General features: G+C 38.6%; 1 non-coding gene and 2 pseudogenes across 1 annotated transcript; 1 reads left to right on the top strand and 2 right to left on the bottom strand.

Moving 5' to 3' along the window:
- Window positions 1-8684: 8684 nt before the first annotated feature.
- LOC126032192 (cAMP-regulated phosphoprotein 19-like) lies at window positions 8685-34914 on the bottom strand (annotated as a pseudogene).
- A 4650-nt stretch (window positions 34915-39564) lies between these two features.
- Window positions 39565-40271, bottom strand: LOC126032193 (60S acidic ribosomal protein P0-like; annotated as a pseudogene).
- A 14688-nt stretch (window positions 40272-54959) lies between these two features.
- LOC126032667 (5S ribosomal RNA) lies at window positions 54960-55078 on the top strand. Its single transcript, XR_007503890.1, has one exon. It is a non-coding gene; the product is annotated as a 5S ribosomal RNA (ribosomal RNA).
- The last annotated feature ends 17011 nt before the right edge of the window (window positions 55079-72089 follow it).

Below are 72089 nucleotides of genomic sequence, written 5' to 3' on the forward strand. Positions count from 1 at the left end.
AGTTTGGTCATATTAGTGTCTCTGAAGAGAATCGTAGAAGAATGGTGAAGCAGGGCCATAAGCAAAGCAGTGATTATGAATGACTGATGTGCAGCTGGCATGGCTTTGTCAAGACGGGGGCTTTGCTAGCCCTCTCCTCCCAAGATTGCCAGCTCATCTGTGTAGCTGGTGTACCTAGGATTTTCATGGCCTGGTTTGCATCTCTTAGAAGAAAAGGGATTCTATGGAAATAGTTGGTGTGAATATCCAGTGAGACTTTATGTATGCAAAACTCCAGAAAAACTCAGTCGGAAAAATTGTATAGAGGTTAATCTGGTGTGTCACAAGAGAGTCCTGCGCTTTCATTTTTTGGACCATTGATGAACTCTTCATAATTTCATATTCTCTTATAGCTTCTCTTTCTGAAAGGTCAACCCCCCTCTACTTGGGGCTTTGAATAAGAAGAGATTGCACATTCCTTCAATATACATTCTGTTGTAGGCAGAGAAGGGGACTCATAATCTGATTGAGAATTTGTAAACATTGCAAGGTAAATGCCTGATGTCATTCAGATTATTTGACTACTGAACCGGTATCAGTTTTGTGACTGTCAGCAAGTATTCTTGAAAAATATTGTAACTCTGGATTCAACTGAACAAAAGGGCTTTTGTTCTTTATCACTAAAACCTCTATGTTTTGGTTTTGGGTTACACCTTGTAGTGCTCAAGGATTATTCCAGGCTATCTGTTCTCACATACTGGTTCCACAGTTTTACCAGGAATTTCTCTTGAGCAAGGAATCAAATCTGGGTCAACTGTATGGAAAGTAAGTGCCTTACTTCTTATGTATTACATATATTGTTTATATATTATTATTTTTTTTGTGTTTTTTGGGTCACACCCGGCAGTGCTCAGGGGTTTTTCCTGGCTCTGTGCTCAGAAATTGCTCCTGGCAGGCACGGGGGACCATATGGGACGCCGGGATTCGAACCAATGACCTTCTGCATGAAAGGTAAACGCCTTACCTCCATGCTATCTCTCCGGCCCCCATATATTATTCTTTAAAGTATACTTTGATGAAAGCCAGAGAGATAGCACAGCAGGTAGGCACTTGCCTTGCATGTGACTGACCCAGATTCGATCCCTGTTATTTCAATTTGGTCCCCAGAGCACCACCAAGAGTGATTCCTGGGTGCAGAGTAACCCCTGAACATTGGTGGTATGCCTCCCCCGCCCAGAATAGCTTGCTGTTGCTGTGAAGATGTTTTTTAGATGAAGGATTTAATTACAGTCACAAAAGAACTCATTTACCCTGACTGACATTCAAAATCTGAAGAAAAAAAATAAGCTTTATCTGAGCCCAAAATTGGATAATCTAAATCCTTCTAATTAATGACAACTGATATAGTTTTCTAATTCTTATAGTTCTTGAATATATCCTTTACTGATATATCCTTAAGTATTTAATCTTCACAATTTTTCACCCAAGATACAATGACATTGGCAGAAGTAAGAATAGGTAGTAACAGGGCCGGAGAGGTGGCGCTAGAGGTAAGGTGTCTGTCTTGCAAGCGCTAGCCAAAGAAGGACCACGATTCAATCCCCCAGCGTCCCATATGGTCCCCCCCAAGCCAGGGCAATTTCTGAGCGTTTAGCCAGGAGTAACCCCTGAGCATCAAACAAAAAAACCAAAACAAACAAACAAACAAGAATAGGTACACATTTCTACATCAATGACTTAATTTTCCTGCCACCCTATCATGATAACTGGAAGCTTAGAGCAACCATAATTTTGTATAGATCGTAAGCAATTCTGCTCAAAGCACATATACCATGTGACAAGAAAATAGGGAATTATGTAGCATAGAAGACATCTAAACTTAATAAAAAAACAAAACACCACATAATGCTCAACTAGCACAAACAGCTTAATAAATCCTCCGAAAATGACTTAATAGTTCTATTCTAAGATGTAACAATTATCACAAGTTTTCTTTTACTGAAGTATTCTATAATTCCATTAGCAGGCACAAAATAATTTTATACTGCTTGTTGCAACTAAATGGCTAAGGGGCAGGCATGGGTGTTAATTGGAAACTGGGGACAATAGTAGAAGGAATATATTGGTGATGATATTGATGTTAGAACATTGAATAATGTGAACATTTGTAACTTCCCATATTTAGGATATTCTGCATTTTAAAAAAATATAAGTGCAAGGTACTAGCAACATCTTTGAGGGGGGCATACTGGTGACACTCAAGAGTCACTCCTGGCTCTCTGCTCAGAAATCACTCCTGGCAGGCTTGAGAGACCAAATGGAATGCTGGGGATAGAACCCAGGTTGGCTACATGCAAGCCAAATGCCCTACCCACTGTGCTATCGCTCCAGCCTTAGATATTTGTCATTTTATTGGTATAAAATGAAATCATCTTGTTGCTTTGATTTGCATTTCCATAATAAGTGATTGTACATGGATAATAAACAGTATTTATAATGTACTTACAATGTATCATATAAAGGGCTAATTCTCCAAAGAACTTCCTATGCTACTTGCATATGCATAAGAGCTCATAAAGCTCAACAACAAAAATATCCAAATATCTTATCCAAAAATGGGGAGAGAATATAAATAGAAATTTTCTCTCATTAAATGGGATATTATTTAATTTATCTTGAAGTGTCTTTTCCCTGAGGGAAAAAACCCACCAAAAATAAATGGGACTGAATGAAATTTAAAATTTTTATTTTTGCCTCTGAGGACCATTTTATTATTTGAATTCAGAGGTCTATTTCCTGGGGTGTTTCTCATATGTTTTTCTCAAATACTCTAATAGATTCTGGTCAAATATTGAGGTCTTTAATTCATTTTGGATAGCCAAATGAAAAAGAATAAAAATGAACCATACCTCACAATATTCAGGAGTTAACTTGGTTTTCACAACACTATTAGTTGAAGACTATTAGTTTCTTGTTTAATTATATGTACTTATCTATGACAAAAGAGTTGTCATCTCAGGACTCTCAATTCTATTCCATTGTCTACAAGTATATCTTTACACTCTGTGACAGTAGAATAAAGATTTTTTTCATGTTAGGTTAAGTTATCATTAAATTAGGGGCCGGAGAGATAGCATGGAGGTAGGGCGTTTGCCTTCATGCAGATGGATGGTGGTTCGAATCCCATATGGTCCCCCGAGCCTGCCAGGAGCGATTTCTGAGCATAAAGCCAGGAGTAACCCCTGAGTGCTGCCGTGTGTGACCCAAAACCAAAAAACAAAAACAAAAAAATCATTAAATTTGTATTATAAGATTAAATTTGTTTTGTAAGACCAGCTGAAAGGAGTTCAAGATAAAATGAAAAGATGCCAGTTAACAAAAATTGACATGTAGGAAGAATATATATATATGTATATATTGGTTTTTCGGGCCACACCCGTTTGATGCTCAGGGGTTACTCCTGGCTAAGCACTCAGAAATTGCCCCTGGCTTGGGGGGCCCATATGGGATGCCAGGGGATCGAATCCTTGGCTAGTGCTTGCAAAGCAGACACCTTACCTCTAGCGCCACCTCACTGGCCCCGGGAAGAATTATTTTGTAGCTCAACTTCCTTCTGAGTCTGGAGGTTTTTTTTTTTTTTTTAATTGCTTTCTGACACTGTAGTTACAAGAATTTTCATAATACAGTTGTTTTTTTTTTTTTTTTTTCACAGATACAAAGTTATTCATGATTGAGTTTCAGTCAAACACCTTTCATCAGGGCACATTTCCCACCACCAATGTGTTGTTTTTATATATTTGGACAGTCTTCATGTGTTGGGAGGGCAATGGTAAGAGGCCTTCTTTGCTAGGCCCAGCTCTTGCAGCCCTTATGGCCTGGTGGGTCTGAAGATTGTAGGGTGATGGTGGAGAAATTCACAAAGCAGTCAGATGAAGTTCAGGATCAGCCAGCTTTATTTCATAATCCCAAACCACCATGTGCATTTCCTCACATGGCTTCTATACTAAGCCTTTTCCAAGCAGCCACTTCTCTATTCCTTCTCTGGCTTTCTCTGCCTCTGTCTCCTTTCAGCTGCTCTTCAGGCCTCGCTGCTGACTGATCCCATTTTGCTAATTCTCCTTGTTAATTCTCTCTTCTGATTCTCCTTTCTCTAACTCTCCTTATCCTCCTCTCTCTCCCAAAACAGACTCCTCTTCCTGCCCATTCTAGGGTGATAAACAAGAAATTGGGGGAGGGCAACCCCACATTCTCCACCTTTTTTGTGTTATTACACAAGCACTATTAATAAGTCTAGAACATCTATCCAAGTTTCTTTTCGTTAGCTTCTCTAAACAAAATCACAAGAACTTTTCTGCAGATAATACAGTTTGAAAATAAACTGTTATGTAAGATACACAATTTAACATCATCGCAATCTGGAAACATTCACTAGGATAGCTGAGAACTTTCAAACTTCTAACATGCATTTCCCCAGAATTGTGCAAACAAATATTAAAGCACTGAAGTTAGATACAAAATGTTCTGTTTGCAGTGGAGCTTAGACAAAACAATAAGCTCCATGCAGATAAAACACAATTTAACCAGCAATATAGTGACTGATGGAAATAGAGTCATGGGAGTAGCCTAGGAGAAAGTTCATTTTTTGGAGGTAACCCAGGTGCAGAAGTTATAAAAGCAGTTTATTTGTTGTAGATCTTCAGCTGGTCTTGGATCCAACACCTTCTCAATCTTCACCTTCTGTGTTTGGCTGTTGGGGTCTTCTTGATAAGCTGCAGAGGTTAGGAATTCGAGGTCCTCCCAAAAGGCGCTAGATTGAGAGTGGAGAGCCCAGAACACACGTGGCGCCTGTTCTGAACATGGCGGAGGCTCCTCCAGTCAGGACATACATAACAAATAAAGGAGGGGAGAGCTGAAAACTTGGAGCTCCTACCCAGAGGCCTAGGCTCCCAGCCTTTCTCCTACTAAAGGTGCCTTTTCTGAGGACGACAGCCTCTCAAACTACAAACAGAGGCCACTGATTGGAAAAACCCGGAAAGAAATCTCCTTCGAAAGGGACTGGTAGCAGGCAGTGGAGTGGAATTTCCCCAACCCAGATTTTGGCCCAGATGACCTTGGCAGCCTAATGCAGAAAGTGAAGATGGAGAAGATGGAGGATTCAAGACCAGTTGAATACCAGCTGAGGAGAAGCTACTTTCAAAACTTCCTGCACCTGATTACCTCCAAAAATTACCTTTCTTCTAGGCTAATCTCTTGACCCGATTTGCTTTGGTCACTATATTGCTGGTTAAATGTGTGTTCTACTTGTATTAGATTTTAGAACTACTGTTTTGTTCTATGCCCCACTGCATCCAGAAAATTTTGTACCCAACTTCAATGGTTTGATATTAGTTTTGTACAATTCCGGGGAAATGCATAATGTGGAAAGAGTTTTAAAAGTTCTCATATATCCTAGTGAATGTTTCCCAATTGCTATGATGTTTGATTGTGCATATTATGCAGCAATTTATTCTCAAATTATATCTGCAAAAATGTTCTGATCTCTTTGTCCACAGAAATCAATGGAAAAGGAACTTGGATCTATAGATTCTTATTACAGTGCTCATTATAAGAATGTTTGGGGCCGGAGCAATAGCACAGCGATAAGGCATTTGCCTTGCATGAGGCCAACAGAGGACGGACACCCATTCAAATTCCAGCATCCTTTTTTGTTTGTTTGTTTGTTTTTTGTTTTTTGGGTCACACCCGGCCGTGCTCAGGGGTTACTTCTGGCTGTCTGCTCAGAAATAGCTCCTGGCAGGCACGGGGGACCATATGGGACACCAGGATTCGAACCAACCACCTTAGGTCCTGGATTGGCTGCTTGCAAGGCAAACACCGCTGTGCTATCTCTCCGGGCCCAAATTCCAGCATCCTAATGGTCCCCTGAGCCTGCTAGGAGCGACTTGTGAAGGCAGAGTCAGGAGTAACCCCTGAGCACCACTGGTGTGACCCCAAAACAAAACAAGAATGTTTTAGCAAACTTCTTTTCAAACTACAATCATGTTTGTAATCATGGTGTTTACATAAAGATATTATTATTATTATTATTATTATTATTATTATTGGTTTTTGGGTCATACCCGGCAGTGTTCAGGAGTTACTCCTGGCTCTACTCTCAAAAATCGCCCCTGGCAGGCACAGGGGATCATATGGGATGCCAGGATTCGAACCACTGTCCTTCTACATGAAAGGCAAACGCCTTACCTCCATGCTATCTCTTCGGCTTTACATAAAGATATTATTAAAAAAATAAAAATTATGAAACCCTTTGCCAGAGTGTCTTTGATTGCTTTAGGATTTTTTTTTCTAAATTTGGGGATGAGAATGACAAGGTTACTCAAGATCTCAGAGTCATACAGCCTAGTCCCTTTATTTCAAGAGTGAGCCCTAAAGTAATGTAGTAGAATGCTTCATTCATTAAGATGGATATGGACAGCTCTGGAACTAAGATCCAAGATTTCTTGTTTCTAGTTCAGACTCTTTCCAACAGCTGTCCCACATTAAATGTGTTTAGTCTCTCTGACTTCCGCATAAATATATGCCTATAGATTTGGTTTGGGGCCACCCAGCAAGTATCTTATCCATTGTACTATCTCTTTGACATCTCATTTTCCCCCATATTTTAATGGCCACTAACCCTCTCTTTCTTTGATCTGTTGTCATCTACAAATTTCTTTCCTTCTTTCTTCCCCTTCCATAGGATTTATTTTTACATTTTTCTCAGTCATGGCTTACTCTTTCATCTTAGGTAATTTTTTCTGTTTACCATCAATAAAGAAAAATAATGTATTTTTGTATTTTATATACTTAGCACTTAAAAAGTTTGATGTATATGGGCCAGAGAAATGGTACAGGAGTTAAAGCATGTAGCAGATTCTGGTAATTTCTGAGCAGAAATCCAGGAGTAGACACTGAGCACTGGCATTGTAATCTCCCACCTTGGATTTTCATAACTTACTACTAGGCTTTTTATGGGCTGGTAGAATTGGTTTTGAAATAAGTGCATGAGAGTCTGCAAGATTTCAAGAAAAGACCTAGAGGGAAATTTTAGCTTTATGTTCCAGTCAAGCAAAAATGTCTTGGATGATGTTAACGTTCTTCAGAATGGAAATGAAGAATACAGAAAAATCAAAAGCAACAATAACAACAACAACACCCAGGTTATTACATATTTGTTGGAGAAGGCTGCTCGAGGGCAAGCTGAGATATCATATCTCTCATCAAGTCTAATGGTCATCAGTCTATGCTCTCTAACCGTGCACTTTGTAAATACAATTACTTTTTCTTTTTTTAAAGTTACTTTTGTTTAAACAACTGGCAAATATTAGTAATGACACAGAATTATGAATAGGTAAGTGAGAAATTATAACATCATTAGTGTGCTACAAAATAGAGCATTCAGCAGAGCCAATTAAAAGGAAGGATATAGACATTTATGTTTCCCAATAGAGGAATAGTGCAGCCCAATATGATTCAAGACAAAGAAACAAGGAGAATGGAGGGGTCACAAGAGAATACTAAAGTTTTTATTCTAGTGCCCCCCAAACTGACTGGAAGTAAAAGATTTCCACATTTTGAATTTATACATAAATTACATGATTTGAAGTTTTTATTAAAAGTCAAAATGAGATGTTCTGCATAGACAAAAGATATGCCTAAGCAACATATCCTATCTGCACAAGGCCACTGAATATCATGGATATCAGTTAACAAATGAAAAAGCTTGTCAACAGCAGACTGAGCAGATTTCAGTTTGGTATTCTACAAGCTCAAGACTGTAAATAAATTGTTCTTAACGTACAAGAGCTCTAATGACATACAGTTTTGTGTGGGAATTCTTGTGCTTTTGGTTGGCACATCATCTATGTTTTAATGTGAAATTATAGATATTTGTGAGAGGTTGCGCAAAACCACTGTATTTACAAGAATGGCACAGAACTGAATTCAACAGTCAATGCACATAAACTCTTCATTCACATCTTTAACAACAAAAGATGCCCTAGCTCTACACAACTGAAAAATATCAGCATCTATGTCAGCTGTTAAGCACTGAAGTCACCTAAGTTGCACCAGAGTGGGTAAATATTGTCCAAGTAAAATTCTATTATTAAAACTAAAATAGGTTAATGTCATTCAAGTTCACACATAGATATGTGTTTTAGAACCCGATCTATTTATATTTGAAATATGTGACCTTTCTTCCAACATGTGGTCTTAAACTTGCTTTTTGTTCTTTCTTCTCTTTACAAAAATCCAAAAGGAAGTTACAGATCAATGCCATATGGGTTATATTAAATAAGAGCAACATATAAAGTTATCACTAAGATAAAGGAGAAAGCCAAAATATTACAACTGTAAAACTTATTTATGTTTTGTTGGAACCATTCCTACTCTAGGAATTAGGGAATATATATATATATATGTATGTACATATAATTATTTCCAAGTAGATAACTTCATTTGCTAATATACTTTTCCATCAGTGTACTGTTAAGCTAATTAAAAATTGACACTTATATTCCCTTACAACAGCAACACGAATACTACCACTCACTACTCATGAAGCCACTCTCAAATGACTTAGTGAATCAAAGGAAATAAAAAGAGAACTAACATAAAAAAAAACAACAATAGGAAAAGAGGTTTATGCAGATCAGCTCTTTTAATCAGCCAAGCGGCTTGCTAGCAACAAGAGATGGTTTCCATTGAGGAAGGTCCTGTTGGAGTGGGGATTTGGTCACCAGTGACCTCTGCTTTATCTGGAGCTGCAGCAGGAAGTTACTTGTTCTTCTTTTTTTTTTTGCTTTAGCCATGTTATAATCCCCAGAATCAAATATTTTTGCCTTTTCTGTAATCATTTCCTTAAGAAATCTGAGCCTCCAGGCTTTTGTTCCAGATGAGGATATCTTGCTTTTAATTTTGCTTCTTCAACTTTCTCTGGTTTGTCATTGAATATTCTATTCTGACCTATTGACCTGAAAGTCTATCTTTGTTCCAGTACCATGCTGTTTTGGTCACTATGGCTTTGTAGTACTGCAGCAATTTAGGTAATAAGATTAGTCTTATGGACAGAATAAATGGTTGTTGTTTTAAGCCATCATGAGTGATCTTTCTCAGTGTGGCAGAGCACACACCTACATACATACATATGTATGTATGTATATATATATGTTGCTCTATTTAAAGACCATGTATCGCATAGTTGGCATAGTTTATCATAATACATTTGTTTCTAGGTAAGTTGAAGCAAAGTTATTAAAAGAAAAAAGAAGAGTACAGCAACAGGAAAAAAAATTATTGTATCTTGCAATGAGGTCATGAGGTCATTAAGTCATTGTCAGAAGGTTTAGTAACTCTTGTTGCTCATTGATCATTCTGTTACTTTTGTTTTTGAACATTAAGTGGCTTCATATATATACTGGCATCTAAATTGATGAGTTCCTAAGGAGATGACATATTTAAAAAATTAGAGTTTTCACACTGTCCAGAAATCCCAAGCACTATTGCCGACACTGCAGCTTTTGTGGACCTGGTTTCTGCTGCTAGGCTTCCAGAAGGTGGGAAGGGTGCCTACACTCAATCCAAAAATGTCCTGAAGATGTCAGCCCAAATGCCAGAATACCTGGAGTTTTGGTCAGATTGTTGTCTCAGCAGAGAGCTATATGAGTGGTAAAGAAGGGCCATTGGTAAAATGGCGATTGTGAGTGGTAAGTGTAGCTGGGTTGGCTACTGTAGGGTGGGGACTTGACCTTCATCCCAAAATTGCCAGATTTCAGCTGTTATAACTTGTTACATATCTTTTAAGAACAAAGTGAGTCTATAGAGCTAGCTGAATGCAGACATGACATTTGTGTTTTAGCTTAGCACTTTTAAGATCTGACTGGATGCACACTGGTGTCTGATATAGCTATTGATTATTATGTGGTGGTTGCAGCTGTGATTGCTGGATCTATTCTATATTTTTAATCTTCCAACAAGATCACTTAAGCATAAGCTCTTGCAATTGCATTGATGTTAATACCTGTGTTTAGATATGGCACTTTGGGGGCCGGAGATATAGCATGAAGGTAGTGCGTTTGCTTTGCATGCAGAAGGATGGTGGTTCAAATCCCAGCATCCCATATGGTCTCCCGAGCCCGCCAGGAGCGATTTATGAGCCAGGAGTGGCCCCTGAATGCTGCCGGGTGTGACTCAAAAACAAAACAAAACAAAACAACAACAACAACAACAAAAATGGTACTTTAACTTGCCTAAAACTAATTGTCAGTTCTACAAATGGCACACTAAATGCAGACCCTAAAGATAGTCCTAGGGGAATGGTCATTTCTCCCATGATAGGTAGAATCTGTTTCCAAAGGTAGCTTACACTCTTTTTCTGTATCTCTCTTTAACAATCACTCTAAAATAATGCCTCATCCTTGCTCTTTCAGATCTTATAAGTAATTATAGGTAAATATTATGTACAACACAATTTTTAGTTTACACGAATGGTTGTAACATTCGCATTACTCAAAATTACAGATGCATATATCTAAAGAGCATAGGATAGTTTCATTTTCCAAAAGTAAAATTATTGGGCAAAAGGTGGTAAATATCGATCAAATTTTAAAATGCAAACTGTCTTTCATAAGAAACATATGATGGTACTTAATTGCTTTTATCTAAGAATTTAGATATTGTATTAGGTTACGGTATACAGCATGATTCAAACATGGTGAGTAGTAAACCATTAACACTATATCCATCTGACATAATGCTTATATTTTTCCTTGGGTTGAGAGTTCAGATCTACGATGAGCAACTTTCAAATATAAAGTATAGTGACTGTAGTTAGCAATATTTTATTGTATAGTTCACCTCCAATCTTATTTATATCTAAGATCTGGGTATTTAGTATACTTACTGTTCCTGGGATATCTTATTCTTTTGTTATAAGCATCTCGAAGTACATACATCCATGTATGAATACATAATTTGTTTCCATAAAACCATAAGTTTACACTGTTACACTAACATAAATACCTCAGGATTTTTTTTTTTTTGCCCTTTTCCAGCCTCCATCATTCTTCCTACATATACTTCTTCCTTATTTGACTCTCATTATTTCTCAGTGTTTACACATATTATCAATATCCAGACCAGGATGGGCACTTTCTCAGTTCCATGAAAGCATTTAGCCCCACTTTGTTTGCCACTACAGAGAAAGGACGAGCAAGATGCAAATACAGACTGAGAAGAACTCTGAGTCAACCCCACGTGTAGATGCAAACTAAATGATATTTTCTTGTCCTTTTCTTATTTTATAAATCTTTTTCCTCTTCCTTCCCTTTTCTTTTCATTTTGAGTTATTAATATAACTGCTACATTTAATCATTACCTATACTGAAGAACTCAATTTAGTAATTACACATTTTCATTGAACTTTGGAATTTAGTACTTTGCTCACTACTACATTTAAAAGGTTTTCAGAAGAGACGTTATTACAATTTTGGTGTCAATAAAGTAAATATTGTAATAGCTCTTTATAGAGAATATATATTCAAATAAATTTTTTGGGGGGGTCACACCCAGAAGCATTCAGGGATTACTCCTGGCTTTATGCTCAGAAATTGCTCCTGGGAGGCTCGGGGGAACCATATGGGATGCCAGGATTCACACCACCGACCTTGCATGCAAGGCAAACACCTTACCTCCATGCTATCTCTCCGGCCCCTAATTTAATTTTTGAATAAAATTTTTTGCTGAATTTGTTTTTACTGGTTAGCTGAGTATAAATGGCACCCTAACACAACAACTAAGTACCCTCAAAAATTTTTTTTCTAGTATTGGCTCTGACAGAAACAACTTGATCCTATAGCCAGAAGTAGTCGTGCTGCCTAGATATTTGTGAAGAGATCATTGTCGAGTTTACAGCTTTCTATATTCAAGCAAAATTTCCTTATGTTCCATATGAAACTGTGATATTGTTTAAGGAGCTCAGTCCATTTTTCACTTCCTAAACTTCAAGTAGTAACTTTCCAAAAATAATAGTTCATGAAAGTGATAGAAGAAACAGAATGACAAAGACATCACTTGATGTGTGTCCACTCAAAGTTTAATTGAGCTTTTTCCTGTTCCATAAAGCAGAAAGGATATTCAAAGTATTGCTGTAGTGAAAATGCTAATCTTGGGCCCAGAGAGATAGCACAGCGGCATTTGCCTTGCAAGCAGCAGATCCAGGACCAAAGGTGGTTTGTTCAAATCCCGGTGTCCCATATGGTCCCCCGTGCCTGCCAGGAGCTATTTCTGAGCAGATAGCCAGGAGTAACCCCTGAGCAATGCTGGGTATGGCCCAAAAACCAAAAAAAAAAAAAAAAAAAAAGAAAATGCTAATCTTTAACATGGTCATTATCTGTTTGAGCACCATTCATATGCATAGCTATAAAGAAAAAGGTCATATGAACAGGCCATATGGATTCCTCTTCCCCAGAATTAAGAAAAGACTGATACATAAAGATATAAGATAAAATTACATTTTCTCCAATATTTCAATTGTAGAAGTATGGCCGGAAAGCAGAATATGTCAAAAGTAGTTGCATTCTCATGCAGTTTAAATAAAGACCTGGCGGAGCTGGTGAGGTGGCACAAGTGGTAAGGCATCTTCCATTCACGTGCTAGCCTAGGACGGACTGTGGTTTGATCCCCCGGGGTCCCATTTGGTCCCCCAAGCCAGAAACGATTTCTGAGCACATAGCCAGGAGTAACCGCCGAGCATCACCAGATGTGGCCCAAAACCCAAAATAAATAAACAAACAAACACCTGGCTAGACCCCACAGGAATCTGAGGATCTGAGGCTGATATGGCACATCCTATAGCTCTGATTTGGGTCAGGGAACAGAGGCTTTCGTAAGAGAGGCTCATCAATCACTTTCTGGGAAGAATCTGAGTCGCAGGCAAGGCACAATTTTAACTGTACTCTGCCTGAGCTGAGCAGGTAAGTTAGATTTTCCCCCAGTGAAGTTCAACCTTTGAAAACCTTGGGAATCAATAGGAATATGTACTTTGAAAGGAGGGAGAGACAATGAGAAGAGAAGGTGAAACATCTTTATATTCTCTTTTTTCCCTAAATTTATGGTACTTGTACTTTGAAAGGTGGAGGGAATACAAGGTCCAAGTAGAAGATCCTCCACTTGAGGAGATGAAAAGTTGGAGAGTACACTCTAGTCTTGGATAATGGGTAATTTACCTTCCATCTCTCAGAAATAAAGAAACCTTTGAAAAAGACAGACCACAGATTTATTTTCATCCCACTAAAGAATTCTATAGGATTCCTAGGTTTTATTCTCTCCCCACATTCAATTTCTCTTTCATAAAAGCTAAAAAGTTCATTTTTAGTCTTGAATCATCTGGAGATCTTAGAACACCACCTATTATTTCTCTAATTACTCCTTAGGAGTGAACTACCCTCTTCTCACTAACTGGAGTACTGAGTCCTCATTTCTTGCCTGATGTCTCAGACCTTTCCCAAGTCCACATTCAAAGATTGAAGCTGAGATGACACATACTCCAGTTCTTATTTTAGTCAAAGGGCAGATTTAACATTTGAATCTGTCTTAGGAATTATACAAGAAAGTAAATGTGCTGGCTCCCCATGAAGCAATCACACAATCTTAGGATATATGATCTTATTTGGAAGACAAGGAGATGATTCATTCCATCATTCCAATCTCCAATAGAAGACAATGAGATTAGAAGAGCATCCCTTTTCAGAGATTGCAGACACATTGGATGTCAAATTTCTACTGAAAAATCGATTAGTAGAAATTCTCATGTTTTAAGCCATCCAATTTGTGATAATGGTTTCTTTGAGCGACTATACAAATACTGAACCCACAGTTAAAGGTAGGTAGGTTGATGATAATTTGATTTAACTTCTTTCAGGAATTATTTATTTATTAAAAGGATAAAATTGGGGCCTGGAGAGATAGCACAGCGGTGTTTGCCTTGCAAGCAGCCAATCCAGGACCAGAGGTGGTTGGTTCGAATCCCGGTGTCCCATATGGTCCCCCGTGCCTGCCAGGAGCTATTTCTGAGCAGACAGCCAGGAGTAACCCTTGAGCACTGCCGGGTGTGGCCCAAAAACCAAAAAAAAAAAAAAAAAAAGAAAAGGATAAAATTATTAATAATTGGTGATCTGTAAAGATAGAAATGAATATGGGTAAGATAGTTGGGTTGCATATGGCCAACCTGATTGGCCCACTACAAATAAATGTACTTAATATCATATACTGTTCAAGTAGTCCAACTCTAGTAAATTTCTTGCATGCTTAATTCTTTTTTTATAATTATCTTTATTTAAACACCATGATTACAAACATGATTATAGTTGTATGATTACAGTCATGTAAAGAACACCCCCCTTCACCAGTGCAACATTCCCACCACCAATTTCCCAGATCTCCCTCCTCCCCACCCCCCTACACCTGTACTCGAGACAGGCTTTCTAATTCTATCATAAAAATAGATGGAGCTGTGATAATTACCAGACTGCAGTGCATATCTATCCTTCCACCCACCCCTTCACCAGCCCCAGAAAGGCATAAGATTACATAGAAGTATCTAGAGTAATGCCTGACTTTTTCCCAGAACTATATAGTGAGGCTCAAGAATTCTGTGATGGCTTTACTGAGTGAGTGTGCTTTGTGAGGAAGACCAAGGGCTAATTGTTTTATAGAGTAAAACAAGATGATAGCTCTGCTATTGACTTGGATTGTGTGGGTACTCCAATTTCAGGCCTATATATTTTGAGTTGCAAAAGTCCAAGTTCAGTTATTTTATAGGCTTTCAGGGGAAATTTCACCAGAAACATCTGTTAGTGATGCCCAGAATTGAACCCAACAGCAAACAAAACACATTTTAAAAACATCTTTGCTGCTTTTGTAGTTCTGAAGCCCTAGATATGAAATCTTGTAGCCCAAGAGAAAGATATCTGTTAGATGAGGAGTGATGGCTTAGTTTCCTGGGCCTGGGGCCCTCAAAGAAATAACCACCATCTAAGAAACAACACCATTAACACTAGAAGATAAAGCCTTTTTGAAAGTCAGGAATTTAGGCTCCAATAGAAGGATCTGTAAGAGCGCGATAAAGTACCAGAAGAAACAATTATTATATTCTTATCAACTGGAAAAATTATGCTTATTATTCAAGGGAATCAAAACTCTTCTTAGGAAGAAATTTTATCAGAAAGTATTCATGAGGGACTTTAATCAAGGAATGCTATTAAAAAAAAAACCAAGTTGATGAAATCCATTATTCTCTTTGCTCTAGGCATGTGAAATATATTGCCCACAATCTCCCTCAGCTTCTGCTCCAGAAAGTTAATACAAAATATCAAAATAAAACATGAACAACATTTTCTTGTACTTAAAAACATGGTTATATGTGAGGCTATGAGGCTCCTGTCCAACATGAGAAAAGAATATAATAAAAAGAATCAAATGTGTTGCATGAACTATAATCAATTCTTCATAAGCTTCATTTCTATAATCTTTGGAAAGATGAAGCAGATGAACTTAAATTAATCTGTAGAAGAGTATAAAAACATCTACACCAAACCCTAAGCCAATGACAACAGAATTGATACCCAAACTACAACAAGCTAGACACAGAGGGGATCACTTATATTAGCAGCCCAGGGGATAAGGAAGGGGGATATGCTGGGAATGGGGGTGGAGGGAGGACAACTTTGGTGGTGGGAATTCCCCTGATTCAATGTCAATATGTACCTAAAATATTACTGTGAAAGATTTGTGATCCACTTTGGTCAAAATAAAAATTAATATTGAAAAAAATCTACTTTGAATACTTAAAAATTCAAAGTGAACAAGGGTTTAAATTAATATTCACTTTAGTCACTGATTTGGTATTTAATGACTAAACACAAAAGAGAGGGGCAGATTATGAATCAGAAGTCTTATTGTTCTATCTCATTTCTTTATTTTTGTTTTTTCTCGTTTTTTAGACAATACTATCTTTAGTTTTAGCTAACTTAAAATGTACATTAGCATGGATTGTTAATGTGCTTGGTTTAAATTCTGTGACTTTGATATAAATGTTGAGTAAGTCGTTTTATCTAGTTTTTCTTTAGAAAGTGGGTCTGTATCCACTCAACAAGAATCTTACAATCTTTTTGGCAGATGAACTCCAACCACATAAAGTCCTGGAAAATTCAAGAAATTTTTTTTTTAATTTTTTTTTTTATTTAAACACCTTGATTACATACATGATTGTGTTTGGGTTTCAGTCATAAAAGGAACACCACCCATCACCAGTGCAACATTCCCATCACCCAAGTCCCAAATCTCCCTCCTCCCCACCCAACCCCCGCCTGTACCCTAAACAGGCTCTACATTTCCCTCATACATTCTCAATATTAGGACAGTTCAAAATGTAGTTACTTCTCTAACTAAACTCATCACTCTTTGTGGTGAGCTTCCTGAGGTGAGCTGGAACTTCCAGCTCTTTTCTCTTTTGTGTCTGAAAATTATTATTACAAGGGTGTCTTTCATTTTTCTTAAAACCCATAGATGAGTGAGACCATTCTGCGTTTTTCTCTCTCTCTCTGACTTATTTCACTCAGCATAATAGATTCCATGTACATCCATGTATAGGAAAATTTCATGACTTCATCTCTCCTGACAGCTGCATAATATTCCATTGTGTATATGTACCACAGTTTCTTTAGCCATTCGTCTGTTGAAGGGTATCTTGGTTGTTTCCAGAGTCTTGCTATGGTAAATAGAGCTGCAATGAATATAGGTGTAAGGAAGGGGCTTTTGTATTGTATTTTTGTGTTCCTAGGGTATATTCCTAGGAGTGGTATAGCTGGATCGTATGGGAGCTCGATTTCCAGTTTTTGGAGGAATCTCCATATCGCTTTCCATAAAGGTTGAACTAGACAGCATTCCCACCAGCAGTGGATAAGAGTTCCTTTCTCTCCACATCCCCGCCAACACTGTTTATTCTCATTCTTTGTGATGTGTGCCATTCTCTGGGGTGTGAGGTGGTATCTCATCGTTGTTTTGATTTGCATCTCCCTGATGATTAGTGATGTGGAACATTTTTTCATGTGTCTTTTGGCCATTTGTATTTCTTCTTTGTCAAAGTGTCTGTTCATTTCTTCTCCCCATTTTTTGATGGGGTTAGATGTTTTTTTCTTGTAAAGTTCTGTCAGTGCCTTGTATATTTTGGAGATTAGCCCCTTATCTGATGGGTATTGGGTGAATAGTTTCTCCCACTCAGTGGGTGGCTCTTGTATCCTGGGCACTATTTCCTTTGAGGTGCAGAAGCTTCTCAGCTTAATATATTCCCATCTGTTAATCTCTGCTTTCACTTGCTTGGAGAGTGCAGTTTCCTCCTTGAAGATGCCTGTAATGTCCTGTAGTGTTTTGCCTATGTGCTGTTCTATATATCTTATGGTTTTGGGGCTGATATCGAGGTCTTTAATCCATTTGGATTTTACCTTTGTACATGATGTTAGCTGGGGGTCTAAGTTTAATTTTTTGCAAGTGGCTATCCAATTGTGCCAACACCACTTGTTGAAGAGGCTTTCCCTGCTCCATTTAGGATTTCCTGCTTCTTTATCAAAAATTAGATGGTTGTATCTCTGGGGAACATTTTCTGAGTATTCAAGCCTATTCCACTGATCTGAGGACCTATCCTTATTCCAATACCATGCTGTTTTGATAACTGTTGCTTTGTAGTACAGTTTAAAGTTGGGAAAAGTAATTCCTCCCATATTCTTTTTCCCAATGATTGCTTTAGCTATTCGAGGGTGTTTATTGTTCCAAATGAATTTCAAAAGTGTCTGATCCACTTCTTTGAAGAATGTCATGGGTATCTTTAGAGGGATGGCATTAAATCTGTATAATGCCTTGGGGAGTATTGCCATTTTGATGATGTTAATCCTGCCAATCCATGAGCAGGGTATGTGTTTCCATTTCCGTGTGTCCTCTCTTATTTCTTGGAGCAGAGTTTTATAGTTTTCTTTGTATAGGTCCTTTACATATTTAGTCAAGTTGATTCCAAGATATTTGAGTTTGTGTGGTACTATTGTGAATGGGGTTGTTTTCTTAATGTCCATTTCATCCTTATTACTATTGGTATATAGAAAGGCCATTGATTTTTGTGTGTTAATTTTGTAGCCTGCCACCTTGCTATATGAGTCTATTGTTTCTAGAAGCTTTTTGATAGAGTCTTTAGGGTTTTCTAAGTAGAGTATCATGTCATCTGCAAACAGTGAGAGCTTGACTTCTTCCTTTCCTATCTGGATTCCCTTGATATCCTTTTCTTGCCTAATCGCTATAGCAAGTACTTCCAGTGCTATGTTGAATAGGAGTGGTGAGAGAGGACAGCCTTGTCTTGTGCCAGAATTTAGAGGGAAGGCTTTCAGTTTTTCTCCATTGAGGATAATATTTGCCACTGGCTTGTGGTAGATGGCCTTCACTATATTGAGAAAGGTTCCCTCCATTCCCATCTTGCTGAGAGTTTTGATCAAGAATGGGTGTTGGACCTTATCAAATGCTTTCTCTGCATCTATTGATATGATCATGTGGTTTTTATTTTTCTTGTTATTGATGTTGTGTATTATGTTGATAGATTTACGGATGTTAAACCAGCCTTGCATTCCTGGGATGAAACCTACTTGATCGTAGTGGATGATCTTCTTAACGAGGCATTGAATCCTATTTGCCAGGATTTTGTTGAGGATCTTTGCATCTGCATTCATCAGTGATATTGGTCTGTAATTTTCTTTTTTGGTAGCGTCTCTGTCTGGTTTAGGTATCAAGGTGATGTTGGCTTCATAAAAGCTATTTGGAAGTGTTTCTGTTTGTTCAATTTCATGAAAGAGTCTTGCCAAGATTGGCAGTAGTTCCTCTTGGAAAGTTTGATAGAATTCATTAGTGAATCCATCTGGACCTGGGCTTTTGTTTTTCGGCAGACATTTGATTACTGTTTTAATTTCATCAATGGTGATGGGGGTGTTTAGATATGCTACATCCTCTTCCTTCAACCGTGGAAGATTATAAGAGTCCAAGAATTTATCCATTTCTTCCAGGTTCTCATTTTTAGTGGCGTAGAGTTTTTCAAAGTAGTTTCTGATTACCCTTTGAATCTCTGTCATATCAGTAGTGATCTCTCCTTTTTCATTCCTGATACGAGTTATCAAGTTTCTCTCTCTCTCTTTCTTTGTTAGGTTTGCCAGTGGTCTATCAATCTTGTTTATTTTTTCAAAGAACCAACTTCTGCTTTCGTTGATCTTTCGGATTGTTTTTTGAGTTTCCACTTCGTTGATTTCTGCTCTCAGCTTTGTTATTTCCTTCTGTCTTCCTATTCTTGGGTCCTTTTGTTGAGCATTTTCTAGTTCTATTAGCTGTGTCATTAAGCTACTCAGGTAAGCTCCTTCTTCCTTCCTGATGTGTGCTTGCAAAGCTATAAATTTTCCTCTCAGTACTGCTTTTGCTGTGTCCCATAAGTTCTGAGAGTTTGTGTCTTTATTGTCATTTGTTTCCAGGAACCTTTTGATTTCCTCCTTGATTTCATCTCGGACCCACTGGTTATTGAGCATGAGGCTGTTTAACTTCCAGGTGTTAAAGTGTTTCTTCTGAGTCCCTTTGGAGTTCACAAATAATTTCAGAGCCTTGTAGTCAGCGAAGGTAGCCTGCAAAATTTCTATCCTCTTGATCTTATGGAGGTATGTTTTATGTGCCAGCATGTAGTCTATCCTGGAGAATGTCCCATGTACATTGGAGAAGAATGTGTATCCAGGTTTCTGGGGATGGAGTGTCCTATATATATCCACTAGGCCTCTTTCTTCCATTTCTCTCCTCAGGTCTAGTATATTCTTGTTGGGTTTCAGTCTGGTTGACCTGTCCAGTGTTGACAAAGCCGTGTTAAGGTCCCCCACAATTATTGTGTTGTTGTTGATATTATTTTTCAGATTTGTCAACAGTTGTATTAAATATTTTGCTGGCCCCTCATTCGGTGCATATATGTTTAGGAGAGTGAATTCTTCCTGCTCTACGTACCCCTTGATTAATATAAAATGTCCGTCTTTGTCCCTTACAACCTTCCTGAGTATAAAGTTTGCATTATCTGATATTAGTATGGCCACTCCAGCTTTTTTATGGGTGTTGTTTGCTTGGATAACTTTTCTCCAGCCTTTTATTTTGAGTCTATGTTTGTTCTGACTATTCAGGTGCGTTTCTTGTAGGCAGCAGAAGGTTGGATTGAGTTTTTTGATCCATTTAGCCACTCTGTGTCTCTTAACTGGTGCATTTAGTCCATTGACGTTGAGAGAAAGAATTGTCCTGGGATTTAACGCCATCTTTATTTCAAAATTTGGTGTGTCTTTTGGGTAGTCTTGTCTTAGATTAGGTCTTTCAGTTTTTCTCTTAAGACTGGTTTTGTGTCTGTGAAGTTTCTGAGCTGTTTTTTGTCTGTGAAACCATGTATTCTTCCATCAAACCGGAAAGTGAGTTTTGCTGGGTATAGTATTCTGGGTGAAGCATTCATTTCATTCAGTCTTGTCACAATATCCCACCACTGCTTTCTGGCATTGAGCGTTTCTGGTGACAGGTCTGCTGTAAATCTCAGGGAAGCTTGCTTGAACATGATTTCCCCTTTTGATCTTGCTGTTTTCAGAATTCTGTCTCTATCTGTGGGATTTGTCATTGTGACTAGGATGTGTCTTGGGGTGGTTTTTCTGGGGTCTCTTTTGGTTGGTACTCTTCGGGCATGCAGGATTTGATCACATATATTCTTTAGCTCTGGAAGTTTCTCTTTAATGATGTTCTTCACCGTTGATTCTTCCTGGAAATTTTCTTCCTGGGTCTCTGGGACTCCAATGATTCTTAAGTTGTTTCTGTTGATCTTATCATAGACTTCTATTTTCGTCTGTTCCCATTCTTTGACTAATTTTTCCATTGTCTGCTCATTTGCTTTAAGTTTTTTGTCCAATCTCTCCTGCTGTATGGAATTGTTATGTATCTCATCTTCCACAGCACCAAGTCTATTCTCAGCTTCTGATACCCTGTCCCAGAGCTTATCCATTTTGTCATTCACTTCGTTTACTGACTTTTTCAGTCCTGTTAGTTGACATGTTATTTCAGTTTGGAGTTTTGTCATTTCTGCCTTCATATTTTCTTGGTTCTTATTAGTGTTCTGTTCAACTCGATCCATGGTTTCTTGGAGTCTGTTGAGCACCTTCCATATTGCTAGTCTAAAGTCCTTATCTGAGAGGTTGATTAGTTGTTCAGTCATTATCTGGTCCTCAGAATTGTCATCTTCATTCTCTATGTCTGATGCTGGCTTGCGTTGTTTCCCCATTGTCACACTTGTATTGTGGGTTTTTCTACGTGTTGTGGTGGTATTCATTGTCTATATGATGTAGGCAGCACACTCCTCTGGCTCCTCCCTTTCTGGATGGGCTGACTTGCCTCTAAGGGAGGGGAGTCCTCCGTGGATGAAGCCTCACACCGGGTCAAATCTTAGGCCCGAGCATGCAACAGAGAAGACAGTCCAGAGAGAAATGTTTGCTTCTGTGATATAGCGCCGTTCTTAGTGTGATTTTTCCTTCTTGTTGCAATGGAGTTCTTTCCTTAGAAAGAGTGCATGGCCGCGTAGCGAAGCGGAGCGACCGTGCTCCTCTGAGCCTCTTTTTGCCCCACTCGCAAGAGTTTCACGCAAGAGGACAGTAGACAGACATAGACAGGTCACACTCACAGTCTTTCACAGCTGAGCCCCACTGGGCCGGTGTACTTTCGCGGATTTTCCCCGCCTGGTGTCACACACAGGGAGCCAGCTTTTGCAAAGGTTAGCCGGTTTTTATGCTCTGAAGTCCCTCCCTGAAAATGGCGTCTGGGCGAGCGAGGTTTCTGGAGGCTCTTTTTGCCCCACTCGCAAGAGTTTCACGCAAGAGGACAGTAGACAGACATGGACAGGTCACACTCACAGTCTTTCACAGCTGAGCCCCACTGGGCCGGTGTACTTTCGCGGATTTTCCCCGCCTGGTGTCACACACAGGGAGCCAGCTTTTGCAAAGGTTAGCCGGTTTTTATGCTCTGAAGTCCCTCCCTGAAAATGGCGTCTGGGCGAGCGAGGTTTCTGGAGGCTCTTTTTGCCCCACTCGCAAGAGTTTCACGCAAGAGGACAGTAGACAGACATGGACAGGTCACACTCACAGTCTTTCACAGCTGAGCCCCACTGGGCCGGTGTACTTTCGCGGATTTTCCCCGCCTGGTGTCACACACAGGGAGCCAGCTTTTGCAAAGGTTAGCCGGTTTTTATGCTCTGAAGTCCCTCCCTGAAAATCAAAATTCAAGAAATTTAGGGAGCCCAAGCAATAGTACGGCAGGTAGGGTGTTTGCCTTGAGTGCTGTCAATTAGTGTTCAATCTCCAGCACATCATGTGGTTCCCAGGTTCGAATGTAGAGCCAGGAATAACTCTTGAGTACCATTGGCTGTGGCCCACGCAAAAGGAATAGCAGGAGCAGCAGCAGCAGCAACAACAACAAAAACAAAAAGAAGATAAAATAGAAAGAAATCCAATTCTGAAACGACTGTAAAGAAATTCAATCTGATCCTAATTTTACTCATAATACTTCTCAAAATAAAAATTTTGAATGCGTACTTGTCACATGACACTACTTAAAAAATAAACACACACGCTCTGTGTGTATGTGTTGATTCAGTTTTTGATAAACATACTAGGCGGATAATACGCAGAGGTAATTGAGAGTATACCATCCCTGCCTCATTATTTCGTCTTCAACCTACATAGTCAAGTAAGTCATCTGAAAGGGATCGAAGAGTAAATTTCAGGAGCAGATCAACATGCGATTACTACTTTGACCAGAAGATGGCAGCATCAAATCAAAGAGCAGAGTTAATTGCTGGTCCTGCCTTTGCTGCAACAACCTTAGAAACCATGTTATCTGTGTACTAATTATCAAAGAGGAGATAACCAGATTAAGCTAACCATCTTACTAGAGGCAAATTAGGCAAAGACATTCTTAAAGGCTGAAATTGAGCAGAGGCATGCCAGATATAAAAGAAAATCAATCAGAGAGCAAGAAAAGAGGTTTTAAGTGGGGGCATTAGTGGGATTTGCAGTATAAAGATGCCTTGAGTCATCTCTAAAGATGTTGTACAAATCCTAGTATTATATATTCAATGTCTGACACTGGTGATGGGGGGCATTGGTGCAGAGAAATAACACCAATCTTGTTTCCCTCTCCCTCAGCACTACCCAGATTCTTTTTGACAGGTACATTTTTAAGTTGTTGCAATTTTACTTCATGCTTTCAGCTTTGTTTTTTCTGTGTTTCAGATATACAGACATCCCACACTTCTCTACTACTGAGTTGCCTGAGGTCCCTGCTCCCTGTTCATTTTTACTTCTTTCTTAATATTTTTCCTGGAACAGATGCGAAGTAACAAGTGGCACTCTGTGTTGTTAGAAAAGTGGTGAGAAAGGAACTCTTACCTAGTGCTGACTTATTTGGATCAACATCTATAGAAAAAAAATGAAGATTTCTCAGTAAAGTAAAAATAGAGCTGCCATATTAAATATCAATTCCCCTCTTGGTATCCTACATGGTACATATGTCCTTTTGAATGTATGTTTTTGTATCCTGGGGAGTAGCCACTGCACAATAGCCAGAATATGGAATCATCCTAGATGTCCCTCAACAGACGAGTGGATAATGTAAGTGTGGTATATGTACACAATTTTTTTCTTTGCAGATGCATAGTATATTCCATTAAGCCATGCATTTTAAGTTACCATTGATGTAACTGAAATGTGATGCTGATGTGAGGGTCCCTGGGTGACTTAGGGAGAAGTGTCGGGCCATGCATAGGCATCTCCATTACAGGGGGATTCAGTAGGCCCACAAGATGTATCCCTAAATTTTCCTGGTGCAGAGAATTGAGAGAACCCCACGGGATTCCTCACAAGGCCAGTTGCGAATATGTTGCCCCTTTCGTGGAGAGTTGAGGAATTCCTGAAGAGATATTCCTGAGATTCGTGTTATGGTACTGACATTATATTCCCTTCATATTATTTGACCTTAAAATTAATTTCCCCTTCTTTAGTATTTACAGGAAAAATATAGCCTTGATTAAAAAAACTTTTCTGAACAATATTTAGCACCAAATCAAAGACAATATTTTTCTCTTTTTCAAAATGTCCTTGCAAAGTCTCGGTTTCTGGTATGCAAGAGCATAGCCAGAATGCAACCCCTGGGCTACTAACTTTTTCCCAAAATGGAAACTATACCTTAGTAGTGGAAATAGCTCTGTCTTTCACTCGACCTCTAAAAGCCCATCCCAGTGAGGATAGTATTTCTAGATTTTTTTCTATTTCTCACTAATCCCTTATTTTGCATCTGAAGTTAGTTTGCAGAGTTGTGACCTTCTCCTTTGTAACTTAAAAATTCTTACTGCTTAGACCCATAGCTTAATGTATTGTATACTGTTAAACTCTGCTTTGCAATAGTAAACAATCTTCTCAATACCTATGACTGACTTTTACAAACCCTTATAAAACTCCTAGCTAGAACGTGGGTCCCCATATAATCCATTTATGTGGTCTCATTCTTCAATATTATCCCGTCGACTGGTTCGTGTTTTTACCCGCTCCCCTGAAGCTGGCTCATTGAACTCCAGCTGGCGTTGCCAGATAGAAGCCACCGACAACAGAGGAGATAGGCAACAGCCTGTAGAAAGAAATCTACTGCTTTCTTTCTACTTCCGATCCCTGTAGGAAAGGCAGGGACATCCAGAGTTGTGAACCTTGCCCTGAAAAGGAAAGCAAAGTCAACTCTAGACCTTACCCAGTCCTTTCTTTTGAGAGAAAGGCAATGAACCCACATTTCATCAGTGAAGTAAAATCAGATTTTATTGGGAAATTTTGAGAAAGGAGGGAGAGGGAGAGGAAGAGAAAGAGACAGAAAGTGAGTGAAGCAAAAGAGAACATGGGTTTATCTAAAGGTGGAGAGCTCCAGTATTGATCTCAATAGGGGAGGTGTGGGCAACATGTATGTCGGGCACAGTGTGCATGAACTGGCAACACATATGGGCATATCTCTTTTGTTCCAAGTTGGTTTATGTATGGTTTCTCCCAATCTGCTCTCATGGAGCTCTCTATTTAGGTAAAAGTCTATTTTGAAAGTTTCTGCATCCATAATTGAGACTGAGGTCCGATAAGCCAAGAAAGGAAGGTTAGTGAGGTGGGTCCTGATAGCACTAGGGCTAGTGACAAGAGTAATTTCTTCAAAAAAAAATTTTTTTTTGCCATGGGGCCCTTCCGTATCTAGCTCCCTTCGTCAATTAGCATTACAAAGGCAGGGCCAACCACACAATTATAAGAAGTGGACATGAGAGAGAGAGAGACAGACAGACAGACAGACAGACAGACAGACAGAGACAGACAGAGACAGAGACAGAGAGAGACAGAGACAGAGACAGAGAGAAAGATAAAGAGAGAGGAGAGAGAGGAAAGAGAGAAGGGGGAGGGAAGAGGCTTAGAAAGATGTTAGAGAGAAGGGAGAGAGGGAAGCACATAAAAGGGGCAACAGAGAACACTAGGGCTCGAATTTTATTGGGGACAAAAGTATAGGATTACTATAAAGAAACTGAAAAAATAAAAGCACATGATATGTAAATTAAACAGCATAAGCAAGACTACAGAGAAACATTGAATTTCAGCTGTTTATTGATAGATTGAGGCAGAGCCAAAAACATCCTAGCATTTATGGCTTTGTTGTCCTCTGCTTCCCTTTCGCACTAATCAAGTAAATTATATTCTAAACATATACTGAGCTAGCATAGCTGGAAGCAGGTTAGAAAAAAACAGATGGCTTCTTCTTTTTTCTCTCTTAAATCTAATATTACTGATTAGAAAAAGAAAATAGAGGTCTAATATTAATGAACAAAATATGGAAAATGAAATAATTTGAGTGTTATTTTGGCCATGAGGAAAGATCATATTAAGTGTGTTAATCTTAAATTTTTTATCAAGATCTTCATTAATCACTTTTTTTATTTGAGGGGGTCATATTTAGCAGTTCTTAGGGTTTACTCCTGGCTCTACTCTGGAATTAATCTTGCTCAGGGGACCACCTGGTGTGCCAGGGATGGAACCTGGGTTGACCATGTGGAAAGCAAATGACATTTCTGCAGTACATCAATCTGGCTGCTTGATAAAGAACACTAATAGTTTGAATCTCACACTTCCTTTCTTTTAAAAGGAAACTTTGAAATGATGTATGAACTCATCTCAATTCTACTCCTCTGATCCTTAGTCTGATTACCTATTAATTAGTCTAAAAAGATTTTTTAATATTTAAGCACTGTGGTTACAAAATTGTTCATAATTGAGTTTCAGTCATAGAATGTACACCATCCTTCACCAGGGCACTTTTCCAGCCACTAATTTCCCCAGTTTCCCTCCCATACATCCACCCCCACCTATTGCTGGGGCAGTCATTTTGCTTCTCTCTCTTTTTCATCTTTGACACTATGATTTGCATTATAGTTGACGAAGGGGTACCATGAAAGTCATTTTCTTCCCTTTCAGCACCCAGTTCTTGTTCAGAGTGATCAATTCCATCTATTGTTGTCACAGTAGACCCTTCTGTACTCTAACTACACTCTTTTTTTTTTTTTTTTGGTTTTTGGGCCACACCCGTCAGTGCTCAGGGGTTACTCCTGGCTGTTTGCTCAGAAATAGCTCCTGGCAGGCACGGGGGACCATATGGGACACCGGGATTCGAACCAACCACCTTTGGTCCTGGATCGGCTGCTTGCAAGGCAAACGCCGCTGTGCTATCTCTCCGGGCCCTCTAACTACACTCTTTGTGGCAACCTTTCTACCATGGATTGGAAACTATTGTCTCTGAATATTATTACCATACTTTTCTTTTTCATTTTTGTTTTTTGGTCATACCCAGCAGTGCTCAGGAGTTACTACTGGCTCTGCACTCAAAAATCAATCCTGGTGGGTTCAGGGGAGTATATGGAATGCTCAAGATCAAACCTAGGTCAGCCGCACACAAGACAAACACCCTACCCACTATGGTATGGCACTGGCCCCACTTTTATTTTTCTTATATCTCACAAATAAGTAAGATTATTTGATATCTATCCCTTTCCCTCTGGTTTATTTAACTCAGCGTAATTCATGATCGGTAAAACAGTTCTCAAGAAATATGGAAAAGGCTTTCTTTTCCTTCCACAGAGACAACCTGGAGGTAGTAATTCTCATCCTAAATGGTTTTAATATTATTGTCATTTTCCACATTTTGTTTCTAAATATAAAAAGGTATATAAACTTAGAACTCCAAAAGCAAATGGAAACTTTATCCCCCCCTTGTACTTTGATATCTGACTTGTGTAGTGATAACATAGATAGGAATAAAGAAACATGTATATTGTAAAAACACTTAGTGAAGTTATTTATACAAAACAATTTATTGCCAGTTAAAAATGAATTCTAAATGTCAGTGGAATCAGTAATCAAATGTCTGCCCAAAAAGAAAAGCCCAGGCCCAGATGGATTCACTAATGAATTCTTTCAAACCTTTCAAGAGGAACTACTACCAATCCTGGCCAGGCTCCTTCATAAAGTTGAAAAAATGGGTACACTTCCAAATAACTTTTATGAAGCCAACATCACCTTGATACCAAAATCTGACAGAGATGCTGCAAAGAAAGAAAATTACAGACCAATATCCCTGATGAACACAGGTGCAAAGTTCCTCAATAAAATCCTAGCTAATAGGATCCAATGCCTCATCAAGAAGATCATTCACTACAATCAAGTAGGTTTCATCCCAGGAATGCAAGGATGGTTTAACATCCGTAAACCTATCAACATAATACACAACATCAACAACAACAACAAAAAAATCACATAATTATATCAATAGACTCAGAGAAAGCATTTGATAAGGTCCAACATCCATTCTTGATCAAAACTCTCAGCAAGATGGGAATAAAAGGAACCTTTCTAAATATAGTAAAGGCCATCTACCACAAACCAATGACAAATATCATTCTCAATGGAGAAAAAATAAAAGCCTTTTCTCTAAATTCTGGTACAAGACAGGGCTGTCCTCTCTCATGACTGCTATTCAACATAGTACTGGAAGTACTTGCTATAGTTATTAGGCAAGAAAAAGATATCAAGGGAATTCAGATAGGAAAGGAAGAAGTCAAACTCTCACTGTTTGCAGATGATATGATACTCTACTTAGAAAACCTTAAAGACTCTACCAAAAAGCTTCTAGAAACAATAAATTCATATAGCAAGGTGGCAGGCTACAAAATTAACATGCAAAAATGAATGGCCTTTTTATACACCAATAATGATGGGTAAAAAATTGACATTAAGAAAACAATCCCATTCACATTAGTGTCACATGAACTCAATATCTTGGAGTCAACTTGACCAAAGATGTGAAGGACCTTTACAAAGAAAACTATAAAACACTGCTTCAAGAAATAAGAGAGGACACTAGGCAATGGAAACACATACCTTGCTCATGGATTGGCAGGATTAACATCACTAAAATGGCAATACCCCCCAAAGCATTGTACAGATTTAATGTGATTCCTCTAAAAATACCCATGACATTCTTCAAAGAAGTGGATCAAACACTTCTGAAATTCATCTGGAAACACAAATACCCTCGAATAGCTAAAGCACTCTTTGGGAAAAAAAATTTGGGAGGCATCACTTTGCCCAACTTTAAACTGTATTACAAAGCAATAGTTATCAAAACAGCATGGTATTAGAATAAAGACAGACCCTAAGATCAGTGGAATAGGCTTGAGTACTCAGAGAATGTTTCCCAGACATACAATCACCTAATTTTTGATAAAAGAGCAAGAAATCCTAAATTGAGCAAGGAAAGCCTCTTCAACAAGTGGTGTTGGCACAACTGGTTAGCCACTTGCAAAAAAGTGAACATAGACCCCCAGCTAACATCATGTACAAAGGTAAAATGCAAATGGACTAAAGACCTTGATATCAGACCTAAAACCATAAGGTATATAGAACAATATGTAGGTAAAATACTCCATGCCATTGAGACTAAAGGCATCGTCAAGGAGGAAAAAGCACTCTCCAAACAAGTGGAAGCAGAGATAAACAGATGGGACTATATTAAGCTGAGAAAATTCTGCACCTCAATAGAAACAGTGCCCAGGATACAAGAGCTATTCACTGAATGGGAAAAACTATTCATGCAATATCCATCAGATAAGGGACTAATATCCAAAATATACAAGGCACTAATGGAACTTTACAAGAAAAAAACATCTAACCCCATCAAAAAATGGGGAGAAGGGGGCCGGCGAGGTGGCGCTAGAGGTAAGGTGTCTGCCTTGCAAGCTCTAATCAAGGAAAGACCGTGGTTCAATCCCCTGATGTCCCACATGGTCCCCCCAAGCCAGGGGCAATTTCTGAGTGCTTAGCCAGGAGTAACCCCTGAGCATCAAACGGGTGTGGCCCCCCCAAAAAAGTTGCAATAAATAAAATGGGGAGAAGAAATGAACAAACACTTTGATAAAGAAGAAATACAAATGGCCAAAAGGCACATAAAAATACTTCCCATCACTAATCATCAGGGAGATGCAAATCAAAACAACTATGAGGTGCCACCTCACATCACAGAGATTGGTGCACATCACAAAGAATGAGAAGAAGCAGTGCTGGCAGGAATGTGGAGAGAAAGTAACTCTTATTCACTGCTTGTAGGAATGCCTTCTAGTCCAACCTTTATGGAAAGCGATATGGAGATTCCTCCAAAACTTGGAAATTGAGCTCTCATATGATCCAGCTATACCACTCCTAGGGATATACCCTAGGAACACAAAAATACAATACAAAAATTTCTTCCTTACACCTTTATTCATTGCCATGCTATTTACAATAGTCAGACCCTGGAAACAACCAAGATGCCCTTCAACAGAGGAATGGCTAAAGGAACTGTGGTACATATATACAATGGAATATTATGCAGCCGTCAGGAGAGATGAAGTCATGAAATTTTCCTATACATGGATGTACATGGAATCTATTATGCTGATTGAAATAAGTCAGAGGGAGAGAGACAGACACAGAATAGTCTCACTCATCTATGGGTCTTAAGAAAAATAAAAGACACTTTTGCAATAATCCTCAGAGACAAAGAAAGGAGAGCTGGAAGGTCCAGCTCATGACATGAAGTTCACCACAAGAGTGGTGAGTGCAGTTAGAGAAATAACTACATTGAGAACTATCATAACAATGCGAATGAATGAGGGAAGTGGAAAGCCTGTCTAGAGTGCATGTAGGGGTGGGGAGGAGGGTGATTTGGGACATTTGTGGTGGGAATCTTGCACCAGTGAAGGGGGTTGTTCTTTACATAACTGAAACCCAACTACAATCATATTTGTAATCAAGGTGTTTAAATAAAGATATTAATAAATAAATAAAATAAATGTCAGTGGACTGAACTCATCAATCAAAAGAACAAAACAGTTTTTTATCCTGATTCATTAAATCAGACTTTCTCCTATTTAGGAGAACACTTTGACCTTCAAAGGTAAATACAGGCTCAGAATTAAACATTGTAAAGCAATCATATAGGCAAATGGTTACCTAATAAAAGGCATAAATGAACATGGTCATACATAAATTCTGACAGTTTGCTGCTGGATGTGGTACCTACATTGTACTCCTAAATATGAATATTTATTTTTTAAAAAAACTAAAAACCTCAACAAAAGTAAAATTAAAAGTTCATATTGATAGCACAGTGGGAAGGCTTTTGCTTTGCATGCAGCCGACCTGGAAAGGACCCTGGTTTGATCCCTGGCATCTCACAAGGTCCCCCGAGCCTGTCAGAAGTGATTTCTGAGCACAGAGCCAGTGTAACCTCTGAAAGTTGCACGGTGTGGCCCAAAAAACCCACCCACCAAAAACTTCATATATCAGGCTGAAAAGATAATATAAAGGGTGAGACACATTGACTTTGGGTTTAATCTCCTATATAGTCCCTTATGCCCTTCCAGAAGTGTTTCCTGAATCCAGAACCAGCTTATTACTATTATTATTATTATTATTATTATTATTATTATTTATTACTATTATTAAGGTACTATTGGTTTACAATACCAATAAAAATCTGAGAACTCTGCATATTCTTTTTTTTGGGTGGATGCAACATGATATACATTTTAGAAAGTTTTTGGAGTACGACTTCACATCCTCAGATTTTGAACAAGAGAACTGTATGACTAGGACAAGACCTGAGAAACTTCAGAAACTGAACCCAAGGGCCCGGAGAGATAGCACAGCGGTGTTTGCCTTGCAAGCAGCCAATCCAGGACCAAAGGTGGTTGGTTCGAATCCTGGTGTCCCATATGGTCCCCCGTGCCTGCCAGGAGCTATTTCTGAGCAGACAGCAAGGAGTAACCCCTGAGCACCATCGGGTGTGACCCAAAAACCAAAAACCAAAAAAAAAAAAAAAAAAGAAAAGAAACTGAACCCATAAGTATCAAGGTATGGTCCTTTATATTCAATTCTTTTGTCACATGAAAGGAAGATTGGCTGGAACAGGCCCTGAAGTTAGCTTGGAAGGTCCAACTAGAACTATATTGGAATGTGTGAGTCAAAGAAGGAAATAATGGCTTCCATTAGCAGAAAATCGATGGACACTATAACAATTTTTCACATGCATCCTTTTGTGTGAATAATTCTACACTGTAATCCTGAGGGAAAAAGGGAAAGCAGGTATGAAGCAAGGTCACTGAATGAGTTAATATAACAAGATAGCCATGAGAGAGAAAGACATGGAGTCAGGTGACTTCTAGCTTTGTAGTCTCTGGGCCCACCAAAGTGAAACCTCTCTTTATTCTACAAGCCTAAAGCCAACTCGGAGGGAGAGGGTTAAGTGAGAGACAATAGTACTTATCAAGCTAGTCTAGTGTAGATGGACTTTTACATGTCAAGGGAATTGGTGAAAAAGAAAGAGGAAGCTGAGGGACAGACACCTTTTTTTTTTGTGTAAAAACAGTGTTCTAACACTATTGTGTTTTAGGTTTATGATTTAGTTGCCTTCTGTACACAAATTCTTTATAGTTATAAAAGCTGCATATTTTTCTGGCTACAATCTTTTATATTGACAGGTACTAATGGAGAAGTTTGTAAGAAAATATGGTCTGATTGTCTCCTCACCAATGAAGATATTTATCACACTCTACTATGTGGGGCAAATCTGGCCTATCTATAGATCAGACCTGTCCGTCTGACTGATTATTTTATAATCTCTGCTTGAAAATTTACAAAACATCTACACTAGTCTCTAACTGTTACTAGTGGGAAGGGAGGACATTATGTTATTGAAAGTATAAAGATGCATTTGGAAAAAATAAAAAAGAATGATCACTCTTAGCTGTCTTATACACAGCTGAGTGACAATTGAGGAGACCCTTGCTTTCCTCATCTGAAAATAAAAAGGCCTCCCAGGACTTTCTGTGAGCCAAGGATAATATGTTGAAATTTTGGCACTGCTCAGAAAGTGCTTTTTCTTTTTTTTTTTTTTTAAATGTGTGGTCATTACTGTTCCACTTAGAAACGGCTAAATGAGGTCATGTAGAAGAGCAAACCTCAGGGCATTCTTTTTCCAAAGATTCTCCTTAGATGAAAGTTGAGGCCTAGTTCTATAAGCCTATACAAAAGGCTTAAAAAAGTTTATGGCCATATTAAGACAAGATCTTCCAATAGATCTTTCAAGGTTCTCAGAAAGTAAGGAATCTAGGCCATACACATTTGGTGAAAACTAAAAATATAAAACATTTTCAATAACTCAATTGCAGAAATTATAAAGATACTCTTACCAATTTACAAATGGATTGTTGATGCAGGATTCCAATATAAAGGGTACTTCAAGGTTCTGTGTAGAAATCACTGGTGAGGGGGCCAGAGAGATAGCATGGAGCTAAGGCATTTGCCTTGCATGCAGAAGGACAGTGGTTCAAATCCTGGCATCCCATATGGTCCCCCGAGCCTGCCAGGGGCAATTTCTGAGCGTAGAGCCAGGAGTAACCCTTGAGTGCTGCCAGGTGTGACCCAAAACAAACAAACAAAAAGAAGTCATTGGTGAGGTTGGATACTGGGCAAGTAGAGCACTCACCAGGATTTATGGGATTAGGGAAAACAGATTGTATGTTCTGTGTGTTGAAAGGCAAAATGACTCGAGGAACCTTAACTGATAAGTCAATAAGCACCAGGATTAATTAGACATATAAGATAGATGATATTTATGAAGAGAAGAGGAAAACAGCAGGTGTGGAAAGGGAGTCTTTAAACTACATAGGTGTTAAGTTGTGAAAAGAAGGGTGGGAGAAATGGTTGGTTAGTAAGAGTCTTAGCCTACAATGCATTCTGAGAGAGATGGTAGACAAAACCTGTTGTCAAACTTGCCTGTGAAGCACTCTTGATTGGTTTCAGAGCTCCTGATATGCTTAGTGCCTGCCTTAGAGAGTCTCAGTGTTATCAGCTTAGATCCATCATAGCATTCCATCAAAGTATAGTAGTAGATATGGACAGTTATCCATTCTCCCTGGAGCTGCAACTTGAAACACTTCTATGCTTTTTCACAATTTTCCTTGACAGTACAACCCAGGTGAACTTACCTTAATTGAATACAACCCAGTGACCTCACTAAAGAGATGTCTTTTGCTTTATAGTTGAATTAAGAGGTTGAGAAGCAAATGACATGTTTTTTCTTTCCTACCTGAATTCTAAAATAGTAGAGAAATTATTTTGGGTTCCATCTGCTTACTTTTGTTCTGTCTTACCTACTGATAAGGCAGATCTGGAGAATGTGGCTCATGTATGATGACAAATGGGTCTTTCAGAATTAAACTTCCTGGTGTTAGATACTACTGGGGGTAGGGTGTTTGTCTTGCACACAACCAACTTTTGTTGGCAGAGTCCCACCGTACTTCTGGGAGTGATCTCTGAGCACAGAACTAGGAATAAGCCCTAAGCAGCATAGTGTGTGGCTCTAAAACAAAACAGAATCTCAAAAACCCCCAACCCTTAAAAAAAAAACTCCATAAAATTAAGTCCCAGAATTTATGTTTTGAAAGTTGGCAGAAAAAGTCATAATTTCAAGGTCAGAGACACTTAGACTCAAACTAAAATGGAAATGAAAGAGACTGTTCCTTATTATTTTTTAATGCTATAGAGAGGTAATAACTAAGATGTTTTATTTTTAATTGCCATCCCTTCTTTCCTCCCTCTTTGAGCGTTAATTGAGTATATGTAGCTCATATTATTTCTCTTTGGGGAGTGAATCTGCTCACAGGAGAATCTTCAGGGAAATTGACAGTTGACCATCTTCACTCAAGTTTATTTTTGACAGTCAAGTTAAGGTGAATATTTGAATGATTTGGGAAGGCATAGATAAATTGGAAGATTAAGATGGTAATATATTTTCCCCTATAAATAGAATTCAGGGTCTTCCCTGCCCGGAAACTGTGGATAAAGCTGACTCTGCTGGGCCTCTTAAGCACAGCAGATATTTTGAGGCTTCTCCCTGCATGCTCCAGCCTGGGAACTTTGATCGTCCCCTGAGGGCTCTCTTATTCTGAGGTGAGTCTTCCCTGCCAGGAAACTGTGGATAAAGCTGACTCTGTTGGAACTCTTAAGCATGGCAGATATTTTGAGGCTTCCCACTGCTTGCTCCAGCCTGAAAACCTTGATAGTCCCTGGCATTCATCCCCTGAGGGCTCGCTTCTGAGGTGAGTCTTCCCACCGGAAGGGGTGGAAGCAGAGGAGCATGGCCGCTTGGCTTCATGGCCACGCACTCCACCTAGACAATGAATACCACCACAACTCGTAGAAAAACCCACAATACAAGTGTGACAATGGGAAAACTACGCAGACCAACATCAGGCATAGAGAATGAAGATGGAAACTCTGATGACCTGACAACAGCCAACCACCTAGTTAGTTTTTCAGATATGGAGTTTAAAGAGGAAATATGGAGGATGCTCACAAAACTCAAAGAAAGTATAGAATAGAACATTAATAAGAATCAAGAGAATATGAAGATAGAAATCATAAAACTCCAAACTGAAATATCAGGTCAAATAACAGGTCTGAAAAACTCAGTAGATGAACTGAAAGACTCAGTGGATAAGCTCTCCAACAGGGTAACAGCACCTGAGGATAGAATTAGTGGGCTGGAAAATGAGATGCATAACAACTTCATACAGCAGAAGAGATTTTAAAAAAGCCTTAAAGCTAATGATCAGACAATGGAAAAATTACTCAAAGAAAATGAACAGATGAAAATAGAAGTCTTGATTTGCATCTCCCTGACGATTAGTGACATTGAGCATCTTTTCATGTGCCTTTTGGCCATTTGCCTTTCTTCTTTTTCAAAGTGTTCATTTCTTCTCCCCATTATTTGATGGGGTTAGTTGTTTTTTTCTTGTATAGTTCTGTCAGTACCTTGTAAATTTTGGATATTAGCCCTTTATCTGATGAGTATTGGGTGAATAATTTCTCCCACTCAGTAGGTGGCCTTTGTATTCTGGGCACTATTTCCTTTGAGATGCAGAAGCTTCTCAGCTTAATATAGTCCCATCTGTTTATCTCTGCTTCCACTTGTTTGGAAAGTGCTGTCTCCTCCTTAAAGATGCCTTTAGTCTCAATGTCCTGGAGTGTTTCACCTACATGTTGTTCTATATACCTTATAGTTTCAGTTCTGATATCAAGGTCTTTAATCCATTTGGATTTTACCTTTGTACATGGTGTTCGCTGGGGGTCTGAGTTCACTTTTTTGCAAGTGGCTAACCTGTTGTGCCAACACCACTTGTTGAATAGGCTTTCCTTGCTCCATTTAGTATTTCTTGCTCCTTTATCAAAAACTAGGTGGTTATATGTCTGAGGAACCTTCTCTGAATACTCAAGCCTATTCCACTGATCTGAGGGTCTGTCTTTATTCCAATACCATGCTGTTTTTATAACTATTGCTTTGTAATACAGCTTAAAATTGGGGAAAGTAATGCCTCCCATATTCCTTTTCCCAAGGAGTGCTTTAGCTATTCGAGGTTGTTTATTGTTCCAGATGAATTTCAGAAGTATTTGATCCACTTCTTTGAAGAATGTCATGGGTATCTTCAGAGGAATCACGTTAAATCTGAGATGGTACTATGAGGTACCACCTCACGCCACTGAGATTGGCACACATCACAAAAAAGGAAAACAAGCAGTGCTGGCGGGGATGTGGAGAGAAAGGAACTCTTTTTCACTGCTGGTGGGAATGCCGTCTAGTACAACCTTTATGGAAAGCGATATGGAGATTCCTTCACAAACTGGAAATTGAGCTTTCATACGATCCAGCTATACCACTCCTAGGAATATACCCGAGGCACACAAAAATACAATACAAAAATCCCTTCCTTACTCCTATATTCATTGCAGTGCTATTTACAATAGCCAGACTCTGGAAACAACCAAGATGCCCTTCAACAAATGAGTGGCTGAAGAAACTGTGGTACATATACACAATGGAATACTATGCAGCCATCAGGAGAGATGAAGTCATGAAATTTTCCAATACATGGATGTACATGGAATCTATTATGCTGAGTGAAGTAAGTCAGAGGGAGAGAGAAAGACGCAGAATGGTTTCACTCATCTATGGACTTTAAGAAAAATGAAAGACATTTTTAACAGTATCTCAGAGACAAGAGAGATGAGGGCTGATAGGTGCAGCTCAGGACATGAAGCTCATCACATAGAGTGATGAGTGCAGTTGGAGAGATGACTTCACTGAAAACTATCATAACAATGTGAATGAATGAGGGAAATAGAAAGCCTGTCTCGAGTACAGGTGTAGGGGGGTGGGGAGGAGGGAGATCTGGGAAATTGGTGGTGGGAATGTTGCACTGGTTGAAGGGGGGTGTTCTTTACATGACTGTAATCATACAACTATAATCATGTTTGTAATCACGGTGTTTAAATAAAGATAATTATAATAAAATAAAATAAAATAAAATAAAGAAAAAGAAAATAGAAGTCTTTGATAAGCTCAACAGAAACAACTTAAGAATCATTGGAGTCCCAGAGACCCAAGAAGAAAATCTCCAGGAAGAATCAACAGTCAAGAACATCATCAACAGTCAAGAACATTTACCAGAGCTAAAGAATACATGTGACCAAATCCTGCATATCCGAAGAGTACCAGCTAAAAGAGACCCCAGGAAAAACACCCCAAGACACATCCTAGTCACAATGAGGAACCCGACAGACAGAGACAGAATTCTGAAAGCAGCAAGATCAAAAAGGGAAATTAGAGTCAAGGCAGCATCCTTGAAATTTTCAGCAGATCTGTCACAAGAAACACTCAAGGCCAGAAGGCAGTGGTGAAATAAATGAAATAAATGAATGAATAAATGAATGAAATAAATGCTTTACCCAGAATACTGCACCCAGCAAAACTCACTTTCAGGTTTGAATGAAGTATACATAGCTTCACAGATAAATAACAGCTAAGAAAGTTTACAGACTCAAAACCAGCCTTAAAAGAAAAACTAAAAGGTTTAATTTAAGACAAGGCTGACAAAAAATACACCAAACTTCTACACAAAGATGGCACTAAATCCTATGACAACTATCTATCTCAATGTCAATGGACAATGCACCTATTAAGAGATCCAAAGTGGTTAAATGGATTAAAAAACTGAACCCAACCTTCTTCTGCCTACAAGAAACACACCTGAATAGTCAGAATAAAAATAGACTCAAAATCAAAGGCTGGAGGAAAATCATCCAAGCAACACCCTAAAAAAGCTGGAGTGGGGGGGTGAAAGAAAAAAATCTGGAGTGGCCATACTAATATCAGATGATACAAACTTTATACTCAGAAAAGTTGTAAGGGACAAAAATGGACATTTTTTTAACTAATCAAGGGATATGTACAGCAGGAAGAAATCACACTCCTAAACATATATGCACCCAATGAGGGACCATCAAAGTATTTAATACAACTGTTGACAAATCAGAAAAAGGATATGAATAATAACACAATAATTGTGGGAGATCTCTACGTGGCCCTGTCAACACTTGATAGGTCAACCAAATTGAAACCCACAAAAATATACTAGAACTGAAATGAAAAATGAAAGAAAGAGGCCTAGATATAAATAAAACACTCCATCCTCAGAAACCTGGATACACATTCTTTTCCAATGTATATGGGTCATTCTCCAGGATAGACCACATGCTGGCACATAAATCATACCTCCATAAATCAAGAGGATAGAAATTTTGCAGGCTACCTTTGCTGACCACAAGGCTCTGAAGTTAGATGTGAACTACAAAGGGACACACACAAAAAACTTTAACAGCTGGAAATTAAACAGTCTACTACTGAACAACCAGTGGGTCAAGGATGAAATCAAAGAGGAAATCATTTGTTTCCTGGAAACAAATGACAATGAAAACACAAACTATCAGAACCTATGGGACACAGCAAAAGCGGTACTGAGAGGAAAATTTATAGCGTTGCAAGCACACATCAGGAAGGAAGAAGGAGCATACATGAATAGTTTAATGACACAGCTTATAGAATTAGAAAACGATCAACAAAATAAACCAAAAATAGGAAGACAGAAGGAAACAACAAAGCTAAGAGCAGTAATCAATAAAGTGGAAACCCAAAAAAACAATCTAAAAGATCAATGTAAGCAGAAGTTGGTTCTTTGAAAAAATAAACAAGATTGATAGACCATTGGCAAAACTCTCAAAGAAAGAGAGGGAGAGAAACTTGATAACCCATATTAGAAATGAAAACGGGTAGATCACTACAGATACTGCAGAGATTCAAAGGATATTTAGAGACTACTTTGAGAAACTCTATACCACTAAATATGAGAACCTGGAAGAAATGGATAAATTCTTGAACTCATATAATCTTCCACAGTTGAATAAAGAGGATGTAGCATATCTAAACACCCCCATCACTATTGAGGAAATTAAAACCGTAATCAAAAGTTTGCCCAAAAACAAAAGCCCAGGCCCGGATGGATTCACTAATGAAGTCTTTCAAACCTTTTAAGAGGAACTACTACCAATCCTGGCCAGGCTCTTTCATAAAATTAGAAAAACAGGAACACTTCCCAATAGCTTTTATGAAGCCAACATCACCTTAATACCAAAACTATATAGAGGTGCTGCCAAAAAAGAAAATTACAGACCAATATCCCTAATGAACACAGATGCAAAGATCCTCAACAAAATCCTGGCTCTTAGGATCCAATGCCTCATCAAGAAGATCATTCACTATGATCAAGTAGGTTTTATCCCAGGAAGGCAAGGGTAGTTTAACTTCCCTAAATCTATCAACATAATACACAACATCAACAACAAGAAAACTAAAAATCACATGATCATATCAATAGATTCAGAGAAAGCTTTTGATGAGTGCCAGCATCCATTCTTTTTTTTTTTTTTTTAAGATCAGTAAGCCTTTATTTCTAGTTTCACAAATAAAACTGGCTTCTTTTGGTTGCTTTTAGGGGGGGATTAGTCAAAGAGACCAAATCCCTTATCCTCGTCCGACTCCTCCGACTCTTCCTTGGCAGCAGCCTTGGCTGGGGCTGCGGTAGCAGCAGGTGCAGCAGTGGTGGCTGCAGCCACAGGGGCAGCAGTCACAAAGGCAGATGGATCAGTCAGGAAGGCCTTGACCTTTTCAGCAAGTGGGAAGGTGTACTCTGTCTCCACAGACAAAGCCAGAACCCGCTTGTACCCATTGATGATAGAATGAGGCACTGAGGCAACAGTTGGGTAACCAATCTACAGGCAGACACTGGCAACATTCCTGACGCCCTCCAGGAAGCGAGAATGCAGAGTCTGCTCTGTGATGTCCAGCACTTCCGGGTTGTAGATGCTGCCATTGTCGAACACCTGCTGGATGATCAGCCCAAAGGAGAAAGGGGAGATGTTCAACATGTTCAGCAGTGTGGCCTCGCTGGCGCCCACCTTGTCTCCAGTCTTGATCAGCTGCACATCACTCAGAATTTCGATGGTGCCCCTGGAGATTTTGGTGGTGATGCCTAAAGCCTGAAAGAAGGAGGTCTTCTCGCGGCCTAGACCTGTATTTTGGGCTGGCACAGTGACCTCACAGGGGGCAATAACCAACATCCATTCTTGATCAAAATTCTCAGCAAGATGAGAATAAAAGGAACCTTTCTCAAAACTAAAAGCCTTTCCTCTAAATTCTGGTACAAGACAAGCTGTCCTCTCTCACGACTGTTATTCAACATAATACTGTAAGTACTTGCTATAGCGATTAGGCAAGAAAAAGATATCAAGGTAATCCAGATAGGAAAGGAAGAAGTCAAGCTCTCACTGTTTGCAGATGACATGATACTCTACTTAGAAAACCCTAAAGACTCTACCAAAAAGCTTTTGGAAACAATAGACTCATATAGCAATGTGGCAGGCTACAAAATTAACACAAAAAAACCAATGGCCTTTTTATACACCAATAACGATAGGGAAGAAATCACTCCTGGCAGGCTCAGGGGATCACATGGGATGCCGGGAATTGAACCTGAATCTGTCTGGGCTTGTCATGTGCAAGGCAAATTCCCTACAGCTGTGCTATCTCTCCAGCCCCCTCAATTTCTATTTTTTTTATTTTTGAGCCACACCCCGTTATGCTCAGGGGTTACTCCTGGCTATACACTCAGAAATCACTCCTGTGGTATTGGAATAAAGACAGGCACTCAGATCAGTGGAATAGGCTTGAATACTCAGAGAATGTTCCTCAGACATACAATCACCTAATTTTTGATAAAAGAGCAAGAAATCCTAAATTGAGCAAGGAAAGCCTCTTCAACAAAGTGGTTGGTGTTGGCACAACTGGTTAGCCACTTGCAAAAATGTGAACTTAGACTCCCAGCTAACATTATGTATGAAGGTAAAATCCAAATGCATTAAAGACCTTGATATCAGACACAATACCGTAAGGTTTATAGAACAACACATAGGCAAAAATACTCAAGACATTGAGACTAAAGGCATCTTCAAGGAGGAAAAAGCACTCTCCAAACAAGTGAAAGCAGAGATTAACAGATGGGAATATATTAAGCTGAGAAGTTTCTGCACCTCAAAGGAAATAGTGTCCAGGACACAAGAGCCACCCACTGAGTGGGAGAAACTATTCACCCAATACCCATCAGATAAGGGTCTAATATCCTAAATATATAAGGCACTGACAGAACTTTGCAAGAAAAAAAGTCTAATCCCATCAAAAGTAGGAGAGAAGAAATGGACAATTTGACAAAAATGAAATACAAATGGTCAAAAGGCACATGAAAAGAATGCAATAAAAATGGAAAGAAGAAATGAACAGACACTTTGATAAAGAAGAAATACAAATGGCCAAAAGGCACATAAAAATACTCCACATCACTAATCATCAGGGAGATGCAAATCAAAACAACTATGAGGTGCCACCTCACACCACAGAGATTGGTGCACATCACAAAGAATGAGAAGAAGCAGTGCTGGCAGGAATGTGGAGAGAAAGGAACTCTTATTCACTGCTGGTGGGAATGCCTTCTAGTCCAACCTTTATGGAAAGCAATATGGAGATTCCTCTCAAAATTGGAAATTGAGCTCCCACATGATGCTATACCACTCCTAGGAATATACCCTAGGAACATAAAAATACAATACAAAAATCCCTTCCTTACACCTATATTCATTGCAGCACTATTTACCATAGCAAGACTCTGGAAACAACCAAGATGCCCTTCAATAGATGAATGGCTAAAGAAACTGTGGTACATATACACAATGGAATATTACGCAGCCGTCAGGAGAGATGAAGTCATGAAATTTTCTTATACATGTATATATATAGAATCTATTATGCTGAGTGAAATAAGTCAGAGTGAGATGCAGAATAGTTTTACTCATCTCTGGGTTTTAAGAAAAATGAAAGATGCAGAATAGTTTTACTCATCTCTGGGTTTTAAGAAAAATGAAAGACATTCATGCAATAATTTTTAGAGACAAAAGAGAGAAGGGCTGGAAGTTCCAGCCCACTTCATGAAGCTCACCACAAGAGTGATGAGTGTAATTAGAGAAATAACTACACTGAGAACTATGCTAACAATGAGAATGAATGAGGGAAGTAGAAAGCCTGTCTAGAGTACATGCGGGAGTGGGGTGGGGAGGAGAGAGATTTGGGACGTTGGGGATGGGAATGTTGTTGCACTGGTGAAGGGGCGTGTTCTTTACATGACTGAAACCCAACCACAATCATGTTTGTAATCAAGGTGTTTAAATAAAGATATTAATTTAACAAAAAAGTAAAAAAGGGAAATTGCTCCTTGCTTGGGAGGCCATATGGGATGTCAGGGAATCGAATTGCGGTCAGTCCTAGTCTAGTGAGGAAAAGGCAGATAGAAGTTTCACCGTTTGTGCCACCATTCAGGTCTCTCAATTTCTAATTTTTTGAGGAATATCTATATTGTTTTCCAAAAAAGGCTGGGCCAGTTGGCATTCCCACAAACATCCGTACCAGCACTTGTTCTTTTTCTTTGTGATGTGTGCCAATCTCTGTGATGTGAGAAGGTGTATAATTGTTCTTTTGATTTACATTTCCCTGATGATTAGTGATTGGAATATATTTTCATGTGCATTTTTGCCATCTGCATTTCTTCTTTGACGAAATGTCTGTTCATGTCTTCTTATTTTTTGGATAGGGTTAGATGTTTCTTCAGGTATTGGGTGGATAGTTTCTTCCATTCCATGTGTTGTCTCTGTACCCTTGTCACTGTTTCTTTTGAGGTGCAGAAGCTTTTCAGTGTAATATAGTCCCATTTGTTTATCTTTGTTTTCACTTGCTTAAAAAGTGTGTTTAAATATGTCTTTAGCTTCAGTGTCATGATGTATTCTGCTTACATTTTCCTCTCTGTACCTTATGGTTTCAGATCTAATGTAAAGGTCTTTAATCCATTTTAATTAGACTTTTGTGCATGATATTAAATAGAGATCTGAGTTTGCTGTTTTGCCTGTAGCTGACCAGGTTTCCTAATGCTACTTGTTGAAGAGGATTTTCTTGCTATACTTTGTATTTCTTGCCCACAGATTGATACCTGTGGATCAATCTCAGAAAATTAAAGTCTATTCCATTTATCTGAGGCTCTGTCTTTATTTCAGTACCATTCTGTTTTAATGACTACTGCTTTTACTACTACTACTTTTTAATACATAGTTTATCGTTGGGGAAAGTGATGCCTCCCATCTTCTTTTTCCCAAGGATTGCTTTAGCTATTCATGGAGGTTTATTGTTCAACACAAATTTTAGGAATATTTGATCCACTTCTTTGAAAAAATGTCATGGGTATTCTCATAGAAATTAAATCTGTATAATGCTTTGAGAAGTATTGCCAATTTAATTATGTTAATCCTACCATTCCATGAACAGGGGTATGTGTTTTCATTCCCTTGTGTCCTCTTATTTCTTGAAGCAGTGTTTTGTAGTTTTCTTTTATAGCATATAATGTTTGCAATGGCTTGTGGTAGATGGCTTTGACTATATTGAGTAGTTACTTCAATTTCCATCTTATTAAGAATTATCATGGATCAGTGCTAGATCTTGTCAAATGAATTCTCTGTATCTATTTATATGATATATGATTTTTGTTTTTCTTTTATTAATATGTTGTATTTTATGATTAACTTGCACATGTTAAAAAAATCCTTGCATTTAGGGAATGAATCCTTCTTTGCTGCTTTTCACAAACTTGATGACAGGCAATATCTGTAATGGTGATATAGAATAGAAACTACATAAATATTTAAAATAACATGAATATTTAATATGTAGTTATGCTTTCTATTTATTAAAAAAGTTAGGAAAAGCAGGACTCTTCAGGATGCTTTTACCCATAAATACTAGAGCATACACAAAGCCATAAGGAATCATTTTTTGTGTGTGTGTGTTGTTCTTTTTTGTGTGTATGTGTGTGTATCACTTAATTGTATAGTTGAAGTTTGGCTTCAGTCATTACTAACTATTCCCTAGTCAATAGTAATGACTATCGTCTGATCTTGTATAATCCAAAATTTAAGGTAATTCCCTTTAATTTTCTTCTTACCAGAAAGTGAAATAGACTTCCTACTAACACATACATCCAAGAGTCCCATTTCATCTGGCAAACAAAAGACATCCAGGACCTGATTCAGCATATTTGTGGTCAGAACTTTGAACCAAATTAAGAGCCTTCTTTTGAAATGAGGTCCAAAGGGGACTTCCAAATGCCTTGAGGTTGCACAGTGTCCTCAGTGAATTATACCACATTCTAAAATATGTAAAAGAGGAACTAGGTTTATAAAAAAAAAAAAAAAAAAAAAAAAAGTAACCCTGGGATTCCCCTTTAGGATCTTGGTGAATTTTTAAGCCTTCATTCTAAACAATATTCTTTTTTTTTTCCACTTCTCCTTTTGCTTCAATTTTTCCTGCTGCTTTCGTTTTAAAAATATAAATAAGGTAAGATTGCCTTTAGGAACATTCTCTGTCAAGTAATTAGGTAGTTCACCAATCACTCTCATGTGTACTACACCTATCATTCAGTGCATTTTCATACACCATGCAGTGGGGACATAGACTTGAGTATTTATAAGTAAAAGCATCCTGAAGAGTCCTGCTACAAGAGATTCTTGGTCCTATGGGACTTTATATATTGACTAGAAATTTGTTTTTTTTCTTGAGTATTCCACTAGACTCATTGACAAATCACTGTTCCATTGGCTGATACAATTCAAACTTCAAGTGCTCCATTGGCTGTCACAGTTCAAACTTTATTTTCTTCAACTGTTGCATCTTTTTTTTTTTTTTTTGGTTTTTGGGCCACACCTGGCGGTGCTCAGGGGTTACTTTTGACTATCTGCTCAGAAATAGCTCCTGGCAGGCACGGGGACCATAGGGGACGCTGGGATTCGAACCACCCACCTTAGGTCCGGATTGGCTGCTTGCAAGGCAAACGCTGCTGTTCTACCTCTCCAGCAGCTTTTAAATGAAGACCCTGAGATGATTTTTTTAACTACATACTTCATAAAATATTTGATATTTCTTTTGAGGATTATTATATATTAAAATGTTTTTATTGAAGTAATATTGTACTACAACACTTCACAAGTGTATCATCATAAATCAATATCTATATTACTAATTAAGTTCACTGCTAAAAATCTAAATTGGTCCTTATAAATTGACCTGTTTTTATTGGATTGACTCTTTTTCTTCACCATTTCCTCTTCATGAGATTATTCAGCAAAATATAAAACAAAAGTTTAATAAATGGTGGTCTGATTTCTTTCTTTCTTTCTTTTTTTTTTTTTGAGTTTTGGGCCACACCCGGCGGTGCTCAGGGGTTACTGCTCAGAAATAGCTCCTGGCAGGCACGGGGGACCATATGGGACACCGGGATTTGAACCAGCCTCCTTAGGTCCTGGATTGGCTGCTTGCAAGGCAAATGCCGCTGTGTTATTTCTCCAGGCCCTGGTGGTCTGATTTCTTGAAGTTAATCCCTTCCTACTACACAGAGTCAAACTATTTCCTAACAAACTGAAATGATCAAACAGGTTTGCAGTCTGCAAGAAAGAACTTTGCTTGGAAATTCTTTAAAATTTGGGTATACACCTATTTTATCTAGAAGTCAGCAGAGCTGCAACAGAAACATCCAAACAGGGGCAGAAATGATAGCATAGCGGGTAGGGCAATTGCCTTGCAAGGCCAACCCGGATTTAATTCCAGGCATCCCATATGGTCCCCAAAACTGCCAGGAATAATTTTTTAGCTCAGAATCAGGAGTAACTCCTGAGCACCACCATGCATGGACCAAAAACAAAACAAAACAAAACAAAAAGGAAACATCCGAATACAAACTGGTTTTTCTCTACATTTATTTCTAGGACATGACCTTCACCCACAGGTTTTGGAGCACAACTGCAGGAACAGTGAGTTCCTGTTCCTTATTTCCTCAGGTGTAGGAACACTGAGTAAGCCATTTACACCTACATCTATGTTTTTCTACTCCAATAAGTCCAGCTTGGGAAATTATCCATCAGCAAACCAATGGGCTGTAACATGAGGTCTGTGTGGACTGACCCAAGGTGGGTCAATATCTATACTATTCAAGTTTGCCAGTAATTCTTCTAGTTTATGCTCCCAAACATCCCACTAAGAGGCCTACTTGATAATTATAGAATATGTTATTCTTTTCAGAAAGGTCATATGGATATAGGCTTATTTCTGTCTTTCTCACTCATTAAAAACTGATTTACAATTGCGTTAATGTTTATGCTTTTAATATACAAGGTTACAGAATGCCCTAAACACTCCACGATTGAAGTATAATGAAGTATAAATATAGTTAAAAATCATGTTTGTTGGGGCTGGAGAGGTAGTACAGCGGTAGAGCGTTTGTCTTGTATGCGTCTGACCCAGGACGGACGTTGGTTTGATCTTGGGCGTCCTTTATGGTTCCCCAAGCCAGGAGCGATTTCTGAGTGCATAGCCAGAAGTACCCCCCCCCCCCGAGAGTCACTGGGTGTGGCCCCCCAAAATAATGTTTGTTTATTAAATTTTATTGAAGTCACTTCTCTCTTTTTTTTTTTTTTTTGGTTTTTGGGCCACACCCGGTAACGCTCAGGGGTTACTCCTGGCTATGTGCTCAGAAGTTGCTCCTGGCTTGGGGGACCATATGGGACACGGGGGATCGAACCGCGGTCCGTCCAAGGCTAGCGCAGGCAAAGCAGGCACCTTACCTTCAGCGCCACCGCCCGGCCCCAAAGTCACTTCTCTTTAAGGAAAAGTTAGGGGATTTTTTTTTGGGGGGGGCACACCCTGTGACACTCAGAGATTAGTCCTGGCTATGCGCTCAGAAATCTCTCCTAGATTGGGGACATATGGAAAGTCGGGATCGAACCTAGTTCTGTCCTGGGTCAGCCGTGTACAAGGCAAATGCTCTACTGCTGTGCTATTGCTCCAGCCCCAATTTAAGGGATTATATGGCTCTTTTTTCAGTCCTGTCTGATTCAGAGCAGATACCATCAAGCTGTGTTTCCCCAATACTCCGGACATTCAGTTGTTTTTCCAAGATATTTACATTAAAAAAATCTAAATTTAAAAGATGTTTTCCATATGATACTAGCTAAAATACAGCTTCAAAATTATGTAGCTGCTATAGAACCCTTCCAAACCATCATTTTCTACCTTTAGCATAAACTTGAGGGAAAGTGAGCTCTTTTGTGGATATGATATATTTCTTCCCAAATATCATGCCCAAATGATATTTCAGCTAGTGAAGGAATAAGAATGTTGTGGATATTTGTATTTTTATATTCCTCTAACCTTTTCTCTGTTTTACCCAAACATGAATTTTACATGACATTAGTGACAAATGCTTAATGACAAAAACTTAGGAGTTTGAATTATTTTACCCATTCTGTTCTTTTCCTTTCAGGTCATACACGAGTACAGTAGAAATGTAAAATGTAGTGAAGAATGCAATGCACACAGATTCCACTGCTCAATGCAGTGATTGGTCTCTAGAAATCTAACACACATAAGCCAATAGGTACCTAAGATGTCTCCAAAGTATCTAATGGTTTTCCTTTCTCTTGTAACTGTCTTTACTTTCCAGAGGAGGGGTGATATTCCTTAAAGCTATATACATAATTACAAAATTATGTCTCACTGGTTTTATTTTAATCTGGGAAGACCTCATCTGACTCAGATCCTCTATGAGGATATAGAATTGAAATTTTAAGTCAGCATGTTAGTGGGTGGCTGAGAGAGTAATATATAAAGTTAGGCTATTGATGGAATACAGCAACCCCACACTTAAGAGATTAGAAAAATGATCTAAATATATAGAAACAGATGTGAGAGAATACTGGCAGTTAACCAGAGTTAGATTCGTCACTTTCTGAGGCTTAGCTGTATTCTTAAATTTAGAGTCTGTTCAACATCCTCTCGTTAAACAAATAGCTGAAGTTGGTTTATAAGACACTAGAGAGTCATAATTTACAGACATACTTTACATAAATTTTACCAGAGCTTCCTCTTTATTTGGATTTCTGGTTCTATTAAATTCCCACCAGGATCCAGAATAAAACCTTGCAGGATATTGATTTTTGCCAATATGTTTATCCCAGTTTTCTTCCTTCCTGTTTCCTCATCCCTTGCCCCAAATTACATATTCTCTTTGATAATGTTTACTCACCTACTTTAATTTATATTTTTAATTATTTATTTAAAGAAAATATCACATTGTTGACATAATTGACCATAATACATTTGTTTCAGGATAACAGAAAGCAAAGTTATTAAGAAATAGTCCTTTGATCTGTGCAAAAACTAAGAGCGCTAACTACAGAAGACTGACTGACAACAATCACTGGACAGAACTTATCCTGGGACCAATAAGAAAGAACCTACCCTAGGCTTTACAAAAATCAAGATCTCTGTTTCCAGAGGTCCAACTTTGACAATTGAAACTGAGCAGAACTTCTGCAACCATAAAGAAGACTCTATCCTAGGCTTCGGCCTAAGATCTGAGCAAAAACCAAGACTACTTATTACAGAAGACTGATTACAACAATAATGATATAACAGAACTTCTAGAACCATACAGTAAGACTCTATCCTAGACTTTGTCCTATGACCTGTGCAAATACCAAGATCTCTAGCTACAGAGGCCCAATTTTATCATCTAAAACTAAGTGGAAAGTTTCCTGGCACCATAAAAAGACCTTGGGGTGGGGTAATGATTATGTATGGAGCCAGTAGTTGTTCTCATGGCAGTGTGCTTCAATGGCGGAGAAACTCTGAATCCCTTAGGTCAAGGGAATTCTCTTTCTTATTTCCCTAATACTTACTGTGCCTATGCAAAAAAAAAAAAAAAAAAAAAAAAAAAAAAAAGCACAAAACCTTGCCACACCAGCGCTACTTCCTTTATTTTTTACTTTTTATTTATTTTTCTCTTTTTTCTTCTTTTTATTTTTTCTTTCTTTCCTTCTTTTCTTTCTTTTTCACTATTGTTGTTATTGTGTAGTGATTTTTGTTGTTGTTGCTGGTGCTTTTTCTTTTTTTGGTACCTTTTTTTTTTTACTGTTGTTTGTTGTTTTTTTGTTGTTATGTTTTTCTTCTTTTTTCTTTTTTGTTTTTTGGGTCACACCTGGCAGTGCTCACGGGCCACTTCTGGCTCTACACTCAGAAATTACTTCTGGCAGGCTTGGGGGACCATATGGGATGCCGAGATTCAAACCACCATCCTTCTGAATGCAAGGCAAATGCCCCACCTCCATGCTATCTCTCCAGTCCCTCTTTTTTCTTTTTTTGTCTTCTTCCAGCAGAACCTCACAAGTTGAATCATTTTGTTCTGCCTCATCAATTGAGGGGAAAATAGAAATAAATGGTACCAGGACCAAACAGCCATATGAACATTGAGTGGAAATAAAAAATGATCAGACTTAAACACCAAACCGAAAGTTAACAACAACAGAATTGATACCCTATCTCAAGCTTTTACACTAGTGTTTCAGGGGGCAAAGGATGAAGATATGGGACACATGCTGGGAAAAGGGATGGAGGGAGGACAACCCTGGTGGTGAGAATGGCCCTGAATCATTGACACTATGTACCTTAAATATTACTGTGGAAGGTTTGCTATTCACTTTTGGTCACAATAAAAATTATTTAAAAAAAGAAAGAGAAAGAGAATAGAAAATTAAAAAATGGAAAAAGAAGGGGAAAGAGTGCATTAGCAGTTATATTTGTGAAAATTATTGTATCACCAATAAAGTCATTAATGTAATAACCGAAGGTTTAGTGTGCTCCCTTTATTTTTTCTCTAGAGATGGGAAATACACTAAAAAAAGAAAAAAGACGTGTATGTGTGGCAATTGTCATTTGTGTAGGCACAGAAAAATATGGAAGAAATTGAAAATAAACACCTTCGGCCTAAAAACAGGGAGATCTTATCCCCAAAGCACTGTGGCATAAGACTAACTCAAGGCTCCAGGCATGCTCAACTGTCCAACCTCCTAGTCATTTTTGGTGGTCAACTCTTCAGTATCACTACTCACCTACTTTTAAAATCAACTTGATTTTTATCTAGAAATAAATTTTATTGTACATTTCACAATAAAGAAAACATATTTTTATAAGTTTTTATTCTTAGTTGAGATTTGGGGATGGTAGTTTATTATCAGATTCTTATCAAATGAGAAACTAATTCTTCCAGGCCACAAACTTTCTCATAGGACTCAGTATTAATATATTAATTATTATTAATTAATATTAATAGTTCTACATGCCCACTGAAGGACTATAGCTCTTCAGGCATTTTGATAACAATACTCAGACACTTTTTTCCTTTTTTTTTTTATTGAGACCAATGTGTCTTTCACAGTTGTATTTCAGGTGAATTGTGAGCTCACACTGAGTCTTTTCCGGGCTGCAGCTGCGCAATGTATGTGAGGGCGAAGGAAAAAAACCTCAAGAAACCTGGCCTATCTCTTGTGATATCCTGGGTTCAAACATCATGGGAAGACATACCAAAAGAAATGATCTTCAAGAGTTTTTGGAAGAAAGGCATCAGCAATCAAATGGACGGCACAGAAGACGACCTGCTGTGGAATTCAGACTCAGAAGAAAGTGAAGAAACTGATAAAAACAGATGTTCCTGCCAACTGGGACCTGATGAAAAATTAACTCTTTAGTGTATCTGATGATGAATCTGACTTTGAAGCATTTAAATAAATATTGTTACCGGTAATTTTATTTCTGTATTGTGTTTATACCAGTTTGCGTTGTCAATAAATGATTTTTATCATGGCCACACGTGTTCAACAACATTTTTTTTTTGTCAATTACGATGCTTGGTGTGAAACAAAATTTTATACCGATTTTTAATTGAAAATTAGGGGTGCAAAAAAAATTAGGGGTATGTATTATACTCGAATAAATAATGGTAACTGGCTTGGTGCAAACATGACAATTGCATTTGTAGACATGGTTACAGTTGCCAGGCTTTCTGAGAGAAAAAAAATATGCGGGAGTGGAGGGTGCCCACACTTGCTTCAAAAAGCCAAGGTGATATCAGCCTAAATACCTGCATACCTGAAAATTGGTCAAATTGGTGTCTCCAAAGAGAGTCATAAAGGAGCAATGGAGCAGGGCCATAGGCAAAGCGTGATTATAGGTGATGGATGCAGTAGGTGTGGCTTCAGCAGGGCTGGGTTTTGCCAGCCATCTCCTCCCAAGATGGCCAGCTTTTAGCTGCATGGCTGGTGTAACCATGATTTTTCATGACTTAGTTTGCATTTCTTTGGAGAAAAGAGTAAGGCTATAGAGGAAGCCCATTATGAACATCCTATATTATTTTTTGTGGGGTGGGATTTGTACCATACCCTTTCGCTCTGCATTCAGAAATCACTCCTGGCAGGCTCAGGAGCTATACTGGATGTCGCAGATCGAACCCAGGTAGGTCCCTGTTTGGCTCTACCTACTGTACTATTGCTTTGGCCAAATATATTAATTTTCAGTAGAGGCTAATATCTAAGATATATAAAACACACAAACTTCTAAAAAAAAAAGTCCACAAAAAATTAAAAGGTTTACAGACAATTCTTCAAGGAGAACATAAATATGTAAAACCAGCAATGAAAAATGCTCACCACTGATTATTAGGGAAATACAAGTGAAAATGACAACTGTGAAACTGGCCGATTTCAAAAAAGTTGAAACAATATTTACATTACATTTTTGGATCTGGATAAAAGGGGTTTCACTTTTGCTGTTAATGGGAGCATAAACTGGCTGTCTCTATGAAAGCACAGCATGGAAATTTCTAAAATTTAAAAACATAACTGCCAGATGATTCAGAAATTTTACTTCTACTTATCTTTCCAAAAAATGTAAGAGCACTAATTTGAAAAGATATGTACATATCTATGTTTAATGTGATACAGTTAACAAAGGCAAAAATCTGAAAACAAATTAGCATACATAAACTTTTAGGGGAGCTCAGCCCACCAGATGTTTTTTTGTTTTGTTTTGTTTTTTGGGCCACACCCGGCGTTGCTCAGGGGTTCCTCCTGGCTGTCTGCTCAGAAATAGCTCCTGGCAGGCACGGGGGACCATACTGGACACCGGGATTCGAACCAACCACCCTTGGTCCTGGATTGGCTGCTTGCAAGGCAAACGCTGCTGTGCTATCTCTCCGGGCCCCCAGTCCACCAGATGTATCCTCAGATTTTCCTGGTGGGGAGAACTGAAGTAACCCCCACAGGGTTCCTCAAAAGGCGTGCTGTGGACGCCTTTTTCCCCTGCATGGATGGTTGAGGAATTTTCGAAGAGATGGTTGACATTACATTTTCGGTCATTATTTGGCTATCTCTCCTTTGTAAATCTCAGGCATAATTGTGGCCTCTATCAAATAATTTGGCTCAGAAATTCCAGCACCAAAGATTACTAAAAGAACCCCTTTTTCTGGATAATATTTAGCACCTATAAGCAAGGACAATATTTTTTCTCTTTTTCAAATATGTCCTTGCAGCTGCAGTCTCTGGGTATCAAGGGTGAATGCAGTTCCTGGGCTATTGAATCTCCTTAGAAAAAGGAAACCACACCTAAGGGGATTGGGCTCCTTTCTTTACTTGACCTCTAAAACAATAGAGCCCAGCTCAGCGAAGACCAAGTTCCTAGATATTTTCTACTTCCTCCTAATCCTGATTTTGCATTTGAAGTAAGTTGCAAAGGGCTGCCTTGACCTTAACCTTCTCCTTTGTAACTTAGAAATTTTACAGTCACACCCATAGTTTAGGTATTGTCACCTTTGTACTTTGCTTTGAGATTATAATTATTCTTCTGTACACCTAAGGGTAGTTTTACCCCTATAAATCTCCCTGCTCAAAAAATTAAACTTGTCGCACTCTTGCCAGAAGATGTGTTGACCCCACATACTTTGTGTGTGGTTTCATTATTTCATATTTCATATTCATCCATTCGTGTGCCTGCTTTCCTTTCGTGAAGGATTTCGTCCTCACTAAAGAATGCTGAGACACAAGACGCCTACAGCACAAATCTCACCCTTTTTATTCATTTATCTTTTACAGATGAAAAAAGATCTTACTCCACAAAATTTTCATACTGGAGCTATATTTAAATATATATTATTATACATACATATATTCACATGTGCATATGTTCATGTATACATATGAATATTACATCATTATGGAAATTCTTTTTTTTTTTTTTTTGGTTTTTGGGCCACACCCAGCAGTGCTCAGGGATTACTCCTGGCTCTATGCTCAGAAATCACACCTGGCAGGCTCAGGGGACCATATGGCATGCTGGGATTCTAACTACCATCCTTCTGAATGCAAGGCAATCGTCCTACCTCCATGCTATCTCTCCAGCCCCCTCTTTTTTTTCTTTAATAAAATCTTTATTTAAGCACTATGTTTACAAGCATGATTGCAGTTGAGTTTCAGTCATAAACAGAACTTCCCCCTTCACCAGGGCAACCTTCCCCCCACCAATGCCCCCTCTCACTTCCCCAACACTGCCTGTATTTGAGACAGGCATTCCACTTTTCTCATTCATTAACATTGTCATGCTAGTTGTTAGTTTACTTATTTCCCTAACAGCATTCACCACTCTTTGTGGTGAACTTCATATTGTGAACCTGTCCATCTGGCCCTTACCTCTATTATCTCTGGGCCTTATTACAATAATATTTTTAATTTTTTTTAAAAAACCCATATATGAGTGAGACTATTCTGTGTCTATCTCTCTCACTCTGACTTATTTCACTTAGAATAATGGATTCCATGTACATCCATGTATAGGAAAATTTCATGACTTTATCCCTTCTGATGGCTACATAATATACCAATGTATATATGTACCACAGTTCTTTAGCCATTCCTCTGTTGAAGGGCATTTTGGTTGCTTTCTGAGTCTGGCTATTGTAAATAGTGCTGCAATGAATATAGGTGTGAGGAAGGGTTTTTTGAAAGATATTTTTGTGTTCCTAGGGTATATCCCTAGGAGTGGTATAGCTGGATCAAATGGGAGCTCAATTTCCAGTTTTTTGAGGAATCTCCATATTGCTTCCCATTAAGGCTGGACTAGATGACATTCCCACAAGCAGTGAATCAGAGTTCCTTTCTCTCCACATTCATGCCAGCACTGCTTGTTCCTGTTTTTTGTTGATGTCTGCCAGCCTCTGTGGGGTGAGATGGTACCTCATAGTTGTTTTGATTTGCATCTCCCTGATGATTAGTGATGTGGAACATTTTCTTCATGTATCTTTGTCCATTTGTATTTCTTCTTTGACAAAGTGTTCATTTCTTCACCTCATTTTTTGATGGAGTTAGATTTTTTTATTGTAAAGTTCTGTCAGTGCCTTGTATATTTTGGATATTAGCTCCTTATCTGATGGGTATTGGGTGAATAGTTTCTCCCATTCAGTGGGTGGCTCTTTATCCTAGGCACTATTTCATTTGAGGTGCAGAAGCTTCTCAGCTTAATAAATTCCCATATGTTTATCTCTGCTTACACTTGTTTGGAGAGTGCAGTTTCCTCCTTGAAGATGCCTTAGAGAAAGATAAGCAAATGCCTGCCCCATATACAGACAAGGGTGGGTGAGTGGTTGGGAGGGAAACTGGGGACATTGGTAGAGGGAAAAGTGCACTGGTGAAGAGTGATGTACATTCTATGACTGAAACTCAATTATGAACATTTTTGTAACCGTGAATCTTAAATAAAATTATTATAAAAATTAAAGAAAAAAAGTCTATGGCCATACCACCCTGAACGCACCTGATCTCATCTGATCTCAGAAGCTAAGCAGAGTCGGGCCTGGCTAGTACTTGGATGGGAGGCCACCTGGGAATACCGGGTGCTGTAGGCTTTAAAAAAGTAAAAGGAAAGAATTAAAATGGCAAATTATTGATATAAAAGCAGCCAAAATAAACAAATTTTTAATTAAATAATTTTTATTTTGACCAAAGTGAATTACAAATCTTTCTCAGTAATATTTTAAGTACATAGTGACATTGAATCAGGGGCATTCTCACCACCACTGATGTCCTCCCTCCACCCCTGTTCCCAGCATGCATCCCATATCCCCCTCCTTTGACCCCGAGGTGCTAGTATAAGTGGTCCCCTCTGTGTCTAGCTTTTTGTAGATTGGGCTTCAATTCTGTTGTCGTTGGTTTTGGATTTGGTGTTTAAGTATGATCATTTTTTTTTTTTTTTTGTTTTTGGGCCACACCCTGTGACGCTCAGGGGTTACTCCTGGCTATGCGCTCAGAAGTTGCTCCTGGCTTCTTGGGGGACCATATGGGATGCCGGGGGATAGAACCTCGGTCCGTCCTAGGCTAGCGCAGGCAAGGCAGGCACCTTACCTCCAGCGCCACCGCCTGGCCCCAAGTATGATCATTTTTTATTTCTACTCAATGTCCATACACCTGTTTGGTCTTGGTACCCTTCATTATTTCCCCCTCAAGTTTTGAGGCAGAACAAGATGGTTCAAGTTATGTGGTTCTGTTTGGAGGGAAGAAAAAAAAAGAAAAAGAAAAAATAGCGGTGTGTGTGTGTGTAAAAATCAAACAAGAAAGAAATGGGAGGAGGCTATAAATATCAATTTAAGAAAAAAGAGAAAAAGAAAAAAAAACATAAAAACTATACCAAAAAATTATCAAACAAAAGAACCCCAAAAGCACCACAGCAATAAAGACAACAACCAAACAATAACTACAGTCTGAAATAAAAACAAAACAAAGCACACACATACACACACACACACAAAACCAACAATAACAACACAAACATAACAAAAAATTAATCTGTGTTTTTATTTTTGCATAGGCACAGTAAATATTGGGAAGAATAGAAAGGGAATTCCCTTGACCTAAGAGATAAAGGGTTGGTTTCTTCACCCTTGAAACATACTGTTATGGAAATAACTAGAGACTTCTTACATACTCTTTTTCTCTACCCTAGGTTCTTTTGTGCTGTCTGGAAACTTTTTGCTAAGTCGTGGATGATAAAATCAGGCCTCAGTAACTAGAGATCTCAATATTTGCACAGGTCATAGAATGGCGACTAGAGTGGTCTTTCTTTACATTTCTAGAAGTTCTGTTCCAACTCTGTAATTTTAATCAGTCTTGGTTTTTGCACTCATCCTGGTATGAAGCCTAGGATAGAGTCTTTCATTATGTTTCCAGAAGTTTTGCTTAATTGCAATAGTCTCAGCCAGACCTCTGAGATTAGAGATCTTGGTTGTTGTACAGGTCGTAGGCCAAAGCCTAGATTAGGGTCGTTTTTATTGGTCCCAGGATAAGTTCTGCTCATAGTCATAGTCAGTCTTCTGTAGTTAGCGATCTTGACTTTTGCACAGATCAAAGGATGAAGTGTCTTCTGATTTCATTTTATTGTTAGGTAGTGAGGTCATACAACTTGCTCTTAGGCCTAGTTGTTGACATTTCCTCATTGTCAGGATATCATCTCGAAACTGGCTCATATTGTTTATAATTTCGTTTGGCAGGGGGAAGTAGAAGTCCAATCTAAAGGAAACAGCAAAAAATGGGGAAAATAAAAAGGAGAGTATTTTAGCATTCATTATAAATAATACTTAATTCTATTTTCTTAAGTTTAATATAATGCATTGGTATACTCAGGGTTTATTCTCATTCAGTTAGTTCTGTGCTTAGGAATCACTCCAGGAGGGATCAGAGGACCATATGTTGTGCCAGGGATTGAATCTCAATAGGCTGCATGCAAAGCAATCTTCCTACCTGTTCTACTATCTCTCCAGCGCCTGAAATATACATTTTTTTGTTTGTCTTTGGGCCACATGCGGTGACACTCAGGGGTTACTCTTGGCTATGGGCTCAGAAATTGCTCCTGGCTTGGGAGACGATATGGGATGCCGGGGGATCAAAACAAGGTCCGTCCTAGGTTAGCCACATGCAAGGCAAATGCCCTACTGCTGCGCCACTGCTCTGGCCCCTGAAATATACTTTTAAACTTTATATTAGGGAGAGAAGTTTTCTCACGAGGAAGATACTAAATGGAACTCACATTTCAAATTCCAGTCTGAGTAGCTGCTTTCCTCATTGCTCCCTAAATACTAATAAACTTAGGACATTTTCTCAGTGTAAGACAATATAATTTGAAACTCATTTATATTGATAGTCCTCATGAAGAAAAGAAACAACATAAAAAACATGGAAGTCTTACTGTAAAGGAAGCTAGAAAAATAAACGTTAACTCACATTAATAATCTCCCTAATTATATGAGAATTGAAGATAAGCAAGAATATACATTTATGATGATTTAGCATGCTTACATTTTTTACCATCTATTTTCAAATTGCAAAATGCAAGAATATGCTTTAACAGAGGCAGGTAAGGGACAGCCTTAAGTGTAAATTGCACAGAGGATAAATTGCTTAGCCATAGAAAATAGAATCTTGGGCAAAGTTCACATGTAAACATTTGTTAGAGGTTACAATCTTAGGAAAGCAAAAGTAGGGAAGGAGAAAAAAAAAGTAAAATAGCAAAAGAAATACATATGTAGCATTACCAAACAGACCATGACCTCATAAAACACATTCTGTATCACCAGGGAAATAAAAACTGCTCTGAAAAGGTCCTACCTAAGTCAGTGGGTCCTGGAAACCTCCAGTGTAGAAACCAGGTGGAAAAATATGGAAGTTGTTATCTCCCATCTTCTATTTCTCAGAAGTCAATTTTTTCCACACTTATGGATATATTACTATATATGTATGTATATGTATATGTATATACATATATGTATATACATACATATATACTATATATGTATGTATATATATGTATGTATATATACATATATGTATATACATACATATATATACTATATATGTATGTATATATATGTATGTATATATGGATATGTATATATGTATAAATATCTATGTAACTATAGATCTCTGCTGGACATAACAACCTGGATGGTCTCACCTTGTTGGAGCCACTAGAGCTCCTGCTGTGATAGATCCATGGAATCTGAGCCCCAGGAGAGATTGAGACAAGAAATAGAATTTAAAGCTGAGACTATAGTTGCAGACATTGCATAAGTCTCTTTTTATACTCAGACTTGCTCAGCTGCACTTAAACTGAGATTGATCCAAATGTCACTCGACTGAAAAGGGATGCAGTGGTGAGTACCAAAATGCACAAAATAAAAGTATTTTCCAATTACTAGAAAGTACTCAAGGACATAAATAAGCCAATAGCTAATCAATGTGGTCACCTTTACTACTTTCAAGAAGTGTTGCTTATATATGAGGGTACAGACACAGAACAATTTTTATATATAGGACCTAAATATAGATTACACTATACCCCATGGTAACCTAGGGGATATCTTTACTTTGATGACTAGTTAATCATGCTATATTTTATAATTTAGAAAGAATTAAAAAATTCCCACATGCCACAAAACATCAGAATTTCAAGACTTTTCCCATGAAAGTTTAGAAAGTGGCCCTTAAGGAAAGCAGTCAGTTGTTTATGATAATGATAACAGATTTCCAAACAAATAAAACTTAAAAAATGAGTTCTGACTTGCTTTTCATTTTAATGGCTCAAGATTGTCAATCCTCAACCAAGTGATTTCACTTTAGTACATACAATCTTTGAAGATCTGGATTCTAAATAAAGTTTATTCCACCATCTATCATTCTACATACTTAAACAACATGAAGAGAAGTAGTTTAAATGCCCATTCCCATGGGTATAATTTTATAAAACTTAATTTAGTGTGTGCCATTTATCTTAATCTGATTAAATATCTTCTTAAAGTATCCAAAAGGGGCCAAGATAGAATCAAGCAGTACTGTACAGGAGATGTGGAGGTGATGGTTGTAGAGAATGTCTTTTTACTGTGTATAAAAATATGTCATTTGGGATCTGGAGAGATAGGACAGCAAGTAAAACACATATCTTATAATGGTGAACCTATATTCAACCCTTGTGCCTGGTATGGTCCCTAGAGCCTAACCAGAAGTGATCTCTGAGCATTGCTGGTTATGACCCAAAATTTGAAATAAAAATTTAAAAAATGCATCATTTGGTACATCAAATGTTTAAACGCCACTTTTTTCTTTAATAAAATAAATCCATTTTTAAGAACCATATTTAATTTAAATTAATTAATTTAAATTTAAAAAGTTATTGAGTTTTAGACATAAATGTTCTAGCAAAATAGAAATACCAAAGAAGAGATAGAAGGGCCCGGAGAGATAGCACAGCGGCGTTTGCCTTGCAAGCAGCTGATCCAGGACCAAAGGTGGTTGGTTCGAATCCCGGTGTCCCATATGGTCCCCCGTGCCTGCCAGGAGCTGTTTTTGAGCAGACAGCCAGGAGTAACCCCTGAGCATGCCGGGTGTGGCCCAAAAACCAAAATAAATAAATAAATAAATAAATAAATAAATAAATAAATAAATAAATAAATAAATAAAAGAAGAAATAGAAAATCTAAAAAGAAACCAAAAAGACATTCTGAAAAATAAAACTGACATGAAAAACTCACTAGAAGTATTCAAAGACACTGAAGATAGACTCTTTTTATTTCTCTTTAATATGTTATTCTTTCTGTTTCTTTTTTGTGTTTGTTTGTTGCTTTTGGTTGTGGGCCACCCCCAGCAGAACTCAGGGATTTTTCCTGGCTCTGTGCTCAGAAATTGCTCCTGACAGTCTCAGAAGACATTGGGGATTAAATCTGGGTCTGAGCATCTCATAGGGCTCTCTGGATATCATCAGGTGAGATTCCCACTCCCCTTCCCCAAATGGCCTTCGCATAAACTTTTATTTCTTTTGTTTCAGGTAGAAAATTTCAGATCGGAAGGTTGAGAAGGACCCTGGTAATATACTTTAGGGAAAAATAAAATTTAAAAAGATTTGCTAGCCCTGAAGCAGTTTAAAGGAATGAAAACCACATTCCTTTGACATGCAAATCTTGAGATCATTGGATAGGAAAAACTCAGTGGGACATCAGATGCCTGCATCTGGATAGTGTCTTAGAGAAGGAGAAAATGAAGAAGAATCTATGGGTTTATGAAGAGATCATCAATTGTACAATGGATGAGATTATAAAAAGATAATCAGTACAAGGCTTTCCTGTTACAATGCTTATATAAAATTAACTTTTATATATGCACAACTCCAGGAAAAATAATTAGAATAATTGTAGAAAGCCTTCTTCCAAAAGTCATTTGGGGCTCGCTCTTCAAGCACATATTCTTTTCACATAATTGTCTATTTTTTCCCTCTCTCTTGACCTCACCCTTCGTTTGTTTATTTCCATTTCTCATAAAATCCCAGATTATAGAAAGAGTTTCCAGAGATTTTTTTTCTCTTCAGTTCCTTCCCCTAAATAAATTTTTTTTCTGAATTTGGTTTCTATTCTCTTCCTTTTAATCTGGAGGATAAGAATTTGATCATCTGCATTCACTGTAACAGTTGGGATTAATTGTCTATTTTGGTGAGGTAAAAAGTATTTCCATAATCTTGAATTACCTGTTAAACTTGTTTTAAATCAATAGAATACTTAGATTTAATTTTAAAATCTTAATCCATTAAGATGGGACTAAACCGAAGTTTTGCCTTAGAAGCTATTTTGTCTCACTCTTACCAACTAGTCTTTTTTGGATACAGAACTCAAACATTTCTTGACATGATTTTCCCAGTATCTTTTTTAGGTTCTTATAAAATTTCTCTATTTTCTCTCAAATGATTGGGGGTGCCAAACTGTGTGGAGTAAATCATTTAATTTCAAAGTAGAGGATCAATCTTTCTGCTTTCACTTCTAAAATCACCCTTTTACTTAACAATGACCTGGTAAATCAAATCGAGGGTTTATTTCCTTTAGTATTTAACCATTTCTCTAAGTTATTTCTCATGTCCTGTTTAGTAAAAGCTATATTCCATGGGGAGGTAAGAGATTAAAGCATCTCTTCCAGGGCCCGGAGAGATAGCACAGCGGCGTTTGCCTTGCAAGCAGCCGATCCAGGACCAAAAGGTGGTTGGTTCGAATCCCGGTGTCCCATATGGTCCCCCGTGCCTGCCAGGAGCTATTTCTGAGCAGACAGCCAGGAGTAACCCCTGAGCACTGCCGGGTGTGGCCCAAAAACCAAAAAAAAAAAAAAAAGCATCTCTTCCAAATTGGTAACCCTCACATAATCCTTTGATGAATGGCTTATTAAACATGGGAATATACAAATACTAATTCAAAGAGACCTTGCAAGTGTTTGGGGATTCTTTGGTACTTAACTTCTAATAATAGCACAATGATTTTATCCTCTGGTTTCACCCTTTACTACCTTAAATGAAAACTCATTTCTCACCTTAGCTACTGCACGGCTTCCCTATTTATCTCACTGCTACAAGGTTTATTTGGTAAAGGAGAAATGTCCTTCATGATCTGATCCTTCTCACGTCATCACTCTCTCTTCTCATTGCTCAAAACCATGTCATTCGTGGTTTCCTAGGGCCTGTAACATCTCTTGATTTGACCTGATGTTTCTCAGTGCTGATCCCTTTTGTCTCAGCATCGTCCCAGTAGAAACAAATTGGGAATTGGAGAATAATTTAATAAAAGCATTTTTTTAAATTATAGTTCAAGAAGTTATAAAGAAGCCTTGTGCATAATGGATACATTAATATTGTCCCTAGGCTGCAAAAGGTAAACAGATGAAGCCTTTGTCATAATCGGGAGACCTAAAGGATTGTGCAGTGAACTAGCTGAATGAACTGTATATAAATATATATAGTAGTGAAAGTATAAGTAGTGAAAAAGAATGCAAGATGCAATCCCACTGGGGCAACTGGGAACATCTTTTTTGAATTCCTGACCCATTTTTAGTCTTTAGAGGAAGAGGGAAAGAAGGGAATGAAGGAAAGAAATTACATAGTGCATTAAAAGAAACTTGGGAATCTTAGAAAAAACAGTGGGAAAATTAGAGAAAACAATGAATCTCATACATACATTATACACCTTTAACAGTTACCAAGTTAACCATCTCCTTTGTTCCTTTTATAGAAAACAAATTTCAAGATACATATCAGGCAAATGCCATTTTAGTTTTACATAGTTATGAATGAGTTTTGGAAACTCCACATGTTACATTCGATTGCTGTTTTACTTTCTCTCATCATTGCCTAGTTTTACCGAATGTTCCCTAAGCTTAATTCACCTGTTTGTTTTGTAGTATTGTTATCCTTTAACTTGTTCCTCTAGATTTGTACTTCCTGTAAATAAACATCCTAAATACTAGATGCAGGCTCAACTTTTTCTGGTAAGAATCTTCTAATTGGTAAAAGTGTAGAGTCTTCAAGTAAAACTAATATCCACAAATAGCCTGAAGTGATACAAATGGAGCTGATAGTTGAAAACAAAATACTATAAAATGTTCAATTGTTTTCTTTGCTAGATATTTTTTTCTGGGGGCTGGGGAGGGGTTTGGGCCCACTGGCAGTGCTCAGGGTTTACTCCTGGCTCTGTACTCAGGGATTATTCCTTGTGTTATATGGGGTGACTGTATATACTGCCAGGGATCAAACCAAGGGGGTCAGTCATGTTCAGGGCAAGCACTTGAGCTCCTGTACTATATTTGGAGCTCTCTTTACTAAATTCCTATCTCTTGGAGCCAGTTCAGGAAAATTCCTGAACTTTATGATAATTTATTAACAACTCATTCCCTAGTATAAGCTAGAGGGTTTTTTTTTTCTACAAAAGGGTTTTATCTATTTTATTCCTAGCTGTCACTTATTGATATATATGCTCATATTATAAAATGGAATCCTATATTATTTTTTCTTGAAGTCAATAAATATCCAATTCCACAACCTTTAGTGAGGTGCAGTATGCCTATATAGAACTTTCAATGACATTGTTTAGACATATTTTTTATCCATTGTCATATTTATGCCATATAAGAGATAATTAAGAATTCAGTGGGGGACCAGAAAGATATTACATAGGTTAGAGTGCTTGACTTGCATGCAGTCAATCCAATTTTAATCCCTGGCACTCCATAATATATCTTGACCACTTCCAGGAGTGATCTTTGAGTACAGAGACAGGAATAAGCCTTGGTTAATCTACCAGATGTGGCTCCAAAACAAACCCCCATCCCCAAAAAGAGAGAAAACAGAAAGAATTTAGTTGGTAAGTCTGGATGGAGCAGAAAGAATTCCCTTAGAGTTTTTAGGGAAATACATCATGATAGAAAAGTTTTTTTTCCCCTTCCTTAAGATTAGAAATAAGGATTTCCTTTAAGTGAGTCTAGCTACATTACTGTAGTTTGGGGTACTGAGTGAAATACTCCTCAGAAACCTAAAGGCAAAAATTTGGTAATTACCATGAATCAGTACTCTGGTCCCATTTCTATTGTCTTTGGGTATCATTATAATACTATATTTTATATTCTGCACAAATGAGTATGATCATTCTAGGTCTTTTCCTCTCCCTCTGACTCATTTCACTCGGTACAATTTTCTCCTTGTCTATCCACATATAAACAACTCTCATGATGTCATTTTCTCCAATGGCTGCATAGTATTCCACTATGTAGATGTACCATAGTTTCTTTATCTACTCATCTGTTCTCAGGCACTTGGATTGTTTTCAGGTTTTGGCTATTGTTAATGATTTTGCAATGAATAAGAGGGGTGGGGGAAGAAAAGTATCTGCCACAGAGGCAGGTTGAGGTGGGATAGGAGGGAAACTGAAGACATTGGTGACAGGAAGTATGCACTGGTAAATGAATGGATATTGGAACATGAAATTGGTGACTGAAATTCAATCATCAACAACTTTGCACATTTAATTAAAACGGAAGTTAGTGCTCAATGGGAAGCAGTAGGATGAAGAGAGCTTGATTAGACTGACTGGGAGTCTACTACTCTTGCCCAGACACATTAAATCCACTTTGTGGATCCAGGACAGAGAGAGCCAGCTTAGAGACATTTCATATTCTGCCCAAGAAGAGTTCAATAGAGGTATGATTATTGCAGCTGAGAGTTGTACTATCCAAGTCCCAGGGCATGAGAGAGGATATCTGAGCAGCTAGCCCAGAGAAAACACATCGCCACAACAGATGTTCCTTTGTAGCTCCCACCAGATATCTGCCCTAAACAGCAGGGAATTGAATGCTTAGGATATCAAGATTCCCATTTTTGCTCCTTAGTATACACTGGGTATACTTCACTATAGGCTCCAGGATTCTGTCTTTTTTGTTGTTTGTTTGTTTGTTTGTTTTAATGCCAGGAATTGAACTCAGGGTCTTAAGTGTACACAATCAAGTGCACAAGCCAATGCCTGGCTTAGGCTCCAATCTTAGCAACAATCGCCTACTGAGCAGGAGGAAAGGCAGTGTTCCAGAACAGAGATGGAAAAGCTGTCCTATGTCTCTGGAGAAGACTCAAGCTGGAAGAAGGGAAGAATATCTTTGTCAAAACTTCAAATTTCAGGGGCTGGAGAGATAGCACAGTGGGTAGGGCATTTGCCTTGCATGTGGCCAACCTGGGTTTGGTCCCCAGCATCCCATATGATCTACCAAGACTGCCAGAAGTAACCCCTGAGCGCAGTGAGGTGTGGCCCAAAACCAAAATCAAAAAGCTTCAAATTTCAGTGAAGGTTAGAATCTAAGTTTCTAAAATAAACATGTTCTTTTATCTAGCAGTAACCATAGGATTTAATTACTTGCTGTTTATGAAAAATGTTACCTGGGCCAGACCAATAGTACAGTGGGCAGGCATTTGCCTTGCATGCGGCCAACTCAGGCTTGATTCCTGGTATCCCATATGGTTCTCCAAGCTCATCAAGAGTAATTTCTAAGTGCAGAGTCAGAGTAACCCCTGATCACCATCTCTTGTGTCCCAAACAAAACAAAATAAAACTTCACCTTCTAACATTTTTTTCAAGGGACAGAAAAGTTGATCTAGAGAGTGAGTCAACATAGGTGGTCAGGCAGAGGAGAAAAAGATTTTTTTATTACAGCCTGAGACCTCCATGATCAGTGTTGTGTCTTATGTATCTAATTTTTCTTCTATCAGACTGGGATTGTCTTGGGTCATATTTAGTTTTGTTTCTTAAAAATTTCAATTTAGTGGCTTCTGTGATAGTACAGTGTGAAGGGCATTTGCCTTGCAAGTGACTTACTGGTGTTCAATCCCGGTTTCACTGCCTAGAGTTATTCCTGAACAGAGCCAGAAGTAATCACTGGGTATTGCCGGGCATAATCCTCCTAAAAAAGTATTTAGCACAAAGAGGGTTGCTCTTTTTTATAACTAAAACCCAGCTACAAACATGTTTGTAATCATGGTGCTTAATACAAATATTAAAAAAAAGGTATCTAGTGCATTAGGTATTGGTTAAGGTGTGAGCCTTGAAGCGTATGTGAAAGAACACTGTGCCTGTATCTATACGCCTTGAAGAGAGGCAAACATTTATCACAAGAGCAATTATTGAACAATATTAGCTGATGAGATTGAGTTGCTTTTCATTTATATTACATCTCCCTACAACCATTAATCAATCACTTTATATTTTCCAGATGTAGTACTGATAGGATTTTTAACTTCTAACCCAATGTTATAAGATAAGCAGTTAATTTTGGAACATCTCTTAAATTCATTGACCTCTGAGATATTAGACAAGGCCTATCAAGGGAATCAAGAGGTTTGTTTCATAGCATGAGAATTTTTAAACTTGGTTCATCTCGGAGGATTCTTTATCTCTAGAATCTTTATCTTTTATCTTCAGACTGAGGTAGACTGCTATAAATATTCTTCATACACATTTGCACACTCACAACTCTGAATATTCTGGGATCTTAGTTGCTGCTCTTGTGAAATGAATTTTGGCACAGTCTGTGAAGGTTCTCAGATTCAACAGATTTTATCTAATCATCTCTGCCTACTCTTAGACTGTTATATTTATTCAAGGGAGTGAAAAGGGAAAATATACAAACAAATTGACCCTGTTAACGAGGTGAGGGGTTGAATGTGTCAGCCCCACCAACACTCTACAGGCTAGTTAGCTTCAAGAGCCAGTGTCTATCACCCCTCTCTCCATGGGGCAGCTTTGGCTTAGAATTCATTTCCAATTTACTACTCAGGAATGTGTGTGTGTGTGTGTGTGTGTGTGTGTGTGTTTGGTTTGTTCTGAGTCTCAAATCAATGGTTTGGAAGCTGCAAATAGAGTTGTGAAGCACTATTCATGGAACACATTATAAACTTCTAGGGAGCAGTCAGGCCTTCTTGCTTAAATGGTCATGTTCAGAAGAAAGTATGCTGAACTGTTTGCACTCTGAGCAGAGCAAAACTTTAGAAACTCAATGAAGTGCAACTTTAATTTTATATTTTATATTCCAGTTCTTCAGTGATGAAAGTTGATTATTATTATCTAACTTGTTCCTTCTTCATTTATCATTTTCTCATTAGTTTCAACCCAAGCCAACTTCATTTATCACATTAAGTCATAGAAATATTAAAATAATTTTAGCAACAAAATTTGCAGTTAATTTTATAAAAATTAGAAAATAAAGTATATTTAAAATTTATAAATTATAGTATAAACAAAAGGCAAAAATCCCATAACTTTACCATATGACCTGGACTCAGTTCTAGACCTGCCATGACGAGGTGCCACTGGTGTGATTAAAATTACAAAAATAGAATGCTAGGTGACACAGAACTGGTCAAGAATCACACCATATACACAATAGTTCTAGAATGGCACAGAATATCTGAAAGAAACCCTAGTCACAAAAATGTGAGTTCTGATAAAAATAAATCCTTAAAATGGTGGACCTCAAATTTCTGAGAAACTTGTGTTTTACCAAGAAAGGTCTGAGGAAGATGCAGACAGACAATGCTAAGGCCACGAGTGCCCATGCTAAATTCATCAAGGTCCCTGTGAAGCCAAAGGAGGCTAGGCCCCACATCCCAAAGGACAGGACAGCAATCACAAGCTAGAAAAATATATTTGTGCCTGTACTGCAAAGGCTCTCAGGTTCTGCCAGCCAAAGCACAAACCAAGTAAACCAAGACATAGGCCAGCACTATCTCAAAGTCCCAAAGTTGGCCAGGGCCCCATAAAGGCTTCCTATGAGAAGCCCCTATCCAATAGTATGAAGGTCAAAACACTGAAATAATGCCCCGGCTGCTATCTGCTTACATGGGTCATCCCAGATTATTTGTACAAATAAACCCGAGGACAGGAAACAAGATGTATGTCAGTTACATAAATATACCTCCATACTGAGTAATTTACTTGGTAAAATATGATGTATGTCTTTGCTTAAAATAACAATTATTAAGATGATGTATGTCTTTGCTTAAGGGGTAATGATGATGATGATTAAGAAATTAAAAGGAAATTATTTAAAAAAGCATTCAAGGTGAAAAATATCTGTGATCATTTAAATCATGAATTTAAACCTTTTGTTTACAAAATCTGAGAATTATTACATACTTTTTATTTTTTTAATATATTTTTTATTTAAGTAACATGATCATATTTGGATTACAGTCATAACCAGAACACCCCCCTTCACCAGTTTAACATTACCCCCTCTCCCTTCCCATCCCCTGCCTGTATTTGAGACAGGCATTCTACTACAGTAATTTGTTTTTAAGTTCAGTAAGTTGCATTTTTTTTCCTTAAAGGATAAGAGTAAAAAAATATAGTAAAGGTGAGATAGTGGCAATCGCCATTGTTTGCATAGGTCCAGAAAAATGGGGAAAATGGAAAAAAAAAATCCCAGAAGTTTACTGGCATAAGACAGACTCTGGATTCCAGGCATACCAGTCTATCCAACTCCAGTCATTCTCAAGGTCCCGGTGAAACTTTTTCACACTTTAGCTATGGTTAAAGACTCTGGATTCTGTGCGTTTCTTTCATCGATGTCAGGCTAATGTGGAGCATCCTCTAGTTTCAGCATACCATTCAATGCGGAGCGATCTACCCTGCATGCAGACTGTTGCTGAGTCGTCTGGGTGTTGGGAGCACTCTTTGGAGTAAGTCAATGCCAAAGCAGTGGTAGGTCTTCCCTGGTAGAGACTTGGATCCTGGTAATGTTAAAGACAATTGTGGTTGTTTCCATAGATGGTATCCATTGTTCAGGTGTGTGTGGGCGATGCCCATTCTTCTGAGGCCTGAGCCAAATCATTATGCCAATGTTCAGGGTAAAAGGCCTAATTACATTACCAAATTTGTGTTCCCATCTCTATTAGATAAGAACTTGTTTGCATATGCATTATTTTCCCATTTTAATGTGCCTATGCAAAAGAGAAGCAATGCCACAAGATATTGTTGGTGCATCTGGGGGCCGACGAATAAAGTCCAACATTTCCCGTAACTTAGTATAAACGTGAAATCTATACAGAGATACTCTTCTACCAGTATTGCTTATAAAACAGATCTCAAAGGGGGGAAATCAAACAATCATATAACAAATCCAGTGGGCAAAATTGTCATTATATGAGGATATTCGAAAAGAGTTATAGATGTTAAGGGAATACATCTGAGATATACAAAGGAGATACATATGACCTTTTATATTTTAAAAAGAAAAAGAGAAAGAAAACAAGGTTATTTGAAGACAACAGTTGATATTTGAGTTTGAGACATGTTTTGTGGCATTACGGAACCCTATATTGTCCTTGAACTAGGGGTTTTGCTGAAGCTCATTCCGGTATCATGCAACAGTCCATAGTTTGATGGGGGCAAGCGGGGCCACCAAGCATGGGTCAACAGGCGTGTTGGTTGTAGTTATTTGTAGAGGCATGAGCTGGGGACCGAGAGGGTGTCTTTCAATGAGGAGGTGGATGGTGGTGTTGGGGCAGAAGGTCAGTCTTGGTGTCTACCCCGTTAGGAACTGAGGATAAAGAGGGTTGAATAAGGGGAAGATAACGGTTCAGGGTTGGGGGATGAGGAGGTAGAAGAGACACAGGGGTGAGGGGAGAGGCAATACATGAAAGACTAGACAATAAAGGTCTATTTGAGTGTTTTATCCAAATCTTGGGCATCCTGATTCCATTCCTAGGAACAGTCTAGGATCAGGAACATTTTTGGATAATGCTTAAAAAGTTGCACCCGTGCGGATTTAAAAAATAGTATTAGTAGCAAACAATACAGGGGGTCCAGTATACATAGGGGAGGGGTTTCCCTCCTCTGCCCACCCCCCACGCCCAAGTTGCCAGGGCCAGCCATGAAGACCCGCCTGGTGTGGGGAGGGGGGTCCCAGTCTCCTGGACCAAGTGTTCAGTCCAGGAGATCTGTGGCCCGCTGTCTGACCAGCGACCCTGACATACCAGAAAAAAGAGGGATGACTTTCCTGGCATGTGCGCTCTGCTGGGTCCAACTGTGGGCTCCCTCTCTAGTTTGAAAATTGAAAGAAGAGGGGTTTCCCTTCTCCGTCCGCCCCCCATACTTTTTATTTAACCTAGGTTTTAGGGTCTTTAGTGAAAAAAAGACACAAACTTCTTGGTCTGTGAAGTTTGTTTTATAGTGTACACAATGGAAAATCGAGCAATTGGCTTCTACTTGCTGGTCAAAGAAGAGTTTGACAAATGGAAAGTATTGACAGTCAAGCATGGTGGTCAAGTTGATTTCCTTTTAGGAATATCAAGGATAGGAACTTTGGCAATTAAGAAAATTCCCAAAGTGTGCATGGGAAAGTAGATGACATTATTTGTGTTAAACATTTTTTTAAAAAAGTCTATTTTTATATTAAGGTCAACATACTGCTGACATTGTACCATAGTTTTGAAAAATGTTATTGAAGAGAAACTGAGTAAAAGGCACATGGCGCTTCCTGGGAGCCGGGAGTCTAGCAGGAGGAGGTTTGGTAGGCCCACGCCATGCCGGAGGCCTGCTTGGCCAGGCCTAGGGGGGGTGCGGGATTTGGGTAACCCCAGCACCCCTCGGCCACCTTGCTCCAGATCTCCAGGGCTTCCCCAGGCCACACGCCTGGGCAAGCCAGTGAGTTGGGTCCCTTGGTGGAGCTTGAAGGTACCCTAGGCCTTCCCCCACTATCCATGCGGCTCCTTAGGGAGGGTCTGGGTGGGGCTCTGAACTTCTGTTCTCCCAGCTTCTTGAAGGATCTCTCCTTCCTGGGAGCCGTTAGCCTAGCAGGAGGAGGTTTGGTAGGCCCACGCCATGCCGGAGGCCTGCTTGGCCAGGCCTAGGGGGGGTGCGGGATTTGGGTAACCCCAGCACCCCTCGGCCACCTTGCTCCAGATCTCCAGGGCTTCCCCAGGCCACACGCCTGGGCAAGCCGGTGAGTTGGGTCCCTTGGTGGAGCTTGAAGGTACCCTAGGCCTTCCCCCACTATCCATGCGGCTCCTTAGGGAGGGTCTGGGTGGGGCTCTGAACTTCTGTTCTCCCAGCTTCATGAAGGATCTCTCCTTCCTGGGAGCCGTTAGCCTAGCAGGAGGAGGTTTGGCTGGCACTGGTAATCTCTGTCCAGTCTACATTTTCAAAATCGCGCGGGGGCTATCGCCTCCGCGCGCACATGAAACATTAATAGTACTCTCACAGGAAACATTAATAGTACTCACTATCATTGAATTATGTTTTTATGTATGCAGAATGTCCATTTTGTACTCTGCCCTTTTGCATACCCCTTCATAAGTTCATACTTCTCTTTAACTTCTTTAACTCCTATCATCATTACTCCTTTTTTACCCTTTCTAACTTAAGTACTGTTGAATCCTAATTCACAGACCAAAGTGGTGCCCTAGAGTTAACACCCACCCAACTATTTTAAAAGGCATAAAAAGGACACATATCTTTTCAACATTTTATGGGTGTTTTCTTTGACGGCTATAACTTTTGCTAAATACTTTCTTATACAGTGATGATCCCCCCCCATGTTTTTTATCTTCTCTTTGTGAACTGCTCAATATGGAATTTGGTGTGAAAGAATCCCTCAGTTTAATACTTATGTTTGAACCAAGTCATGGGTCTTGTTGGAAATGTTCTTATGCCCCCATATATCTGATAGCACCACGTGGCTTTATATCTTGTTTGCGTAGGCACACTAACATGGGAAAATACTATACATACCAATAAGTTCTTATCTAATAGAAATGGGAACACACAAATCTTGTAGTGCAATGAGACCTTACACCCTGAACATTGACATAAAGACCTGGCACAGGCCTCAGAAGAATGGGCATTCTCCATTTACCCCTTGATCTACAGAAGACATTTACAAAACATCCAAGGTTGTATATAACATCACCCGGAGGCATTCCTGTACCAGGGACGATCCTACAGCTGCTCTGACATCGATCTACTCAAAAGAGACATCCCTTAACACTGAGAAGACAACAAGAACAATGACCTGCTTACTGGACAGGGCTTGCTGTATTGCCCCTTTACAGTGAGGTTTGTCTATAACATCACCTGGAAGCAATCCTCTACCACGGAAGACCCTACCACTGCTCAGACATCGTCCTGCTCAAAAGAGACTTCCCTTAACACTGAGAAGACTTAACAACAACATTCTGCTTACAGGACAGGGCTTCCTGCATTCCCCTTTCATGGTGAGGTGAAATGAGAAGGCACTCCACATCATGACTTCAATGCAGGACATGCAGATTCCAGAATCTTTAATACAGAAACATGAGACCAACAACAGAGACTGTGTGATAAGTGTGTTGGCGCTACGGACAATGTCTTGGAGCGAACGATAACTTTCCTGAGGCCTAGAGCTGGTCTTATGCCAGGAAACTTCAGGGGTAGGATCTCTCTGTATTTAGGCCAAGGCTATTTCTTTCCATGCCTCTCATATTTTGGTGGGCCTATGCAAACAACAATTGCCACTCTAACACCGTTTTTACTGTGCTCCTTTGACTCT

Source organism: Suncus etruscus, chromosome 16, assembly GCF_024139225.1.
Source record: "Suncus etruscus isolate mSunEtr1 chromosome 16, mSunEtr1.pri.cur, whole genome shotgun sequence".
In the NCBI taxonomy this organism is placed as follows: domain Eukaryota; kingdom Metazoa; phylum Chordata; class Mammalia; order Eulipotyphla; family Soricidae; genus Suncus; species Suncus etruscus.